The sequence below is a fragment of the Gorilla gorilla genome, chromosome 7, assembly GCF_029281585.2.
Source record: "Gorilla gorilla gorilla isolate KB3781 chromosome 7, NHGRI_mGorGor1-v2.1_pri, whole genome shotgun sequence".
NCBI lineage: Eukaryota > Metazoa > Chordata > Mammalia > Primates > Hominidae > Gorilla > Gorilla gorilla.
Window position 1 is genome coordinate 48,683,339 of NC_073231.2, and position 72,089 is coordinate 48,755,427.

Here is a 72,089-nt window from a genome sequence, read left to right on the forward strand (position 1 = left end):
AAGATAGCAACTTGTATTTTGTGAACAATAATTTCCCATAGCATAAGAGAGAAGGGAAGCCATTTTATCAGTATCTTCTAATGCCTTATTTGAAATTTTGCATGAATTTTCAGATACAGGCATTTATTTTGGTGTCTTTCTCAAAAATATAAGCTTTAATAGGCCAAAGATTATGTCCATCTTGTCTACCACTGTGTCTTGCATATACTTTATACTAATAGTTTTGAATAAATAAGTTAAAATGCTAAATGTAGACCTTTTTACAATTCTTTTATTCATTTGTTGATACAAACCATGCATTTATGTTTTGTTATAAAAGTACTAAAACCATGATAAAATGATGGAATTTTTTATCCGTTCTGCTCCATCCACTGTTCAAGTCCTAACTGGCCTTTGCTTGCAATCAATCCCAAAGGAGAAATATTACATTCCACTGATTTATTAATGTACGAAATACAAAACTACATCATCAGAATTCACAAATTCTAACTTTGTGATTTACAATAAAGAAATTAATTGCCTGGACTTGTAACTGTGTCTCATGAGCTGTTTGAGTATGGCTTCTTTAGTTGGCTGTCCCTCCAATTTTCATTTCTATGTTAAGCCAAAAACAATCTTGAAAAGACTCCTGATTTCTCCTTTTCCGCACTTTCTGTGTAATTTGTTACTAAGGCTATGAATTTCTCTACTTGGATTTGTCCCTTCTTCATTTTATTGTGAAGAAGAAAGTGTCCCCCATCACAGTCATCAATTGATGTCTATCGCCAACACTTCTGTACTCTGAATAGGATGTTCTGTGGACCACAGTGCCATGCTGATTTCACTCCATTTTATACTATCATTTTCAATATGCCCCAGTCCCTTATTCATTCCACAGGCTTCAATTTTTCCAAAGTTTTGCTCAAGTTCTATTTTGTTTTTAATGGAGCCATCCCCAAATGCCAAATCGCTCATGTATTCATTTATTCAGCACATTTTTTAAGAGTTTCAACTTGGTGAATACTACTGTCTTGGCAGATATTTCCATAACTAAATCCAACATGATGTCATTTATTTGTTTTTCATTTATGTGCTTAAGCCTTCTTCTTCTTGCTCCCAAAAGAATTTAAGGTAGCTTACATAAACATGAGACAAAAACAAACAAAAACAAGTAAATAAGGAAAACGCAGTTTATCCAGAAAATGCATGGTGTAAGTCTATATACATTTGATAAAGTTAGAGCACAGATTTGATTCTAAGATTTTCAGTATCCAAATAGAAAGCCAAGAAGAAAGATACATTTCCCTACAGGATTCACAATGTGTGTAATATTAAACTTGGACAATAATCAAAATCTGTTGCTCAGGAGAGTACAATTAATTTCAAATTGAGATCAGAAAGATATTTCTTCGGTAGGTCCTTCCCAAGAGAACAAATGTGCTATAACACCAATACCCTCAACAACATCCTTACAATAATGGAGCAGCTGCTTTCAATAGGGCTGTTTCCAGGAAAGCACCTCAGTGTTTGAGAACTGTCTAACACAAAATGGAGATTGAATATGGTTAACTATGTAAGTTTTCAAAACTTATTATATATACAGCTTAACAGTGATATTGATAGCAATGACAATTACAGCTGTTGGAGTATTTATTAGACATGGTACACTGCACAGCACTTTACATACATTGTTATTTAATCCTTACGATAACCGCTTGAAGTAGACATAATCCCATTACACAAGTAAAATTTAAAGTGTTTAAGGAGCTCCATAATGAATATCAGTAATATTGGTCAAGAAACCAAACCTGCCACCACTTTAGAACCCCCTCAAACCTGATCAATCAGTCCTCTCTTCCTCAAAGTAAGCACCCTCCTGACTTCTAGCATAATGGATTAGTCTGCCTGTGTTAAATTTAATATAAACGAGGCCGGGCACGGTGGCTCACACCTGTAATCCCGGCACTTTGGAAGGCCGTGGTGGGCAGATCACTTGAGGCCAGGAGTTCAAGACGAGCCTGGCCAACATGGTGAAACCCCCATATCTACTGAAAATACAAAACTTAGTTGGGCATGGTGGCAGGTACCTGTAGTCCCAGCTACTGGGGAGGCTGAAGTGGGAGAATAGCTTGAACCTGAAAGGCAGAGGTTGCATTGAGCCAAGATTGTGCCACTGCACTCCAGCCTGGGCAACAGAGCGAGACTCCATCTCAAAAAAAAACATTTAATATAAATGAAATCATATGGGATATTACTTGGTGTCTGGTATCTTTCACTCAATATTATCTGTGGAATTCATTCATGTTGCTGTGTACAGTTTTAGTTTGTTCATTTTCAATGTTGTGTAGTTTTCCATTCTACGAGTATACCACATTTATCATTGTATATGGTCAATGAACATTTTTGTTGTTTCCAGTTTTGTTTTGTTTTTTTACTATTATGCATATTGCTGTAAGGTTTTTTTCATATCTAGTTCTCAGGGCACACGAGTACACATTGTTGCAGTATATACACCACTGCACTTCAGAGTAGAATTGTTGGATCATAAATCTGAATGTCTTCAGCTCTAGCAGATAAAGCTACACTTTCTCTGTGTGGTTGTCCTCTGTTCCTTTCTCCTCGTAACTTCATACTTCACCTACATCAGAAAAATAGCTCAAATCAATCAAAGCCATTTACTAATGAAAAGATTATAAAACAAACCCTACAAAAGCTTTCCATTTCTAAATAAAATTGCAAGTAATGACTAAATTTTCTTTGAAATATTTAGTATCCAAAACAAATATGAGTGAAGTTTTATTCTACTTTAATTATAGGATGTGGTAAATGAGCTGCTGCACGCCTATTGCTGTAGGCAGGAAGCCCTTTCAAGGGCTCCTTGACACCACCTATCAGACCAAAGCATTAAAATTTCTTTGAACTTGAATTTTAAGTGCCTTGAAATACTGTAATCTTAATTAGCTATGACACATAAATTACTTCATTTTACACCCACGACCATTAGTATTCAGAATTCCCAGTCAAAGTTTCTAAGTTCTCAGATTAATGTTTATGCCAAGAAAAGCTATTATTACCCTGGGAAGGAAATATCTCTTGCCTTCAGTAAAAAGGTATAGAACAGAAAATGATGCTTTCCACTTGGTAGATCTTAGTGAATTTACCAGGAAAATTGCTTAACTGTTATCTGAACACTATTCTCTGGCATGTTCAGAAATAATTATCCAGTTTTAACAAAGAAATATTAAAGCTTCTCAACTGAGATCCATGTAGCTCATCTAGGACATTTGCAAAATTTCCATGAAAATATTTTAATTCTGTGTTTTCATCGACTTAGCTGATTATAGAGAAAGTTAATGAAGAACTTTCTGGATCACTAAGAGGACCACCTTTCACTGGGCATTTGCAGTACTCAGTGTCTGTGTTCCTGTTTGCCTTCATTTGTACAACAGCATCAGTACCCATTGTATTAAAACTAAACTTCAGGCTAATGAGAAAAAAAAGAAAAGTTGTATGCTAAAGGGGTGTTCAGACATGCAGTTTAAAAATAATTCAGATTTTAAATATGAAAGAACTGAGGTATCATGTAGCATATGGTAATTAAAGCATGCCAAACTCAAAACATGTCAAAAGAATTGGTGCTAGGGCACCTAGTACCATTTTGAACAAACAACATTAAATTAATATCATCTATTTGAATTGCATTGTTTTTGGGGGTTTGAATTTAATCTATAAACACATTTTTATTTATAGATGTTTAACAGCTACAGAAATACAGAGTTTATATCTACTTTTCTTTTTGTACCTATTTGAGAAGTATAAAAATAATATAAATAAAAACTTGGAGTCTGTCAGAATCGTTTTTCTTTAAAATGCATCTTTATATATTTTACATATAAAGTTTGAAAACACTGCTCTAACAGGTTAGTGATGAGACTAACCTATATTTATTGTGAACTCTACCTGCATTATCTTTTTAAATTCTTCCCAGCACCCAATATCATAAGTGCTATCTCTGGCCCATGTTACTGATAGGAAACCGACGTTTAGACAAGTTGGACCCACAATTCAGAAGGGGCTGCCCTGAGATTCACACACTTAATTATTACACATGAGGTATGAGGAATTAGAATGCATCACCAAGAGGAGAAAGTTTTTCCTCAAAGCACAGGAAGACAAAGGGAGGTACTTTCAGAGTAGTAACCATTCAGAGAGATAAGTGAACCTCACAAAGTCTCAGGTGATTTCCTGGGCAGCATTACATCTGTGCATCATTTAGACCTGGGCCTTATCTATGTAGGTTTAGGTTCCACTTCTTCCACTTATCTGCTACTGGTATCATTTATCCTCAAGGGTTTCACCTTGGAGAACTGTTCCTTTAACTGTCAAAATCAGCTGCATTGAAAACTTTGTTTCCTTCTTTTTAAAGACAGAGTCTTACTCTGTCATGCAGGCTGGAGTGCAGTGGCACCATCATAGCTCATTGCAGCCTCAAAATCCTGAGCTCAATAGATCCTCCCACCTCAGCCTCCCAAGTAGCTGGGACTACAGGTGCAGACCACCACACCCAGCTATTTTTTTTTTAAGAAATGGGGCTTTGCTGTGTTGCCCAAGCTGGTTTCAAACTCCTGGGCTCAAAAAAATCCTCCAACCTTGGCCTCCCAAAGTGCTGGGATTATTAGCAGAACTACTTTTGATGAGGCCTCTCACCATCACTGTTTCTTCAGACACTAGTTATACACTTGGTGACCACAGAAGGCCAAGAAGACTTATCCCATCAAACCATGAGAAGCCCAAACTACAGCAAGGACTTCCAATTTTGCTTAACTTAGGGAAGGGGGAAGCCATGTAGGCAAGGGACAGAGCAGAAAAAAAAGACAGAAACAAAACAAGTGATATTTATGTGGACACTTTTGCCTCTCTGTGAAGAAAGAGATGGCATTTAATTGGAAACAATAATTGCCTGGTATGGTTATGTCTCAATTCTCCCCAGCTGCAGCAGCCTCAGGATTCACTCGGCAACAGAGGCCAGGAGAGCTTTAGCTAAGAGAGTAGAGTAAATGCCACTGATTTGATTTGAAAGAATAATGAGCGATATTTCAGTTGCTCTTCTTACAAACAATAAAATGTTTTAAGATGCCTTAAGATGATGATTCAATAAGATTTATAGAATAAGTTCTTGACAGTAAGTATAAATAAACACTGGAAGAAAAGCTAAGAAAGATCTAAAACAGCAACTCCAAAAACAAACAAACCTTGTCAAGTTTAATAACTTCATTCAGGACTAAAAATATTCTTTTTTCCCCAACTATAATTCTGAATGCTTTCCTTATAAAATGAGCTGTCCATGCTCTAATAATCTTTGCATGATTATTTTTTTCTGAAGTGTATCTGTAGTTTTTCTCTTTTAATATTTATTATAAAATATTTTTTCTGACAGTTTTTTAAATTAATGTGCTTAGACCATTTGCATTTAATGTATCTTTAAAATTTTATTTTATTTTTAGTTGGCAAATATTCATTTTATAGATTTATGAGATATAATGTGATGTTATGATATATGCATACATTGTAAAATGATGAAATATTTTAAAACACATGAGAATAAATTTCTGTATATACCTAGATATAAAAAAAGAAAGAAAAAAATCTATGTATATACTACCTACCTTAAGAGAAAAGATTTCTCATAATATTTGAATCTCTTTCAGTACCCTTCCTTGATAGCATTCAACTTTGTCTCTTCCAAGAAAATATTATCATGCAATTTTATCATTCCTTTGCTTTTCTTCATAGTTTTATAATGTGTATATATGTATCTCAAAATAATATATTATGATTACTGACATATTTTGATTTATTTCTACTGGAGTTTTTAAATCTATCCTACTTTTAAATTCTTCTCTGATGTAGGTTGAGTTTTTACATTTTTTATTTCATTTTTTTGCTGTATTAGTATACAAGTTTCATATTCTAGTACAATTTTTTCAGTGGTTATTCTTAAAATTCTAACAAGAACACTGACTTTAATATAAAATTAATCAAAATCTTTTTCCTCGCACCAAATAATACAAAGATTTTAGGATGGGTTAACTCTGACCATCTACATCCCAGCATACATGTTATTACATAAATCTTTTGGTTCTCACATATTTTCTTAATCCTCCCGTATTGAACATTATTCTTATTGTGTATGCAGTTAATGTTTGTTTAGATTTGCACATATCTTTGCCATTTTCTTTACCAAGAAAAAAGTATTTAGAATAGCTTCATACTGCATCTTTTCCAACTGCTGGTTTCTCCAACACCATAGGGACTTTAAAATTGTATGGTCTAAGGTGGGAGGCTGATTATACCGCAGCCTAGAGCTGCTACAGCACCTTACATTTTGTGCTTCCCTCAAAAATGGGAGCCTCCAAGTCACCCAGTATATGGGCCAGAGTATATATTGACCCTTTATGTCATTAAATTATAGCATATGTTAGATAATAGCATATATTAAATAAAAACATCAACTATCATCTAATAATATTATTACCTTCCTTTTCCATTCTTTTGTATATGTTTTTCATATATAACTGACAAAAGAATAACAGTAATGATATATTGAAATGGTCCTCTCCATGACTGTCCTCACCTTAAACTCTTACTAAGACTTTTTGCACTGTTTTTTTCACTCAATTTCTTTTTGCATTTATGTAAAAAAATGCATGTATACTTAATTTTCCAATAAATGTATTATACCCTAATGTAAATTATTTTTTGCATAACTGCTAGTAATTAATTGCAGTTTAAAATTATACAATGACAGAGATTTGTGTTCATGCCTTTGTGTTCATTTCTACATTTCTACATATGGCCTGTAGACAGACTGTCAATATCGACAACCCTGTGTTGACTGATTCTTTGTGTAATTGGTCCACAAGATTTAAACATCAGCAAATCACAGCACGTCTCCCAATTCCTTGATATGTTTTAAGTTGACTTCTCTTAAATTCAATTCAGTTAAGCCCATATAAGAGTAGGAGACAGATGAAATGTTTATCACATACCTATGAATAACTTTATTTTAGGGATATAGACAACTTAGTTATCTATATAATTAGCCACCTGAAAGAAGATAGTTGTATAATATACATTGAGTCATCTATGGCATGTAAGTATTAATACTTACCAACAGTGTTGCAGGAAGTCAGGGACCTGAACTGAGGGACCGGCTGAAGCCATGGCAGAAAAATGTGGATTGTGAAGATTTCATGAACATTTATTAGTTCCCCAAATTAATACTTTTATAATTTCTTATGCCTGTCTTTACTGCAATCTCTGAACATAAATTGTGAAGATTTCATGGACACTTATCACTTCCCCAATCAATACCCCTGTGATTTCCTATGCCTGTCTTTACTTTAATCTCTTAATCCTGTCATCTCATAAGCTGAGGAGGATGTATGTCACCTCAGGACCTCGTGATGATTGCGTTAACTGCACAAATTGTAGAGCATGTGTGTTTGAACAATATGAAATCTGAGCACCTTGAAAAAAGAACAGGATAACAGCGATGTTCAGGGAACAAGAGAGATAACCTTAAACTCTGGCCACCACTGAGCCAGGCAAAACAGAGCCATATTTCTCTTCTTTCAAAAGCAAATGGAGAAATATCACTGAATTCTTTTTCTCAGCAAGGAACATCCCTGAAAAAGAGAATGTGCCCCTGAGGGTAGGCCTCTAAAATGGCCCCTTTGGGTGTGGCTGTCTTCTATGGTTGAAACTGTAGGGATGAAATAAGCCCCAGTCTCCCATAGGGCTCACAGGCTTATTAGGATGAGGAAATTCCCACCTAATAAATTTTGGTCAGACCGGTTACTCTCAAACCCTGTCTCCTGATAAGATGTCATCAATGACAATGGTGCCCGAAACTTCATTAGCAATTTTAATTTCAGCCTGGTCCTGTGGTCCTGTGATCTCGTCCTGCCTCCATTTGCCTTGTGATATTCTATTACCTTGTGAAGTACGTGATCTCTGTGACCCACACTCTATTCGTACACTCCCTCCCCTTTTGAAAATCCCTAATAAAAACTTGCTGGTTTTACAGCTTGTGGGGCATCACGGAACCTACCGACATGTGATGTCTCCCCCGGATGCCCAGCTTTAAAATTTCTCTCTTTTGTACTCTGCCCCTTTATTTCTCAACCCGGCCGACGCTTAGGGAAAATAGAAAAGAATCTACATGACTACTGGGGGCAGGTTCCCCGATACAACAGTACTCAAAAAAGTGTTTTCTAAATTTTTATTCCATATAATAAAGAAAATGGGATGATAAAGTATATGTGCTTTTATGGTAATAAATGTAAATTAAATCTATATTGTATGTTATTTTCTACTTGAAATCAAAACACAGGCTATAAAGTTTCTACTTAAATTCCCAGAAGATTAAAAATATTATCCACTTTGGATCTACTTAAACTTGTCATGTTTAGTATATACAACAGAACAGAATAGCTTAGAAATATAAACTCTTCTGTACTCAATTTATCTCACCCATACAGCTACTTTGGATGAGGTCTGTACTATGCAATTTCTATCTGAAAGAGACACCCAGACTTAGCAGATATTCTGAGCACCTTGGACCCTTCAAAAGTGGATAAAACACAGTCAATAAAAATTTTAAATAAATACTTGTCTGTCAGCTGATCTTCATAATAACATGCAGGATACTTATTATAAATTAGGGATCATTCACGTTTATTTTGTTTAGGTCTTATTTGATATTACCATTTTCCAATCAGTGAAGTAATATTGAAACATATACCTTATGTCCAAAAAAACATCATTTTTTGGGATATGGAAATACATTGTCCATTTAGAGTTCTTTTACAGCAAGCAGGTGGTCAAGGAAAATAACCTGGTAAGATTAATGAAGGCGATATTAAACTATGCATGAAAATCAGAATTATAAACATGTACTACTTAACAGAAGATCTTAACTGATAAGATTTCACTACAGTGTAACCTTTCTTTTTCCTAACCCTGGCCACTAAGTATGCCCAGAATAGTAATTGCTTAGCTATCAAAAGCAATTTTGCTGAAATCAGACCCAAGAGCATGCTGTTGACTTATGTATATCTTGAACAAGTTGAAATATTTGTCTGTAGATCAATTTGTCTTTTAGCCTCTCACAGTTCTCCCCATTCTTGTCACACAGGACTTACATCTGTTCTTACTGCCCTCTACAACCAGTTCTACAATAAAACCAACCCCTCTCATTGGAGGATGGCTGTCTAAGAAACTACCAGTCATTTATGGAAGCTCTTTTTAGTGCTCATTACATGTCAGTACATATCAATATAGTACAAGGCATCAGGAGATCAAAATGTAAATAACACAACTCTTGCTTTTAAGGAGCACCAGTAGAGCAGAAAAAATTCCCCATCTCAATGTTGGTTCAGGAAGAGGCTTGGGTTCAAGATTTGATGAGGAGCCTGCAGGAAGAGAACTAAGCCAATGGGTAAGGGAGGAAATATGTAAGATCTGGTTTGAGAGACGAGTAAGAATTGTGGTTACAGACAAGGGGAAGAAGGATGAGGAACTCCCAGCGAGTGGCTACTGCATGTGGAACTACACAGAGGTGTCAAACAACTTGAATATGCAGGTTTGGCATGGGTGGAATACAGGGGCGAGGGAGGGAATGGGTGAAATATGCATGTAGAGGTAGACAGGGAATTGTGTATAGCAGTAGAGTGTGGCAATATATTGTATTTCATCAATTCTAAGATGCACGCATTTTCACATCCCTGAGATTGGGATGTACCTTTCCCATGATGGGATCTTGCAGTCACTGTCGCATGGGATGTTGTTATTACCAGCATATGTAAAAACTTTGTCATAGCTATTCCAGGCTTCAGGTGAGCTATGTGCAACATGTTGGGCTAGTGCTATTAAAACATCTTTAAAAGTTTACACATAATTCAGTATTGAAACAAAGAAAGGATTCTTGTTTATGGAGAAAGGTAAGGAAACAGAGCATCGGGGCTTATGTTTTATGCTATAGAAACAATAAATCTAAAAATATTCTTTCAATAAATATAAATTTAAAATGATAAATGATAAAAAGCATTATGCCATAGTAGTACATAAAATAATGATGCGTCTTATAATCAACCATAGGCTTGGTGAAATGCCTCTTTTTACTCATTTTTTGTTTTGTTTGTTTGTTAAGAATAAAACCCTGTGAAATACTTTTCTCTCCTTAAAACACAGGCAGTCAGGCATTGTGTTGTTTATTCTGGGACTCTGTGCCCTATAGGAAAATGTTAGTAGAAGTGGCATTCAGATAAGATGGGCAACCCTGAGGACAAGGACACACACACAAATGCACAGACATCTTGACTTCATGACTTCAGGGCAAGTGGGACCTATGAACTTCCTAGACACAAAACAGACAGAGAATGAAGGGTCCTGTGAAAGGTGGTATCCTGCTTCCAGGCCATTTGCAGTGTTGTGGACAGGTCAGACTCCCTATAGGTGTAGAAGCACAAGTCCATATGGAGTCTGGGTCTGAGCTCCAAGGCCTCACTGAATGCCCTAGAGGCCAAGCTCGATGTAGAGTGAGTGACTTACCAGTTCTCGAATAGAATATATAGACCTAGACAACAGTGTTTTCACCATGACCAGGAGGATTGATGTTCACAGGCCTCCTCCCCCTTGTGCTTTAAATGATTTAAGTTAAGTCCTGGAATCCTATCATAATGGAAGATGGGAGGCATGAACTGTGAAGCACGAAAAATTATGGACATTAAATTTCTCAACAACCTTGGTCAGTTGGAAGAGCAGGGGGCACTCAGAGACTGATGTGATTTGATTTTTAAAAGAAATAAATGTGGCATCTCATCTGCCACAAGAATTTAACAGAAATGTATTTCTGTCACATCAGGCCAAAAAATGTTGAAAGCAGAGGAGAACCACTGATTGGAGCTTAAAGAAGGAGAGTAGACTTATTATATCTTTATATCTTCAATGTTGTTCTGGCAGCAATCAAAATAATAGAAATGGGGGAAAGCAGGAATGGAGACATCACCATTCAAGTAGGATATATATTTTGCAACAGACTTTGTAGAGTTAAGCATCAGAAAGAGCTTGGTGTAAGGAGGGGGTGTTTTAACTTAGGAAGTCCTCACAAAATCTCAGAATCACAGTACGGAATGAGCTGATTGTTGTGATGATATATAATCTACACTTAATGCAAGATATTAGTTTGTCTAATAAAGCTTGATATTAGTTACTGGCTGAAACACACTGCTTTTCCATTCTTGTGACCCAGTCAGAATTCCAAGTAACCTGGAGAGTATATAAAGAAGGAATGGGTGTTGAGCGAAGCCTAACCATCAGTTAAGACAGATGTTAAGGAAAATGACTGTCCTCTCAGGCCTGGCCCTTTGATTCAGGATGGTGCAGCTGCACATCATACAATTGTATATTAGAAGAAAAAAAAATCACATCTTGCAAGTTTGAACTCCTGACTTTGCAGCCCTATGTCTTGGCTTTGGTTTTCTTCTACAGGTTTAGCTTGTTCTAACTTTTGCTTCCAGGTAAGAGATAAGGATCTTTTACTTGTGTATAATCTCATCCATCTTAGGCTCAGTCCATTGGAAGACAATCCATGTTCTAATCACATGCCTATAGCCAGCTAAGCAATTCTAATACCTCCAACTCCACCCTCAAGATGGGAGGAGAAAAAAAGAGATAGACCCTAAATCAGCAACATGCCCACCAAAAGACGAATTTACAGGCAAAATCTGGCCTCCCAGGCAATGACAGCTTATGTTCAGGTGAGCAGGAGTAAGCAGTTTTTACACACAGTATCTTGATGTCCCAATAAGTAGACAGAGTCCCCAGAAAGATTATGGGAGGAGTCAGTATCAGAAATCCAGATAAGTAGTCAGCATCAAGAAAATGTCAGTTCATGAATTTGTTGAATTCAGAGAAGAGGACTGGAAACAGTAAGACAGGGAGGGACCTTGTCCTAGGGAAAAAGGGGGGCTCTCAACCAGGGGTAGGATTAGGGACTCAGGAAGAGAACCCAGGTCAGCAAATCAGGTAAAAGGACTAGGTACTGCATCTCAGGAATAAGATCAAAACACATGATCCCACCAGGGTAAAAGGTGGTAATAATTATCAAGGGTGACTTGACCTTGGACCAGAATAAGGGGCTAGAACCACTGAAGTCTCTACTAATACAACATCTTCATCATCATTAAGCTTTTATCATGTGCTAGGCATCATGCTAAGTACTATACCTACATTGTCTCATATAATCCATACAATAAATCTATGAGGCAAGTACTATTAGCACACTGATTTTACAGCTAAGGAAACTGAGTTACAGAGAGGTTAAAAAAAACTTCTAAATGGAGTAACTGGATAGTATATAAAAAAGTAAATTTGGATCCATTTTTTTGTAGTATACTCTATGCTGGGTAAATTCTAAATATTTCAGTTATTTAAATATAAAAGTAAAACTATAAAAATACTAGAAAAAACTAGGTGAATCCATCAGTAACCTGAAGAGACTCAAAATCCAGAAGAAATAAAGGAAAAATAGACATGTTTTATTACATAAAAACATAAATTATTGAAAGGCAAAAGATACAGCAAGCAAAGTAAAAAGACAAGATCAATATTTGCAACTTATAACACAGCACAGGGGATATCTTATTTTCTAAAGTGTTCTCAAAAAAGGAGAAAAAGATTAAAATCCTATAGAAAAATGTGTTTGAAATGAAAACATAGAACACACAGAAAATAAAATCCAAGCGCACTTTAGCCATACAAAAATAGGTACAACTTACCCATAATAAGAAAATTGAAATTAAAAGTATACTGATATTGGTAAAAATTCAAAAGTTTGAAAATACATTCAAATGTTGGTGCACTCTCGTATGTTCATAGATGAATGTAAAATGATATAACCATTTGGAAGGAAACTTGTAGCCTCTAAAAAAATTACATACTTTACTCTAATTAGCAAAGCCCTTTTTAGAAATCTATCCTACAGACACAGTGGGAAAATACAAAAAGATAAATGTACACGGCTATTTATTACCGAATATGTGAAACAGCAATGACTAGAAACAGACTCAAGTGTCCATTACTGGGGGCTGGTAGAATATATTAAGGTCTATTCTCATGGTAGAATACTATGTGGTGGTAAAGCAAGCTTGTCCACCCCACCTTATTTTGTTGTTGTTGTTGTTGTTCTGTTCTATTTTGTTTTGTTTTAGACTTTTAGCAGCCTCAAGCCAAGATTTTTAGTTTCTGTCTCTAGTGGTAAGCAGAAAAGAGGGATGAGGAAGGGGCTTTACTGACACAAACAGAAACAGAAACTAAGAATCCATGACTTTATTTCTCCAAGAGTGAGGATGAGGGAGGTATATCTATATGCTACTATGGAGTGAATATAGTACTGAGTGCAAAGAGTAAGGTGGAGAAAATGTGAATAGTATGTGCCTAATATCTAAGAAAGTGGGGAATTATGGCAGGCCAAATTTTGGTCCCTTGAATATGTCCCAGTTCTAATTCCTGCCATTTGAAGTAGTTACTTACACACCAAAAGGGCCTTTTTAGATCTCATTAAATTAAGGACCTCGAGATGGGAGATTCTCATGGATTATTTAGGTAAACCCAAGGTGATCTCAAGGGTCAAGACGGAAGCAGAAGAGGGGAGTCAGCAGATGTGTCTAGCTAAGAGTGGTCAGAGAGATGCAATATTGCTGACTTTGAAGATGGAGAAAGGGGTCCATTAGCCAAGGAATGTGGGTGGCCTCTAAAAGCTGCAAAAAGCAAGGCAATGGAGTTTTCTCTGGAGTCTCCAGAAAGGCACACAGCCCTGCCACCATGCTGATTTTAGCCCAGCCAGAACCACGTCAGGACTCCTAACCTACAGAACCGTAAATAACAAAAGTGTGTTGTATTGAAGCCACTAATTTTGTAGTAATTTGCTATGACAGAAATAGAAAAGTATACAAAAAAGAAAACATAAAATGAAGAGTGGTTATATATAGGGGGAGGGAGAAAATAGAGTAGTCAGGGATAGAAACCAGACTTGTTTTACAGACTTGACATGAACCATGTAAATATTTTACATACTCACTAAAAAATTAAGGTAAAAATCTATAAAAATAAAAAATAAAATTAAATAAGGGAATTGGTACCATAATCACACAGAGATTCAAAGTGACTTAAAAACACAGTAATCTGCCAATGATTCCTAATATAATATATCCTAAAAATGAAAAAATCTGCAAGATAATACCTTACACCAAGCTTGTCCAATCCACAGCCCACAGGCTGCATGTAACCCAGAACAGCCTCGAATGGAGTCCAACAGAAATTCATAAGCTTTCTTAAAACATTATGAGATTTTTTTCGTAATTTTTAGAATTTCATCAGTTATCATTAGTGTTAGTGTATTTTATGTGTGGCTCAAGACAATTCTTCTTCTTCCAATATGGCCCAGAGAAGCCAAAAAATTGTCTTATACTATTTTTGCCAACCATTTAGTTGGCGGTAATTTTGTTTATTATTATTCTGAGAATATTGTAGATATATTGTGAGATAAAGCAAATGAGGAATATTTGATATTCTATTTTTCTGTGTCAGATTCTCAGCATGAGGAAAAGGAGATTCAGATTAAAGATCAAAGAGGTTAAACTAAAAATGCTATTGTCTTCAATTTGAACTGGAAGTATCAATCTAAACTTATGATAAATTCTATTTAAAACAATTTTTTTCTAACTGTGTTTACTGAAAACACCCAGGAATAATGGCAAACCCAGTAGTAATGAATACTCTTAGTGCCCAGATTAAAACCTCCAGTAAAATTTTCCATTAACAGGGCCCAGAATTTCCTGGAGATTTCAATGATTTCCAGGTCTCAGCAAGAATTGTACATAATGAGTCTGGATAAATGTATCATGATACATAGAAATGAAGCTATAAAAGATGACTAAAGTTACGTCCAAGAACATAGGGATAAACTCAAAGAGTCACCCACTGGGCAAAAATTGGTAAGTATAAATAAGGAGAATAATTACAAGAGGGTTGAAGTACTTCAAGTACATTTAAATATAGGAGTTTCTAAAGATAAACTTACGGCCATTGCTAAATGATGTTCAGATATCAACTCTTTATTTTGGACACTGATTTTTTTCTATGCAAACCGTACCTTTGGATAACCCAATTGCAGATGAGAGAAAGTTTCTCTTTACATAGCTATTTCAGCTAATAATTGAGGAGGTAATGATAGTCTAGTATATTACAATTTTTATCCATTGTGAATTAGTGGGTCTAACCATAATCATCAGTGGCTGTTAATATCACCAAAGACAGAGAACCAGAAATGTGTCTGTTGATGGGAGAACACAGCACTACCTAGGAAGTACTTTTGCCAAAAATCAAACTTGAATCTGATCAAGCCTGTATATACAATGCAATGTACCAGGGAATTGGATAAAGAAACATGCTAAGTGATACCGCAGTTCTGCATTAAGCAAAATTCAGATGATGGAAAACTACAGGACAAACAATTCAGTTTCTTCAAAAAATAAATTCCAAAAAACATGTAATGAGGGAGAATATAAATTATAAGACACTTAAGATATTTTAGTAATTACAAAGTATAGATTTTATTTAGATCCTTATTCAAGAAAATATAAAGAAATCAAGAGATAATTGAAAATTTGAACATTTACTGGATATTGATCAAATTAGAGAATTCTAAACTTCATCAGGCAAGATATTATGGTTAGCTTTTTGTTTTTAAAAGCTTTGTCTTTTAGAGATATACTAAAATATTTATTGATGAACTTGTTTGATACCCAACATTTGCTTCTAAATAATACAGGAAAGGGAATGGATGAAAGTAGAAATGAAATAAGACTGGCCATGAGCTGATAATTGTTGAAGAACAGTTATGAAAATATAAGTATTTTAGGGTTTGTTATATTGTTAGCTATAGATTTTTAAAATATTTATATTACAAGAATGTCTTCCTTTTAAAAAGAATATATATACACACACATACATCTACATGCATGTATATAATAACTTGTATAAGTTCTCATAGTAAGGAATGAAGCTGAAATTCAAATTATGATCTAATTCCAGATTCCCTGCTCTCGACATTGAATACAACATACTGCCTCTAAGCATGGATGATAAATTTTCCTTCAGTGTCTGTCAACTCATTCCACCTCATCAACCTATCAGTGGCAGACTCTAAAAGATACAGGATGTCTTCCCTGATGGAATTTCTGATCCAAGTCGCAGAGGATGCAGGTAGTGTCTATGGCTCTGTGTCATACCACCCACAGCTGCCTCAAATCAGGTGATGTCTTTCCAGAGACAACGCATTCTTGACCTCTGTGGTTCCCCAATAGCTGGCATACTGTGGCCCGGATCTTCCAGCAACACTATCTAGACAGCTGTATCAGGACATAACCAGTAGGTTCCTGCAGCTGGCATAAAGGGTCTGAGACTTCAAGAGGGAGGCTGGGGAAAGTTTAGAGTCTACAGTGATAAGTAGCCAATTGTAGGCTTTGAACTGGAGATGGCTGTGGTCAAGGTAGGCAAGGGCACAGCTGTGGGGCTGTAGATGGGACACCACCAGAGAGAAGTGAGGAGATGGATGAGCCTGATTTACAGAGAGGAGATAGTTGCCCTCTCATTTCTTCTTTCCACGTGTTAGGGATAGTTGGGACCAGCAGAAGGTGGGGCACAAGGGCCTGATGAAATCAGATGAACAGTCAGGGGATAATAAGATCAACACATTTCTGATTAAAGCAGAGATAAGGGAGTCAGCCTTGCCTATGGGGCTCTTTTAACACCAGAAGCCTTTCTGAAATTCGGGCTGGTTGATGATAGTACAGAGGGATGAACTGCTAACTACAAACCTAGATTAGTGAACAAGTAAAACAGTCCATGATAGGCCAGATTAATGGGGAGAAAATGGCTAAGTACTCAGTCTGTTCTTATACAAGGCCAGTATATCTAATTCAAAATGTTAAAGATGAATAGTCAGTGATTCACATACTTGCTCTACATGGCATCCAAATGTTTGCCATGGGATAGACCAAACATCTGGATAACTAAAAATCTCTATTTCTCTATTAGTTGTTTTGGTCCCTTGGAAGACACAAGATCACTAAATCATACAGTCAATAATTGCAAGGCAAAGTAGCACATGACTTACAAAAATCAGAAACAGACTATATCACAAAACACATCACAAGAGGGAAAAGAGGTTCTTGATTTTCAAAGTATAGTTCATGACCCCACAGCCTGGGCATCCCCTAGGAGCTTGTTAGATATACAGATCTCAGGCCCATCACTAGACCTACTGCATAAAAACCCATTCAACCACCCCTGCCAGGCAATTAATCGGCAATTAAGGCATAAAAGCTCTCCTAGAGCTTTCATCATCACCAGCCTCATAGCTACCATTTATTTCGCACTTACCATGGGCTAATACTATGCTTTACATGAATTATCTGATTGCAACCATGTAAATAAATCACTATTATTATTCCTATTAAATTAACTAATTAATTAATTTTTAATTTTTATTTTTATTTCTTGAGATGGAGTCTCACTGTCACCCAGACTGGGCTGCAGTGGCGCGATATTGGTTCACTGCAACCTCCGCCTCCCAGGTTCAAGTGATCCTCTCACCTCAAGCCACCCAAGTAGCTGGGATTACAGACGCACTTCACTATGTGCGGCTAATTTTTGTATTTTTAGTAGAGATGAGGATTCATCATGATGGCCAGGTTGGTCTCGAACTCCTGACTTTAAATGATCTGCCTGCCTTGGCCTTCCAAAGTGTTTGGATTACAGGTGTGAGCCACCATGCCCGGCCCTATTATTCCCATTTAAGAGATGAAACAGCTAATTACTCAAAATTTAAAGCATGGAAAAATTACATGGCTTACAGATGGTAGAAATGGGATTCGAACCCAGGTCCTTAGAATGATAAAATATGAGTTGTTAATTACAATTTTCTTATTCTCAGAAATAGTAGAAACACCACTGGTAGCATTATGTTTAATGATGAAGAATGAATATGTTATGGAGACAAATGGAAAGAAGATTTATCATCACCATCAAAGAATTTTCAAAGGGAGTTAAGACCAGATTTAAAACGGTGAAGTAAGGCAGAAAAGGCGAGACGCAACAAGAACTGTCAAGAGTCTTTCTTCACTGATTATTTTAACATTAAAAGATCCCATGTTCCACAGAAATATTTATCTGAGAGAAAAATAGAATTAACAATTTATGTTTCATCTGTTTTGACAAATACATAATTGCCCTTAGCCTGGTAAGGATTTTCCCTGTTGTCCCAAATGAAAACTGACTAAATGTGACATGAGTTTAGAATTAATCCCTACTGTAGTTGGGATTTGCTACAAAGCAGCTGTTTCTTATTCTTATTTCTTGAGGATCATGTGCTGATTATGATGGACTTATTAAATGTCTTCAGAAAGCTATCTGTGAAGCTGTTTTTGGCTGTTCATGAATAGTTCCTGAGTTTTATCACAAAATTTCTGACTGATTCTCTTGATCTAGGAGTGGTTTATATTAAGTAACTGAGAGATAATAATCAGAAAGAAATAGCATGTCTTAAAATCTAAAACAGGGCGATTTTAATCAGTGTCTTTTAATTTAAATTACTTTTAGCTTACTTTTCAAAGGAAAATTCCAGATTTCTAGCGTTCATAATTCTTTCCTTTTAAAATATTACTTTGAAGTGTGCACAAAACACAGACCGTGGCTACAGCAGCATGACACAATCACAGGTTAAAAAAAAGAAGACGTTCTGTCAAAATGACTTCCTGCCAAAGTCCAAGGCAACCTAAAGCCTTCTGAACAGGTCTATTCTCATTCACAAGCTCAGCTGTAAGGGGACTTTTAAAGCACCATTCCACTAAGAGCCAGGCAATTTCTTACTTCAGGTCCTAAAACATCTTATCTCCATTTTTTCCTAACTCTCTGTTGCTAACATTTCACTTTAACTCTTCTTGCTCTCTACCCTATGTGGAAGACTTAATCCAGGCAGTCTCTACTTTGCCCAGGATATGGACTCTGGACTTCCCTGTATACTACTGTGTTTATTCACCATTTTTCTGCCATGGTAGTCTTTTTACATAAAAAAGGTGAAGGAACTTTTTCCCTAAAAGGATTGAAGGAAGTTGTTTTGTTCTTGGAGACCACTATGACAGTCCAGTGGCTTCCTTCTAGCTGGGCTGACCACAATCCAAGTTGCCCTGGCTGAAACCTCTGTCCCCACATCAGTGCATCAGCATACATACTTTTTCTGGTAGAGTGGTCTCCACAAAGATCAGCTAGCCCAGTGGAAAATGAAGATTATTTGCTTTGAAGAGGACCTTGTCCCTTTGAAGTTTCCCATAATTTAAGGGTAGTATGTTTCCACCACTGCAAACAATTGAGCTAGAAACTACCTAGAAACTCAGTTGATTACAGACAGGTGGTGGATCTCTCCTTTATTTGCAAATTACTATTTTAAAAAATTTTGAAGAGGTATAGTTTAAATATAGTAAAATGCACGGATCTTACATTTACATGTTGATGAAGTTTGACAAATTATGTACCCAGGAAAATACCATCCAAATCAAGATACAGAACATTTTCATCATCTTATAAAGGTTGCCCTGGGGACAACCATTGTTCCCATTTCTATATAAATGGAGTCCCACAGAATGTGTTTTTTTTGGGTTTCTTTTGCTCAACATGATGTTTTGGAGACTCACCCATGTTTGTGTGTAAAGGTAGTTTGCTTTTTTATTGCTGATTAGTATTCCATGGTGTAAATATATCATCATTTGTTGATCCATTCAGCTACTGATGGATACCTGGGCTGTTTCTAATTTTTTACTACTATAAATTATGCTGGATATACATGGATATTCATGTATAAATCCTTTTGTAGACATCTGCTTTCATTTCTCTTGGGTAAATACCTACGAGTAAAATTGTTGAGTCACACAATAGCTGTAGGTTATCTTTATTAAAAACTGCCAAACTAAAGTACACCTCCAACAAAAATCTAATATCCAGAATCCATAGGTAGCTTAAACAGTCAACAAGCAAAAAACAACTCCATTAAAAAATGGGAAAAGGACATGAACTGACACTTTTCAAAAGAAGATGTACAAGTAGCCAACAAACATATGAAAAAAATGCTCAGCATCACTAATTATCAGAGAAATGCAAATCCAAACCACAATGAGACACCATGTCACATCAGTAAGAATGCCTATTCTTAAAAAATCAAAAAACAACAGCATTGTAACACTGTCCTTGCCTTCTTGGAGCTTACAATCTAGTAGAAAAGTTAGAAATTAAACAAATTAACCTCAAAGATAATAAACATTTCAAAGGCAACAGAAGTAAGGGATATTGGAAGTTCACACAGGAAGACAGCTTCACATTCTGGGTTGACAGGGAGCAGGAGGAACAGTGTCAGAGACTGCTTCCTTGAGAAAAGTATATTTTAGATGAGTCCAAAAGGATGAATCCCACTCATCCTTAGGCAATAGGTAGAGAACGTGTGTTCCATTCAGATTGAGGAAAGTGTTGGAGAGGTACATTTCAGGTGGAATTACCTGTGTCCATATTTTGCACTATACAACGGGACCACTCCAGCTTGCTACTGTGGCCCATTCAAGAAATTGAGTAGGGGCCCAGGGACCTCTAGTAGTCTTGTAGAGTAATTTTTTTTTGTTGTTCTGCAACTACCTGAGACCATTTTCAGCATCCTCAAAAAAAATACTGTATTTTCTTTCTATCTCAAACACCCTTGAAACATCATACCCTTGATTTGTATATTTTACTTATCTTTTCAAACTGATAAAATACCAGCCTCGTGATGGCAGATAAATTGTCCAAAAGGGCAGGCTTCATCCCTTGCACTGGGTCCCTCTTTTTACAAGTAACTGCCAGCCTACTTATTAATATAATTTTTGACTCACACTGAGTACTTAGTCACAGCTTTCAATTATTCTCCAAGATTAAGAACTCTAATAGAAATCTTTTCAACTCTACAATCATCTATATAACACCATCATCCACAGAGTGTCAGTGAAACAGAACAGCAGGCTCTTAAATTACTTTGATGTTGCTACATATTGTACCAACAGCCAAGTAAGTCTAACCCTAGAGTTTTGGTATATCAACATGCTTTATTCCTCTGCATGGAACACACTATACCATTGCTATTATTGTTTCTACTTTCATTATTTACTTGATTCCTTTACAACACTGATATCCTGGATTGAAGTCAGTACGTAAGCCAACTACAGAACTCCAATTAGATTTTAAGGATACCATCCAGTGTATTACGGACCAGAATAATGAGCAACTTATGATGGCAAGAAAAAATATTTGAGAGGGAGATGCCATACGGCTATTCTAGAACATACATAGAATGTGCTCGTGGTGGAAGCTGAAAGTGTAACACTTAGAGACTTTCAAGTTGGCAGAAGTGATCACGCTAACAACCCTCCAAGCCAATTTACCCTCTCTCCTATTTGCATCTGTTCTATATGTCTAATGGAAACTTAGCCTGCCCTCCTTATTAGACCACATATTCCCTGACTAGGGAATCCACCACATAGAGAAGGAATATATTGTACAGGAGATATTGAAGTCTCATCTGCAATTTGTGGTGAAAGCCACAGCCCTAGTAGTAGTAATGGAAATATGTCTCTTTCCTGTAGAACACTCTAAGGCTTTCCACTAGGAAAACACAGGAAACATCTAATCAAGACTTTAATTTTCTATTTCCCCTGCCTGCACTTGAGGACCAATCTCATCAACTCCCCTGTCTATTTCTGGCTCCTAGTCCAAAACTGTTAGTGTGACAGGATTGAAGAGAAAATTTGTGAACAAAGAATGGAAGAAACCCTAAACCATGCAGAGCATAGGTAGAATGAGACTAAGGTAATATTCAATGAGATAAATGTCTAAGAATTTGTCAGAACTGAATCAGGGTAGAAGCCCTTAGATTGAAAGGGTAAACTAGTTGGATAACAGAATAAAGAATAAAAACTTACAACCAGATACAATATATTGAAAATGCAGAATCTTAAGGATAAAGAGAAAAATCTTAAAGGCTGCTAAAGAGAAAAGGTAAATGACATACACATGCATAATAATAATATTGGTAGTGTTCTGGCAACCTAAAATGGAATTATATATAACTAAACCATAGTTCAGGTGCAGAAGTCTGTTATACATAAGCCCTCAAGGAAATAATTTTTAAAGGATGATTTTAGCAAAAAGAAAATGAACCCAAGTGCAAGACCTAATAGCGGGCAAAGAAATGTGTAAATCTAAGTATTGACTGCAGAAAAATAGTGTTATATCCATTAAGATAACAAAAATATTGAAACCAATAGTGAGGAATAAAAGGGAATCATGACTATTTAAATAATTCAATAGAAGGCAGGAAATAGAAACAAAAGAAAAGGTCAATAAAAGTATATAAATAGAAAGCACAAATGAGATTGCAGAAACAAATCCAAATATATTAAAAATCCCAGTGAAAGTAGACAAGTTACATTTGTTTGATAAAAGACAATGGAGTCACAGATGGAATTTTTCAAAAATGTAGTTATATATATATATTTTTTAAGAGACAAGCTAACAGATAAGGGCAAAAAAGAAAAGAATAAAAACATTAGGATTATTACATTTTGGGTTAAATGCCCAAATATATATACTATGTATGTTTATCCTGTATATATATACATACACACTATATACACACACACTATACACTGTATGGACACTACGTAAGTATGTTGTAAAATGAACATTCTTCTATAAAGTTAGTAAGAACACAGTATAGTACAACTGTAAGTTGGCAAAATCAAGTAAAGCTAAAAATGTTGACACTCAAGGATTCAGAAATTCCACTTCTTGGTATGCAGCATCAAGAGATTGTTGAACATGTACAAGGAGACTTATACAAGGATTTTCTTTGCAACAAGGTAGCAATGACAATTTGAGAATAAATCAATATCTATCAATAAGGAAAGGAGTAAATAAATTGGAAAACATTTATAAAATGATACAGAGCAATCTATATCTATACTAGTGTCTTCTAACCAAGGAGATATAAGATATCTATACTTATATCTATACAACAAACCATAAGGATGAGTGAAATTAAAAGCAAAATGTAGAAAGAATTAAATTATTTAGGTAAAATTTTAAATAAAATAATAATATACAGGGTTGGCAAATGCATACATATGAAGTACAATTATGAAAATATGAGTGAGTGGTAACAATGATTTGAGTAGAAGGGAGAAGATGGATTTAGGGAGAGATGAAAACAGGGTTCAATTACTATTTTCTTTAAAAAAATCAAAAGCAAATGTGTTTAATTAATAATGCAAAATTTTTATCTAAGTAGTAGGAGTATACTAGACTTTTATCCCTCTGTAATGTTATACCAGTGGTCCTCAACCTTTTTGGCTCCAAGGATTGGTTTCATGGAAGACAATTTTTCAACAGAGAGGTTGGGTAGGGGTGGTTTGGGGATGAAACTGTTCCACCTCAGGCATTAGTTTCTCACAAGGAGCACACAACCTAGATCCCTTGCGTGTGCAGTTAACAATAGTGTTCACACTCCTATGAGAAACTAATGCCTCCACTGATCTGACAGGAGGCGGAGCTCAGGCAGTAAAGCTTGCTCACCCAATCAGGCAGTAATGCTCACCCACTGCTAACCTCCTGCTGTGCAGCCCAGTTCCTAACAGGCCTCAGACCAGTACCTGTCTGCGGCCAGGGCGTTGGGGACCCCATTCCATATGATGTGAATTTCATGATGAAAAGTAATAGGAATAAAATCCCATTTGGAATAGCAAAAAACATATTACTAAACAATACGGTGACTGAAAGATGTGTGTTGAACATTGTTGATGCTCTATAAACAAAGAATCCCCTTGAAACAAACCTCTTATAAAATTTATATCTTACAAATAAAAAGAGAAACAGTCTAAATATGGTTAACAAAGGGTTAAAATTTTTTAAAGAAATTCAGGTGAATGATAGGTGAAAGAAATAAACTAGATATATGTTTCATGCACGTCCGTGTGAAGAGACCACCAAACAGGCTTTGTGTGAGCAACATGGCTGTTGATTTCACCTGGGTGCAGGCGGGCTGAGTCCGAAAAGAGAGTCAGTGAAGGGAGATAGGGGTGGGGCTGTTTTATAGGATTTGTAAAGGAAAATTACAGTCAAAGGGGGTTTGTTCTCTGGCGGGCAGGAGTGGGGGTCGCGAGGTGCTCAGTGGGGGTGCTTTTTGAGCCAGGATGAGCTAGGAAAAGGACTTTCACAAGGTAATGTCATCACTTAAGGCAAGGACCAGCCATTTACACTTCTTTTGTGGTGGAATGCCATCAGTTAAGGTGGGGCAGGGCATATTCACTTCTTTTGTGATTCTTCAGTTACTTCAGGCCATCTGGGCGTATACGTGCAAGTCAAAGGGGATGCGATGGCTTGGCTTGGGCTCAGAGGCCTGACATTCCTGACTTCTTATATTAATAAGAAAAATAAAATAGTGTTGAAGTGTTGGGCCAGCGAAAATTTTTGGGGGGTGGTATGGAGAGAGAATGGGCGATGTTTCTCAGGGCTACTTCAAGCAGGATTAGGGGTGGTGTGGGAACCTAGAGTGGGTGAGATTAAGCTGAAGGGAGGTCTTGTGGTAAGAGGTGATATTGTGGGGATGTTAGAAGAAACATTTGTTGTATAGAATGATTGGTGGTGGCCTGGATACGGTTTTGGATGAATTGAGAAACCAAATGGAATAACAGAAGGAGAAAAACAGGTATAAAAGGTCTAAGAATTGGGATGACTCAGGATATCTGATTAGAGAGTGCCTAAGGAGATTCAGCACAGTCCTGCCAGCAAAGATTATTTATTTACTTCAAGAGTTAAGAGTGGCAGTTTGGGGATAGCACCAGGAGATATCAGATGTGATGGCTTGGAAAAACAGTGTAAACTGGCAGTGTAAACAAGAGCAGGTCATGTGTGAGTAGTTGAGAACGGTGAATAGCAGTATGACTAGACAGAAGATAGTAGGGATGACAAGTTTTTTTGGGGGCACAGTCTAAGTTGGTCTGGTGTCTGGAATGAGACTGGGGCCTAATAAAAAGGAGGGTCTATACAGGAGCTTAAATGGGCTGTACCCTGTAGCATTCTGAGGACAGGCCTGAATTCTGAGAAGGGAAAGTGGTAAAAGTATTGTCCAGTCCTTTTTAAGTTGGTGGCTGAGCTTGGTGAGGTGTGTTTTTAAAAGACCTTTAGTCCGTTCTACTTTTCTTGAAGATGGAGGACCATAAGGGATATAAAGGTTTCACTGAATACTAAGAGCCTGAAAAACTGCTTGGCTGATTTGACTAATAAAGGTTCATCTGTTATCAGACTGTATAGAGGTGGGAAGGCTAAACTGAGGAATTATGTCTGACAGAACGGAAGAAATGACTGCGGTGGCCTTCTCAGACCCTGTAGGAAAGGCCTGTACCTATCCAGTGAAAGTGTCTACCCAGACTAAGAGGTATTTTAGTTATCTGACTCACGGCATGTTGAGTAAAGCTAATTTGCCAGTCCTGGGTTGGGCAAATCCTTGAGCTTGATGTGTAGGGAAGGGAAGGGGCCTGAATAATCCCTGAGGAGTAGTAGAATAGTAGATGGAACGCTGAGAAGTTATTTCCTTGAGGATAGATTTCCACGATGGAAAGGAAATGAGAGGTTCTAAGAGGCGGGCTAGTGGCTTGTACTATAGCATAACCTGACTTTGCTGGTGTGTGGCAATTAGGCCTGGTGGAACTACCATCAATAAATCAAGCGTGATCACGGTGAGGAACAGGAAAGAAGGAAATCTGGGGAAATGGGGTGAATGTCAGGTGGATCAGAGAGATAGAGTCATGGGGGTCAGGTGTGGTATCAGGAATAATGTGGGAGGCCGGACTGAAGTCTGGGCCAGGAACAACGGTAACTGTGGGAGACTCAACAAAGAGTGAGTATAGCTGAAGGAGCCGGGAAGCAGAAAGTATATGCGTCAGGTATGAGGAAGAAAATAGATTTTGGAAGTTATGAGAACTGTAGAGAGTGAGTTGAGCACAGTTTGTGATTTTGAGGGCCTCTAAAAGTATTAAAGCAGTGGCAGCCGCTGCACGCAGACATGAGGGCTAGGCTAAAACAGTAAGGTCAAGTTGTTTGGACAGAAAGGCTACAGGGTGTTGTCCTGGCTCTTGTGTAAGAATTCTGACCATGCTAACCATGCCTAGGAAGGAAAGGAGTTGTTGTTTTGTAGAAGGTGCTTAGGTTTGAGAGATCAGTCAGACACAATTGGCAGGGAGAGCATGTGTGTTTTTATGAGAATTATGCCGAGATAGGTAACAGATGAGGAAGAAATTTGGGCTTGATTGAAGTAATGGGGGCTGTCTGTGAAGCTTTGTGGCAGTACAGCCTAGGTAATTTGCTGAGCTTGATGGGTGTCAGGGTCAGTCCAAGTGAAAGCCAAGAGAGGCTGGGATTAAGGGTGCAAAGGAATAGTAAAGAAAGCATGTTTGAGATCTAGAACAGAATAATGGGTTGTAGAGGCAGGTATTGAGGATAGGAGAGTACATGGGTTTGGCACCACGGGGTGGATAGGCAAAACAATTTGGTTGATAAGGCGCAGATCCTGAACTAAATTGTAAGGCTTGTCTGGTTTTAGGACAGGTAAAATGGGGGAACTGTAAGGAAAGTTTATAGGTTTTAAAAGGCCATGCTGTAGCAGGTGAGTGATAACAGGCTTTAATCTTTCTAAAGCGTGCTGTGGGATGGGATATTGGCGTTGAGTGGGGTAAGGGTGATTACGTTTTAATGAGATGGTAAGGGGTGCATGATCGGTCGCCAAGGAGGGAGTAGAGGTATCTTATACTTGTGGGTTAAGGTGGGGGGATACAAGAGGAGGATGCAAAGGAGGCTTTGGATTGGGAAGGAGGGTGGCAATGAGATATAGCTGTAGTCCAGGAATAGTCAGGGACGCAGATAATTTAGTTAAAGTGTCTCAGCCTAATAAGGGAACTGGGCAGGTGGGTATAACTAAAAAAGAGTGCTTAAAAGAGTATTGTCTAAGTTGGCACCAGAGTTGGGGAGTTTTAAGAGGTTTAGAAGCCTGGCCATCAATACCCACAACAGTTATGGAGGCAAGGGAAACAGGCCCTTGAAAAGAAGTTAATGTGGAGTGGGTAGCCTCCGTATTGATTAAGAAGGGGACGGGCCTACCTTCCACTGGGAGAGTTACCCGAAGCTCGGTGTCCATGATGGTCTAGGGGGCTTCCGAGGCGATCGGGCAGTGTCAGTCTTCAGCCACTAAGCCGAGAAGATCTGGGAAGGAGTCAGAGAGCCTTGGGCCAGAGTTCCAGGGGCTCTGGGAGTGGCTGCCAGGTGAGTTGAACAGTCCGATTTTCTGTGTGGGGTCCCACAGAGATGGGACGCAGCTTAGGAGGAATCCCAGGCTGTGGGCATTCCTTGGCCCAGTGGCCAGATTTCCAGCGCATGTAGCAAGCTCCTGGGGGAGGAGGTTCTGGAGGAACTCCTGGCTGCTGTGGTTCAGGCGTTTGGAAGTTCTTGTGTGCTGGAGATGTGGCTGGGGTTTGTCTCACAGTGGAGGCAAGGAATTGCAACTTTTTTCTGTTATTGTACACCTTGAAGGTGAGGTTAATTAAGTCCTGTTGTGGGGTTTGAGGGCCAGATTCCAATTTTTGGAGTTTTATTTAATGTCGGGAGCAGATTGGGTAATAAAATGTATATTGAGAATAAGACAGCCTTTTGACCTTTTAGGGTCTAGGGCTGTAAAGCATCTCAGGGTTGCTGCCAAATAAGCCATGAACTGGGCTGGATTTTTATATTTGATGAAAAAGAGCCTAAACCCTTCTGATTTGGGATAAAGAAAAAGGAGCATTAATCTTGACTATGCCTTTGGCTCCAGTCACCTTTTTAAGAGTAAATTGCTGGGCAGGTGGGGGAGGGCTAGTCACGGAACGAAACTGTAAGCCGGACCAGGTGTGAAGAGGGGAGGTGATAAAAAGATTATAGGGTGGAGGAGCAGAGGCTGAGGAAGAATTGGGACCTAGCTCGGCCTGGTGAGGAGCAGCCTGGGGAGGAAGGGAGAGGTCAGATGGGTCTGTAGAAAAGGAAGATTAGAAAGACTCAGCGACGCTTGGGGTTGGGACTGAGGGGACAGGCGGGAGGGAAAGAAGGAAGATTTGGGAGGAGTTGCACTGGGCAGAGACTAGGAAGGGACTGATGTGTAAGAGAATGCCTGGACATCAGGCACCTCAGACCGTTTGCCTATTTTACGACAAGAATTATTTAGATTTTGCAGGATGGAAAAATTCAAAGTGCCATTTTCTGGCTATTTGGAACTACTGTCGAGTTTGTATTGGGGTCAAGCAGCATTGCAGAAGAAAATAAGGCATTTAGGTTTTAGGTCAGGTGTGAGTTGAAGAGGTTTTAAGTTTTTGAGAACACAGGCCAAGGGAGTAGAAGGAGGAATGGAGGGTGGAAGGTTGCCCATAGTGAAGGAAGCAAGCCTAGAGAAAAGAGAGAGTAGAGAAACGGAGTTGGGGGTTCTTACCTTCCAGAAAAGTGGGAAAAGGGGTTGGGACACAGAGATAAGAGGTCAGGGTGCAGAAATAAGGGATTGGGGCATAGAGATAAGAGGTTGGGGCATGGAAATAAGGGATTGGGGGTTCTTGCCCTGTAGAAAAGTGGGACTTGCCGCTAAGGGTGAAGGAGAAGGGGTGGAGGGGTACTTGCCCCTCTCCCAGAGAAGCAGAGAAGGGGTAGAGACAAGGAGAGAAGGGGTTGGGGTACTTGCCCCTTCCCCAGAAAAGCAGGACTTGCCGCTAAGGGTGAAGGACCAAGGCAGGCGTCCCTGCATGGTCTGACACCCTTGAAACGTGAGTGTATAATCAGAGAGGCATCCCTGCAATGATTAAACACCAAGGGAAGGCTGCCTTCCCAGTCCGTCACCGGCGCCGGAGTTTTGGGTCCACGGATAAAACGTGTCTCCTTTGTCTCTCCCAGAAAAATGAAAGGAATTGAAATTAAGAGAAGGGAGAGACTGAAGAGTGGAAAGGAGAAAGTGGTTGAGGGACAGTGAGAGAGGTTGGAGAAGAGAGTAAGAAGAGGCCACTTACCTGATTTAAAATTGGTGAGATGTTCCTTGGGCTGGTCGGTCTGAGGACCTGAGGTCATAGGTGGATCTTTGTCATGGAGCAAAGAATGGGAGTACAGGTGATTGATCTCCCAAGGGAGGTCCCCCGATCTGAGTCACAGCACCAAATTTCATGTACATCCGTGTGAAGAGACCACCAAACAGGCTTTGTGTGAGCAACATGGCTGTTGATTTCACCTGGGTGCAGGCGGGCTGAGTCCAAAAAGAGAGTCAGTGAAGGGAGATAGGGGTGGGGCCGTTTTATAAGATTTGGGTAGGTAAAGGAAAATTACAGTCAAAGGGGGTTTGTTCTCTGGCGGGCAGGAGTGGGGGTCGCAAGGTGCTCACTGGGGGTGCTTTTTGAGCCAGGATGAGCTAGGAAAAGGACTTTCACAAGGTAATGTCATCACTTAAGGCAAGGACCAGCCATTTACACTTCTTTTGTGGTAGAATGCCACCAGTTAAGGTAGGGCAGGGCATATTCACTTCTTTGGTGATTCTTCAGTTACTTCAGGCCATCTGGGTGTATACGTGCAAGTCACAGGGGATGCGATGGCTTGGCTTGGGCTCAGAGGCCTGACAATATGTATCACCATGGATCCATCTCAAAAATATACCATATTGAGTAAAAAAAGTAAGTTGCAGAAATCATAATATAATTGATATGAACATAATACAAAGACAATAACGTACATTGTTTTGGGGTATGTGTATTAACATAAAATGGTGAAAAAAAATGATGTAAGGAATACATCCCAAACGCAGCACAGTGTTTGTCTTTGGGTAGAAGGAACATGAAGGTTGCATATCAGACACGAAAAGGACTTAAGCTCTGTAATTTCTTTAGGAAAAATAATTTTAAAAATTGTGATTATTTGTTTTGATTAGCAGATGCAAGGATGTTGTATTTCTCTTTTCTGTGCTTTTAAAATTCCTCATTATTTAGAAGAAGTTTTTAAAAGGAAAGAAAAAGGAAAGCAAAGAAAAAAACAAACTACCAAAATAATCTCCAGAAGAAATCACCATGTGCGTCTCTCTATGATTGCATCATCTTTGTATATAAAGTTATAGATATGTTTTATAAATATAAATTAATTTTCATAACCTGCATTTTTACTATTAAAAATGTCAAACATTTCCTATGTTATTACATAATCTTCTACATTACAATCTTAATGACTACATATTAACTCATTGTATGGGTGAGCTAACACGTAATTGAGTTCCTATTATTAGAAATTTTGATGTTTTCAAATTTCTACTGTTAGAAAGAGTGCTCTGATGAATGTTCGTGTAGATAACAGCCACAGGATCATTTTCATAGGCCAAGTTTTAAAATGTATCATACTACTTCAATGTACATTCACAATTTTAGGAGATTAGTTACATATTGCCAGTTTGAAATGGAGAAAGATCCCATCAGATTCACTTTATCAGCAGTCCTGTTTCCTGGAATTTTCACTAGCCATGGGTGTCATTTTTTTCTTTTTAAAAAATTTTCTTTTCTATTTTCTTTCTTTCATGTTTTTCAGGCTTTCATTATTTTAACCTTTCTCATTTATTTGTTGGCCATGTGTAATCTTTGAACAATTGTCTGTGACAATTTATTTGTTTTTTCCATTGGATATTTTCTTTTTAATTTTTTATGGCTAATACATTGTTACAACTAAAGAGGCTACCCTTTAAGTGATGACAAACTATAGAAGTCATACCTGTAAACTATGAAGACAGGATTCATGTCAATGCTCATAACAGGAATTCTCAGTTTATCCCATCTTGCCCATTTCCGGGATAACCATGCAACCCACAGGCTAGTGGGATGCAGTTTCTGTAGAAAGGGAGAGAGCTTCTTTTCCTCTCCAGTTTCCCTGTGTCTCACTGGCTGCCTCATCTGCCTGGCAGATGCAATCCCGAAGTGGACCCTCAATGTTAGGTTGTATACCTCACAAATCCTGACTTTAGGGATGGCCTGGAGCCTGTAAGGACTCTTTAAGGACATGAATTTTTAGTTAAATAAAGATATTATTAGTTAACTAATTCGTTAAGTAAATTAATTAGTTGAATAAATTCAGATATTTAACTGAATTTTTTATTTAGGCATTTTTATGTTTTCTCAGTATAGAATCAAACTATCTGATTTTTAACAGATATTTCTGTCTACATTTATCTAGCTGTAGCATCAATTCCAGTAGCTGGATTAGAAAGCTGGCTTAAAGGAGAGTTCCATGGTGGGCCGGCAGACAAGCAGATTGTATCTCCTGCTTTCACAGGAGCTCCACTTTTTGAAATAAGAGGGGTTATGATATAGGTCTGCTTGGGATTTTGTTCTTCCAGTCGAAATCCTGACTGCTTTGATTACTAATTCTCCAATCAATATTCACGTGTTCCTTATGCATTGACCAGTAAAAAGCCTGTGTGGTTTTCTCACAGATGTTTTATGTATTGCATTTTGACTTGCTTGAGAATATAAAGCAATCTATCAATCGAAAAAGCAATTACATTATCACTTTTCCAAGACAGATGGTGGGAAGAGTATAAATAAAATATTAGTAAAAGTTTGACTCAAAAGAAAAATAAATATATATGTAAATAAAGATAATTCTAAGTTGATCTATTCTCATAAATAAAATTAAAACTACATGAATTGAGTAAGAATATACAAAACACAGTCATATAAAAGCATTCACAGACTTCGTAATTGCTTGGTTTTTGTTTTGGGTGTTTTTGTTTTGTTTTGTTTTTAATCTAGCCCTGTCTGCTTAATGGGAAAACGTCATTTGGGGAAGGAATTAGCAGAGGACAGCGTGGATGGTCGAGTATTAGCAATGAAATTGGATTCATCTGGTGAACAGTTTAGCAAAAGCTTTGTTTTAAATGAGTGTCTCCTTTTAAATTGGGTAGCAAGATTTCTCCAAAGTAGTTAATAAAGGTCCTTTTAGAATAACAGACGCTTTCTCAGACCCAAGTTCCCATCTCTATTATTGTGCAGGCACCTTACTTTGCAAGTTGCTTAGATAAAGCTCCCCTTACATAGAGGTGTCAGCTTTCAGCAAGCCATAATCCAATTCAAAGAAGTCATGAATTAATTTAATAGAGACCAGGCACTATGTGAGGCACTTCCACACACTTTATCTAATTTAAACCTCTTGTTACTCCCTGTAATAATTTTAACATAGTGTCCTCAAACTGGCATAGAAGAAAAAGCAGGAATCTGCGGAATGAACAATAAGGCAATTGCACCTCTTTAAGGCTACCTTTGCCTGAGAAATTCTGGGGGGAAAAAAAGAGGGAGAGGAATTTACATGTACAAGAGATGTACTGTGTGTCAGGCTCTGTGTTGAGCAGACACTAGCTGTGTTTTATTTAACTCCCTCAACCGCCATGTACAGTGAGCATGGGCTTTCCTTTATTTTTTTGAGACAGAGTCTTGCTCTGTTGCTAGGCTGGAGTGCAGTGGCGCGATGTTGGCTCACTGCAACCTCCACCTCCTGGGTTCAAGCAATTCTCTGCCTCAGCCTCCCGAGTAGCTGGGACGACAGGTGCCTGTCACAATGCAAGCATAGGCATTTCTACCGCAAAGTTGGTAAAGCTGAAGTCTCAAGGCCTCTCTTTCCACCGGCCTTTGCCAAGGCTCCGTGAGATGTCCTACCAATGTGTTCACATGGCCACAAGTGTTCTGAGGTTTGTGATATTTGTCAGTTATTGTTTAAATGTATCATCTGTTTGATTTATTTTCTCTTCCTACATAAATATTAACTTTAATACCTAATCTTAAATACATATTTCATATTCTTTTTCTTAAGGAAGGCTTTCATAGTTTTAAAAGCTTTGGGCCCTGCAAAATCCAAATAACTTTCTAGAAATGAGTATTATCTCCATTTTTACAGATTAAAAAATACCTTGAGTTAAACAGGTTAAGTAACCAGTCCTAGTCACAGACTAGTAAAAGGGAGAACTGGGATTTGAACAGCTTGACCTCTAGATCATAGATCATACTTTTGTCTGATGACTTATTTTGGTCCATAAAAAAAATTTTATGTAATATGTACATATAATTACATTAAAAGATGCAAAAAAAAAAAAAAGAAAAGAAACAAGAAAAGGGAAAGACATTAAAGCAAACTAAAAATGTCTCTGCCCACTGCCCCGTCCAGGCTCCCCTGCACCACTCTCTTCGCAGAAGTTTGCTAATTATTTAATCCGTGCATTGTCAGAGATTCTGCAGAAACAGAGTGCCTCTGATGGAAAATCAGATCCTAACTGGAGAAACAAACATCCTACATACCTGCATGCACACATGGTTCTAAGACCATGTTTGGAAGGTGACATAAAACACTTGGGGAAACTGGTTTGGAGAGATGATCAAAGCTGCATAAGGGTAATCATAGAAATCATCCTGATATCAAAAAAGAATTGTAATGGGAGGAAAGGTTAGACATTTTAGATAGCCCCTTAATTTTGTTGTTTTGTTTTTTTTTTTTTTTTAGTTCTTAAAGTCAGTTTCAGTGACTGTCTAGGATTATTACTCACCTGTTGAAAAATTCACTCCTGTAATGTGCTCATTGTTCACACAACAGGCCAGCTGCAGGGCACTTGAGCTGCAACACGCATGTGTCTTGTAAGAGACAGCATCTCAAGATAAAACCCTCACTCTCTGAGACTTAGTACAAGTTAAGCCACCTTCTCTGTGCCCATCTTCTCTGCCTACCACAAAGGATAGTCTCAAGACCAAATAATAGTTTGAATGAAGGACTTCTTAAACTCTAAAGGTGGTTGCATTTCCAAGATTTCATCTCAAGCTTAACCTGTGATTGAGTCAATCTGGGCAGTCATGATCCCGGTTGGGGCAGCGCTACCAACCAAGGAGCTGATGGGCATGAGGCTTGGCATGAGGACTTGGGGGTGTTGAGCCTTCAGTATAGCTGCCATGTTAATGCCTTAAGGTAAATCTCAACACATGGTTATATCCCAAAGCACCTCCCCCTTCCACACACACAAATCTGACTCCAAAATCTTTGAAGATATTTCCTAAAGGTGTCAAAAAACACTGAGAGATTTATATATCTATATATCTCATATATATATCTTTCATACGCGTCCGAGTGGAAAGACCACCAAACAGGCTTCGTGTGAGCAATAAAGCTTTTTAATCACCTGGGTGCAGGCGGGCTGAATCTGAAAAGAGAGTCAGTGAAGGGAGACAGGGGTGGGGCTGTTTTATAGGATTTGGGTAGGTAATGGAAAATTACAGTCTAAGGGGGTTGTTCTTTGGCGCAGGGGCGGGGGTCACAAGGTACTCAGTGGGGGAGCTTCTGAGCCAGAAGGAATTTCACAAGGTAATGTCATCAGTTAAGGCAGGAACCAGCCATTTTCACTTCTTTTGTGATTCTTCACTTGCTTCAGGCTATCTGGATGTACAAGTGCAGGCTTGGGCTCAGAGGCCTGACATTCCTGTCTTCTTATATTAATCAGAAAAATAAAATAAAATAGTATTGAAATGTTGGGGCAACGAAAATTTTTGGAGGGTGGTATGGAGAGAGAATCGGGATGTTTCTCAGGGCTGCTTCGAGTGGGATTAGGGGTGGCGTGGGAACCTAGAGTGGGACAGATTAAGCTGAAGGAAGATGTTGTGGTAAGGTGTGATATTGTGGGGTTGTTAGAAGGAGCATTTGTTGTACAGAATGATTGGTGATGGCCTGGATGCAGTTTTGTATGAATTGAAAAATGAAATGGAAGACACAAGGTCTAAATAAGAGAAGGAGAAAAACAGATATTAAAGGACTAAGAATTGGGAGGACCCAGGACATCCAATTAGAGAGTGCCCAAGGGGGTTCAGCGTTATTACTTGCTTGGTCGGTGAATTTTTGGGCTCTATCCTTGATAGAGTCCTCCTTTTTAAGTTAGAGGCTGAGTTTGGTGAGGTGTGTTTTTAAAAGACCATTAGTCTGTTCTACCTTTCCTGAAGATTGAGGACGGTAAGGGATATGAAGGCTTCACTGAATACCAAGAGCCTGAAAAACTGCTTGGGTGATTTGACTAATAAAGGCCGGTCCATTATTGGATTGTATAGAGGTGGGAAGGCCAAACCAAGGAATTATGTCTAACAGAAGGGACGCAATGACTGTGGTGGCCTTTTCAGACCCTGTGGGAAAGGCCTCTACCTATAAAGCGAAAGTGTCTATCCAGACCAAGAGGTATTTTAGTTTCCTGACTCGGGCATGTGAGTAAAGTCAATTTGCCAGTCCTGGGCAGGGGCAAATCCCCGAGCTTGGTGTGTAGGGAAGGGAGGGGGCCTGAACACTCCCTGAGGATTAGTAGAATAGCAGATGGAACACTGAGAACTGATTTCCTTGAGGATAGATTTCCACAATAGAAAAGAAATGAGAGGTTCTAAGAGACAGGCTAGCGGCTTGTAACCTACATGGAAGATGTTATGAAATGATGACAGAACAGAATGGGCCTATGAGGCTGGAAGGAGATATTTTCCTTGGTCCAAGAACCATTTGCTTTGTGTGGGAAGAGATTGATAGGTGGAAGTTTCAGTGGGAGAGTAGGTGGGAGTGACCCATAAGAAGGAGAAAAACTGGCCGTGAGGGACTGAAGTTGGAAGGCTAGCTGGTTTTTAGCTACCTTCTCAGCATAAGCATTGCCCTGAGGGATGAGATCTGATGCCTTTTGATGGCCCTTGCAGTGAATGACTCCAGCTTTCTTTGGAAGTAAAGCGGCCTTGAGAAGAATTTTTATTAAAGAGGCATTAATGATGGAGGACCCTTACTTACCGAGAAAACCTTTTACAGCCCATGTAACAGCATGGTGCGCAGGATAAGGAAGGCATATTTAGAGTCAGTGTAAATATTGACACGTCATCCCTTTGCAAGAGTGAGGGCTCAAGTTAAGGCAATGTGTTCGGCTTGCTGAGAGGTAGTGGAGGGGGGCAGAGTGGTAGCCTCAATGACAGATGTGGAAGATACTATAGCATAGCCTGCCTTTGCCAGTGAGCAACGATTAGGCCTGGTGGAACTGCCATCAATAAACCAAGTGTGATCAGGGTGAGGAACAGGAAAGAAGGAAATAAGAGGAAATGGAGTGAATGTCAGGTGGATTAGAGAGATACAGTCATGGGGGTCAGGTGTAGTATCCAGAATAATATGGGAGGCTGGATTGAAGTCCAGGCCAGGAACAATGGTAATTGTGGGAGACTCAATAAAGAGTGAGTATAGCTGAAGGAGCTGGGGAGCAGAAAGTGTATGTGTCAGGTGTGAGGAAGAAAATAGATTTTGGAAGTCATGAGAACTGTAGAAAGTGAGTTGAGCATACTTTGTGATTTTGAGGGCCTCTAAAAGTATTAAGGCAGTGGCAGCCGCTGCACACAGACATGAGGGCTAGGCTAAAACAGTAAGGTCAATTTGTTTGGATAAAAAGGCCACAGGGTGCGGTCCCGGTCCTTGTGTAAGAATTTTGACCCCACAGCCCTTCACTTTGGCTGTGTGTAATGAAAAAGATTGGGATGGTCGGGTGCGTTGGCTCATGCCTGTAATCCCAGTACTTTGGGAGACCGAGGTGGGTGGATCACAAGGTCAGGAGATTGAGACCATCCTGGCTAATACAGTGAAACCCTGTCTCCACTAAAAATACAAAAATTAGCTGGGCGTGGTGGTGTGCACCTGTAGTCCTAGCTGCTGGGGAGGCTGAGGCAGGAGAATGGCGTGAACCCAGGAGGCGGAACTTGCAGTGAGCCGAGATCACGCCACTGCACTCCAGCCTGGGCAACAGAGTGAGACTCCTTCTCAAAAAAAAAAAAAGAAAAAAGAAAAAGGTTGGGATGAGTTAGGGAGAGGTAGTGTGGGAGCAGCTTTTAGGGCTGTTTTTTAAGGAATGGAAAGGTGAATGGGGAAAGGATTTAGGATTTATGGGGTCAGCTAGGTTTATCTAGAACAGATGGGTTGTGGAGCGAGGTATTGAGGATAGGAGAGTATATGGGTTTGGTACCATGGGGCGGATAGACAAAACAATTTGGTTGATAAGGCGCAGATCCTGAACTAACCTGTAAGGCTTGTCTGGTTTTAGGACAGGTAAAATGAGAAAATTGTAAGGAGAGTTTATAGCCTTTAAAATGCCTTGCTGTAACAGGCAAGTGATAACAGGCTTTAATCCTTTTAAAGTGTGCTGTGGGATGGGATATTGGCATTGAATGGGGTAAGGGTGATTAGGTTTTAATGGGATGGTAAGGGGTGCATTATTGGTCACCAAGGAGGGAGTAGAGGTGTCCTATACTTGTGGATTAAGGTGGGGAGATACAAGGGGAGGATGTGAAGGAGGCTTTGAACTGGGGAAAAGGGTGGCAATGAGGTGTGGCTGTAGCCTAGGAATAGTCAGGGAAGCAGATAATTTAGTTGAAATGTCTCAGCCTAATAAGGGAACTGAACAGGTGGGGATAACTAAAAAGGAGTGCATAAAAGAATATTTTCCAAGTTGGCACCAGAGTTGGGGAGTTTTAAGAGGTTTAGAAGCCTGGCCATCAATACCCACAACTGTTATGGAGGGAAGGGAAACAGGCCCTTGAAAAGAAGGTAATGTGGAGTGGGTAGCCTCTGTATTGATTAAGGGGACAGACTTACCCTCCACTGTAAGAGTTACCCAAAGCATCTGTGATGGTCGAGGAGGCTTCTGAGGCGATCGGGCAGCATCAGTCTTCAGCCGCTAAGCTGAGAAGATCTGAGAAGGAGTCAGTCAGAGCCTTGGGCCAGTTGGACAGTCCAATTTCCACTGGGGTCCCACACAGATGGGACACAGCTTAGGAGGAATCCTGGGCTGCGGGCATTCCTTGGCCCAGTAGCCAGATTTCCAGCACTTGAAGCAAGATCTTGGGGGAGGAAGTCCTGAAGGAATGCCTGACCACTGTGGCTTAGGCGTTTTGAAGTTCTTGTGTGCTGGAGATGTGGCTGGGGTTTCTCTCACAGCAGAGGCACGTAATTGCAACTCTTCTCTATTATCGTACACCTTGAAGGCAAGGTTAATTAAGTCCTGTTGTGGGGTTTGGGGGCCAGAATTTAATTTTTGGAGCTTTACTTAATGTTGGGAGTGGATTGGGTAATAAAATGCATATTGAGAATAAGACTGCCTTCTGACCCTTCAGGGTCTAGGGCTATAAAGCGTCTAAGGGTTGTTGCCAAATGGGCCATGAACTGGGCTGGGTTTTTATATTTGATGAAAAAGAGCCTACACGCTAACTGATTTGAGAGAGGTCAGATAAAGAAAAAGGAGCATTAACCTTGACTAATGCCTTTAGCTCTAGCCACCTTTTTAAAAGGAAATTGCTGGGCAGGTGAGGGAGGGTTAGTTGTGGAACAAAACTGTAAGCCAGACCGGGTGTGAGGAGGGGAGGTGATAGAAGGATTACAGGGTGGGGTAGTGGAGGCTGAGGAAGAATTGGAGCCTGATTCAACCTGGCAGGGAGCAACCTGAGGAGAAGCAGTCTGGGGAGAAGGGGAGAGTTCAGATGGGTCGGTAAAAAGGGAAGATTGAAAAGACTCAGCAACACTTGGGGTTGGAACTGAGGGTACAGGCGGGAGGGAAAGAAGGAAGATTTGGGATGAGTTGCATTCGGAGCAGAGACTAGGGAGGGACTGATGTGTAAAAGGATGCCTAGACATCAGGCACCTCAGACCATTTGCCCATTTTATGACAAGAATTATCTAGATCTTGTAGGATGGAAAAATTGAAAGTGTCATTTTCTGACTATTTGGAACCATTGTCGAGTTTGTTTTGGGGTTAAGTGGCATTGCAGAAGAAAATAGGGTGTTTAGGTTTTAAATCAGGTGTGAGTTCAGGTTTTATGTTTTTGGGAACCCAGGCTAAGGGAGAAGAGGGAGGAATGGAGGGTGGAAGGTTACCCATAGGGAAGGAGGCAAGCCCAGAGAAAAGAGAGGATAGAGACACGGAGAGAAGGGGTGAGGGGTGCTTGCCCCCCAGGAAAGTGGAGAGAAAAGAGAGGGTAGAGACATGGAGAGAAAGGGTGGGGGGTGCTTGCCCCAAGGGTGAAGGATCAAGGCAGGCATCCCCGTAGTGATCAGACACCACTGAAATGTGGGTGAGTAATCAAGCAGGTGTCCCCGCAGTGATTAAGTGATTAAACACCAAGGGAAGACAGTCTTCCTGAGTTCGTGACCGGCGCTGGAGTTTTGGGTTCACGGATAAAACGTGTCTCCTCTGTCTCTACCAGAAAAGGAAAGGAACTGAAATTAAGAGAAGAGGGAGATTGAAGGATGGCGCCAAGATTGAAAGGAAAAAGAAGTTGAGGGATAGTGAGAGAGGTTGGAGAAGAGAGTAAAGAGAGGCCACTTACCCGATTTAAAATCGGTGAGATATTTCTTGGGCTGGTTGGTCTGAGGACCCAAGGTTGTAAGTGGACCTTTCTCACGGAACAAAGAGCAGGAGGACAGGGGATTGATCTCCCAAGGGAGGTCCCCAGATCCGAGTCACGGCACCAAATTTCACACGTGTCCATGTGAAGAGACCACTAAACAGGCTTTGTGTGAGCAATAAAGCTTTTTAATCACCTGGGTGCAGGCAGGCTGAGTTGGAAAAGAGAGTCAGCGAAGGGTGATGGGGTGTGGCTGCTTTATAGGATTTGGGTAGGTAATGGAAAATTAGTCAAAGGGGGTTGTTCTTTGGTGGGCAGGGGCGGAGGTCACAGGGTGCTTAGTGGGGGAGCTTCTGAGCCAAGAGAAGTCATTTCACAAGGTAATGTCATCAGTTAAGGCAGGAACCAGCCATGTTCACTTCTTTTGTGATTCTTCACTTGCTTCAGGCCATCTGGATGTATACGTGCAGGCTTGGGCTCAGAGGCCTGACAATATCACATAGTGTGTGTGTGTGTGTGTGTGTGTGTGTGTGTGTGTAAACTACAAATTTAATAGCCCCCATAATAATCTGTCTCTCTTGCTCTTTCTATCTCTCTCTCTCTGGCAGTGACTCCAGCCTTCTGGCTCTCTTCCTCATTACTTATTTCCCTCTCCTCTCCATACATCACCCAACCCTGCAAAAAAAAAAAAAAGTCCTAATGGCTGGGCAAAGGCTCCTTCTTTGGGTGGGTATGTAGGTCTTGAAAGTGAAAACATAGCAGGAAGGGACTTACCTTACCTTAGAGAGCTTGGTAGGTGATAAGTGTAGATCAGTATACCTAACTCTTTTTTATTGCAGGTGAAAGAGAATGCAAGAGCACATTTATGTGCGTAGGCACCCAGGGAGAGGGACAGAGTAAAGAAAACCTGAGATTTGTCTTCACTAAACCCTTCAAATGGCACCAGGGTCTGAGGGGTCAAAAAGCAGCAGGTGGAGCTGAGGGTGCGGTTTTCAGTGTGGCTGGAGGAGGATGGGATGGTACCTAATTCCTTTCTAGTTCAAGTGACAGAGCATGGTGGAGTTGGAGACAGTAGCATCTCCCCACCATATACACCGGTCCCCACTGCCATCTCCCAGTGCAATAGAGTGCAACTTCACTGCAGTGAAGACTTCAAGAATGTAATATATTGTGGGTTGAGTTGTATCCCCACTAAAATTCACAGGTTGAAGTCCTAACCCCCAGTACCTTAGAATGTGGCCTACTTTGGAAATAGGTCATTGCATATGCAATTAGTTAAGATGAGGTGATCTTGAGCCTTAATCCAATAGAACCTGTGTCCTCATAAAAAGGGTAAATTTTGACACAGACATGCACACAAGGAGAACACCATGGGAAGATCAAGGCAAAGATTGCTTGATGCTTTTATGCACCAAGAAATGCAAGTCACAGGAAGCTAGAAGGGAAGCCTAGAATGGATTCTCTCTCCCAGCTCCCAAAAGGAACCAACCTTACTAAAACCTTGTTCTTGGACTTCCAGCATCCAGGACTGTGAGATAAGACATTTCTGCTGTTCAAGTCACGTAGTTTGTGATACTTTGATACAGCAATCCTGGCATAGGGGTTTGTACTTGTCAGAGTCCCAGGAGACAGATGTTGTTACCAACATCAGCAATAGTGATGAGAATTTTTAAATGGTCTCTGAAACCAGAACATCAAAGAGAAGAACCTAGGCAGAAAAACACAAGTGAGAGACATTTTTTAAAGTATCTAGCTTGCACCATTGCAGTAAATAATTAGAGGTTTAACTGTTTTACTACTGGCTTGCTGTTTTAGCTGGCAACTTTGACAACTGACTACTTATCTCCACTCTCCAGACCAACTGAGTTCCTGACAGGATGGGGAAAAGGGACCAGTCCTTACATGCTCACATCAGCCCGTCACTGGTTGTGGGCCACTCTCTGGGAAGGCATATAGCCTTGGGTGGGCAGTTTCCTGTTCCCAAAGTCAATGCCTGGTGAGGGACACAGCTGTGAGAAACCAGCAGGTAATATTCACAGAAGCTGAGGATAGCTCTGGTGCTGAGGAAGGATTTGTCTTTGCGGAGCACCATGGTATCAACTATGGCCCTCCTCTTACACTGCTCAGATCCATGCTCTTATTGTAAATATTTCCACCTGTGAACAGCACTCCAGAATTTTTGCTGGCCTTATTTCCTGGGTATCTCAGAGTTAAAAGGGTAAAAAATGGCCCTCTCAGTAGTCTACCCAAGCTGCAACTGGCACCCATTCACCCCTCCTCACCACCCACTCTGGACTATCCCTGCCCTCAGCAAATCTTACCTCCAGGCAGCTTACTCGTGGGTGTGATCCCAACTCTCACTCCTGAGGGGTTCAAGCCCTTAGTTCCCAAGTACCCAACAGGCTGTGGCAGCTGTGCTTGTCCATTGAACATTAGACTTAGGCACAGCAGTGGCAAGAGATACACTTGTGTGTTTCACTCAGTGCCAATCATCCTCTTGGTTCTGTACGTCTGAAGGCCAATTCTCAATGAGCAGCACATCCATGATTCTTAGAAGCTCATGCTCCCAGAACTAGGAGATGCATTATTGCCCCTGATGTGGGGATCTAGGTGTAGTGCCACAGTATCTACCGGAAAAAAGAAATAATTATTTCTAGAATTTTTATGACTCCCCCAAATCTTAAGTTATCCTGTATTTTTATAAACTTTATGGGTTTAAAAAAAAGATTTCCACTTCTGGCCAAGATGGGATAACATGAACCATAATTATCCTCCTGCCTAAAACAACTCCCCCAAAATAAAACAAAATATCTAAAACAATTGTCATCAAAACACTGGATGCTAGGCAACAAAGGATCTGCAAAGCATCCCCCTCAAATGTTGAGCAGAGTTCTAGTTAGCACATTTGTGTGAGGAAAGCACTTGAAGCTGGCGAAAGAACCACCTGAAAAGGTTAAAGGGAATAGCACCCAGCACTCAAACAGGGTGAGGAATAGTGCCTGCCTCTAACAGGCTTGAAAACCTTATGATGTGTGGGCCATTGGGTACAGTACTCAAAAGGGTTTTTTTGCCTCAGTAGTGGGGAAAAAAATTAGTTCTGGAATAAACACTTCTCTGGTCCTGTCTCATGTATCTTAAATCCAAGAACTCAAAGGATCGTGCTGTTAGAAAGTAATTTGTGTCTCAGAACAAACCTCAAGAATATTTATAGGAACACAAAATATCCAGCACCCAACAAGGTAAAACTCACAATATATGTTAGCCAATCAAAAATCACCAGGCATGCAAAGAAGCAGGAAAATAAGATCCATAATAGGGAATAAAATTAATCTAAATCAAACCAGAATAAACACAAATGTTAAAAATTAGCAGACAAGTATATTAAAGTGGTTATTATAACTATGATCAACATATTCTAAAGGTCAAGAAAGGAACATGAATGATATTGTTTAAACCGAAATCTAACTTCTAGAGATGAAGACGATAATGTGTGAGATGAGAAATACATTGATATTAAGGGCAGATGAGACTTTGCAGAAGAAAGAAATCAGTGAACTTCAAAACAGCAAAAGAAACTCTCCAAAATGAAATAAAGAAAGAAAAGAATTTTTATTGTGAACAGAGCATCAGTGAGTTGTGGGACAACCTGAAATAACCATGTAATTCAATTAGGGATCCTCACCTGTGAAATGAAGTGGACACAATCAGAATTCAGCCACAGGAGGCTAATGACGGTGCAGATCGGGCAAAGCCTCAACCCGCTGAAGCCTCAACCCGCTCAGCATGGAGTGCTGGGTGGAATATGCCCAACACAGTGTCCCTGGATCAGGCTAAAGTGGCCAGACCTTCACAACCTCACATTGCTCCATCACATTGCTCCAGGCTTCCTCTGGAAGGGTATGAGCTTGGCTAAGAGACATCTCTGCAGCTGAAGGAGACCTTCTCCAAGCTCAGAGCTGGAGGGGATTTACCCCCTACACTCACTGAAGCTGGACCTTCCTTGAAGAGTGATCTAGAGGCACATATTCATGTCTACCATGAAGAGCGTGGGCTTCAGAGCCACACTGCCTGTGTTCAAATCCCAACTCTGCCACTTTAGGTAAGTTCACTAACTTCTCTATGTCTTAGTTTCCCCAAGTATATGATAAAGTTAGTAACAATAGTACCTACCTCACGGGACTATGTGGAAATTAAATGAGGTGATGAACGTTAAGCACTTAGAACCCCACCTGGCCCATTGTAAGTGTTCTATAAATATTTGCATTATTGTACTCATTACCTCATTTAATATTCCCACTGACCCTACAAAGTAGGTATTCTTGTCTCCATTTTGCAAATCAGAAAACTGATACTTTAAAAGGTCAGGCAACTCCCCTAAGATCACATAGGTAGGAGAGGGCAGGACTGGAATTCAAACCTGGGTCTGTTTGTATGCAAAGGTCATCTGAATAAATAGATTTTTTTGTTGTTATTACTGTAATTTGTTTGTTGCCCCGTGAATTATCTATGTAGACATTACATCCTTTGGGTCATTTTTTTTTTTTTTTTTTTTTTGAGATGGAGTCTTTCTTTGTAAACCAGGCCGGAGTGCAATGGCGCAATCTTGGCTCACTGCAATCTCTGCCTCCTGGGTTCAAGCGATTCCCTAGCCTCAGCCTCGCAAGTAGCTGGGACTACAGGCATGTGCCACCACGCCCGGCTAATTTTTTTGTATTTTTAGTAGACGTGGGGTTTCACTGTGTTAGCCAGGATGGTCTCGATCTCCTGACCTCGTGATCCACCCACCTCGGCCTCCCAAAGTGCTGGGATGACAGGCGTGAGCCACTGCACCTGGCCCTTTGGGTTCTTTTTACCTCCAAGACCCAGCACAACATCTAGCACAGAGTAGGCATTTGATAAGTGTGTGATGACTGGAAGATAAACAGCTGATGGCTTCCTCCATTTAAAGAGACCTTGCCTGTTGCTGTGTTGCATAATTGGTATGTCTTTGATCTAATTTTGTTGTTGTTCTAATTTCTCAAGGGCTGAATATTCTACATTGATATTATATCCCACACAAAGAAAATCATTAAGTAAAGTTAGATGAGATGCAAGCATTTCTGGAAATTTGCTCTCCCTGAAGAACTTCAAGCACATAATGTAACTAAATTGATCTGCCTACTTGTCATAAATCCATGTTTCTATTTCTTTTTTAATTCAACAAATTTTTTGTTTTTATCATTGGAAGGAGACCTATTATTTACATTTTTTTTCCTTGTCTTTTTTTGAGACCGTGTCTCACTCTTTCACCCAGGCTGGTGTGCAGTGGTATAATCCTGGCTCACCGCAACCTCCGACTCCTGGGCTCAAGCAATCCTCCTGCTTCAGCCTCTTGAGTAGCTGAGACTATGGGTGTGCCACCATGGCTGGCTTATTTATTTATTTATTTATTTAGTAGAGACAGGGTCTCGCTGTGTTGCCCAGATTGGTTTTGAACTCCTGGCCTCAAGTGATCCTCCTGCCTCAGCCGCCCAAAGTGCTAGGATTATAGGTGTGAACCACCATACCTGGCCTATTTCTTATTTTTAAAATATACTTTGTTGATTTGTAATAGGATAAAAAAGAGATCAAAGGATTTCAGACAGGTAGTTAGTAATTCCCATTTTTCCCCCACCCCAAACCTCCACGGCTAGAACAAAGTGATGAAAATATTTTAAATATAACCTGGAGATTTTGCAAATATCATATGAAATATGAAATATTTTAGCAAAGTTATAGAATAATGTGCAGTTAAGTATTTAAATAAGCTAACATTGGCACAGCTATACTGTTAGAAAACAAAATTTGGTCTATATCATTCATTAACATTACTGTAGAGTTTTCATTAATAAATTCATCAGGGGTTCATGTAAGTAATCAAGACTAGGATTTTCTTTTCTAGCTGGCTCACTGATCAATCTTAACTTTTAAGCAGCAATCAAATTTCCTGGAAAAACAAGGTCCAATAAATGATCTGGTTGAGTGAAATATGGTAGCAGGCATCTGTGAATTTTGCTTGTCCCTTTTTGATAACAGATTTCCCCTTCAAAATACCCATTCCCTATTCTTGGCCTCTGTGGTTTGAGTGGAGCTATGCCCAGAGGTGGGCAAGTGACTTAGACAAGGTTCAAACAAAACCTGGTGTGCCCCTGGGCCCAGGGAGTGGTTTGGAGGTGGGCACATGGACCAGTTAGAACCAGCTAGACTCAATAGCAAGGCTTTTGTTGGTCCTGTTAAAAATCAGATATCCCTTTCTGCTGGGTTGGTGAGTGGAGAGGCTATAAGGTAGTTGCTTCTGGCAGCCATCTGGTGTCATCATAAGGAAGTTGACTGCCAGAGTAAATATGGAGTCAGCATGGCAGATAAGTCAACATAAGAGAGAAGTATGAAGTGTGTGTGTGTGTGTGTGTGTGTGCGCATATGAGAGAGAGACCTGATAACATTATTTAGCCCTTGGATCCAGCTGTGCTTAAGCTCATCCTAGTAGTTTTCAGTTACATGAACTAATATATTTTCTTTTTAAGCCAGTTTGAGTGAAATTTTGCATCATATACAGTTGAAAGGGTCCTAATATAATAGTTATTACCTTATAAAAGCATCAGTTTTCATTATATTCTTAAGTATTTGAGTCCCAGATGGTAGCAAATACATTTTCTATGTACTTAAGGTTATTTTCCACACAACCCAAAACACCAGTTGGAAAGTGATATATTCAATGGATCTATTAGGATGACTTATATTTCAATGTGATTAATAAACTAGTGCTGTGGGATCACAGTCACAATTTGTGCTCTCTTGATTTTTTGTTTTTGTTATTAAAATTAAGATATACTCTATTAGACTGATAAACATAGTAACAATTTAATTAAAATGGCATTAAATAATAGTGAAATCAAAATTTTAACACATGGGAAATCAGAGAGAGAAAGGAGAGATCGTTGTTTGGGGAATGGGCATAACATGCTTCTGATACTGTCATTAAACAATAAATGTTAAGTGTGAACTTTCTGGCAACCAAGGCAAAAGAAAATTAGAAGGAATTTCATAGTTTCCATTTTATGATGAAACGGAGCTCATCTGTTATGCAAAAGAGACAAACTTCTTAGTAAATCTTTTTCTGTCCTTTAAATTTTCCTCAGAACCAAGAGTCATGAGTTTTTAAATTTATTTAGGAATCTAGGCTTTTAATAGAGATGTCTAATTTTGTTTGCTTTGTTTTTATTTTTTATTTTTTTTTTTGGCCGTTCATCATGTGACTTTCTAGCGACTTTAATAAAATACTATAACATTTTCATGGCTTGCCTAATACCTAACGATTAGAGAAGAAGAGATAGAAACCAGCTGGTTTACCCTTTAGTCAGGCCAAGACTGAAGCTATGTATCTTATCAGACAATTGAAACCACGTGCTCCAGCCGTGACCCCTGCTTGCAAGGTCAAGGAGGTAATGTGCAAATTTGGGATGCTTCTGAAAGTCTTTTAAAAGGACTTGCTGGGTGGTAAAAGATTGGTTGAAATGACTTCTTCATGTTCCCTGGAAACTCAAACCCAGCATTCTTGCACAGAGTCTGGGCAAAAGTGGTTGAATTTGACCTTATTACTTCAAAGCTTCTATTGCACTCTTAAAGATAAAGGAAAACATCACTGCCTCAAAACAAATGGACTACTGGCTCCAAGCAATCATTTGAGGGTACTTAAACAGTCAGGAGCCATTAATGTGATTACAAAAGTTGAACCCCTCTTCTTGAGAATCTTGGAACTACAATTCAGTTTCCTTTGTTGGCATATATGTTTGGCTCCATTTCCCTTTCTTCAGTCACAAGTCTCTTGTCTTTAAATTAAGTGCTCCATCAAACAGTTTATGGGACTCAATTAGTCCCTTTCTGTTCTACTAGAAGTCTGTATCCTCTGTGAGATCCCAACTTAATCAATTTTTCCCTAAGCTTTTTAAGGCTTTGCCTACTTAATCCTTCATTGATAATTTATATGTATCCTCAAGGGCTGAGTCATTTGGGCTATTTATTAATCATTTCATCAAAAAAGTCTCTTGAGATGAAGTGTTTCCAATCTCAGGGAAGCCTTCAAAGGCAAAAATACAGGAAGCAAAGACAATACAAGTAAATTTAAATTACATACAGTCACATTTTCTCAAAACAGATTTAAGTTTTTGCTCAGGAATTCCAGTGTTTTGTGTTGCATGTAATATTGCCCTCTGCAGTGTTCTTTCAATCTTAGCAGTAAGTTTCATACTATGGTATTATATTGTAATAGAAGTCTCATTCCCCAAAGCACACAACTGCAGCCACCGGATTGGTTGGTGGCACAGATGTATCTTATAGTTTACTGTTTATCAGTGATTTCTAGAAATAAATTTGGAAGACTGTGGAAGAAAAGAACCAAGATTAGCTTCTACAGGTGACAGAGACAGTTGTGTGGGGAATGTGAATAGCAGAAAAATCCCTTTATCTAGCTTTTTACACTTGGATATACATTTGCTTATGAAAATTATGCTTATTTCTATTGATGAATGCTTATCCGAAGTTTTAGTATTTAATATTTAATAGTGTTTCTAATATCCTTGCGCTTGTAAAGTTAGTGGCAAGTATACGATGTATATTACACAATAGTATTCTGATAGCATCCGTTATGTCACAGACATAATGAGATAGTCATCACAATCTTCGTGACAGGCATGTATTAACTAAACACAAAGGCATCTCAAAATTTCTATATGTAAGGAGCTTAGCAGCCACAGATTTGGACTGGAAAAGATGACTAGAAGAATTCTCCAGGAAGCATGTTACTGTTCCCTGGATTATATGTTTATTTGGTGTGGATTTGAAAGGTGATAGATGGAGATGGGTGGGATTCAAGAGCCTCCATTCCTGCCAAGTAGTTCCTTGAGACTTTGTGTGTAACTTAGCTAAAAATGTAGGTACCAAAAAGAAATGAGCTGACAAATATTTACTGGAATAAACAGTAAGATCACAGAGCTTTGAGTTTTTAAATATCTTACTTGACTGCCCATATGGACATCTGAGTGTGATGGAAATAAGGTTTTACCCCCATTCAAATAAGCACACTCTGATTTGTCATTTCTTCAAACCCCAACTATAACTTAACTTCAGGATAGGATTTAACCATTATTGTACACTACTTATTATACACTACTTATTGTACATTATTGTGAACTACTTAGGAATACATTTAACCAAGGAGGTCAAAGATCTCCATAATGAAAATTATAAAACAAACCATCCCTCTTCTCATGTGTTCCTGCCCAGAAAATGTCTTCACTCCAGTTCAGGTCATGAGACATTCTTCTCCATGAAAATCATTTATTTCAAATATCAAGAACTCATTTGCAATTGGGAAAGTATCAAAGTTAACAAACTTCTAGTACATATAAAACAGACACAAATTCTTCTGTAATTATTAAATCGAGTCTTTAATTATTTGATAATTTAATAAGCACTTAAATTCTGTGTCTGTATTTGTTTGCATCTATCTCTGAGAGAATCAGACACCTCTGTGCTGGAGTCTGCTGTTTCTATGCAGCATCCATGACTCGATCCTCCCTTCCTGAGGCGGGTGGCTTCTGTTTTGGTGCCTGCTCCTCTCTCATGTAGGACTGCTCCTTAGGGAGATAGCCTCACCCCTTTGGCATGTGACAATGAGATATTTAGGAAAGTTCTCCTGGAGGGTTTATAGGGAGAATCTCTACACTAGTACAGTAGGTCATGAGCGGGGATATTTCCATTTGTTTCCATGGATGTTGTTTTGCTGACTGTGACTCCTAGGATGCTACAGTGGGCTCCCTCTCAGCTCAAGAACAGCAGAACTGGCTGGGCGGGGTGGCTCATGCCTGTAATCACAGCACTTTGGGAGGCCGAGGCAGGTGGATCATGAGGTCAAAAGATCGAGACCATCCTGGCCAATGTGGTGAAACCCTATCTCTACTAAAAATATAAAAATTAGTTGGCTGTAGTGGCGCGTGCCTATAGTCCCAACTACTCAGTGGCTGAGGCAGGAAAATTGCTTGAACCCGGGAGGCAGAGGTTGCAATGAGCCAAGATCACACAACTGCACTCCAACCTGGTGACTGGTGACAGAGTGAGACTCTGTCTTAAAAAAAAAAAAAAAAGAACTTCAGTAGAAAAAGACAGGTCCTCATGGCCAATGCCCTGAATTAATTGACCTATAAGACTGCATTTATCAGGACCTATTATGTGAAATCAATATTTTCTTTGTGTTGAACTTCAAGCCTTTTCGAGTTGGAGTTCCTGAAATCTGTAGCCAAAAGGCATCCTGGTAGAACTTCTGAATTTCAGTATAACCTCCAATCCTTTCTCCTTGGTTGTGTTAGTTCCCTAGTCCTGAATGTTATTAAATTGATTCAGGTTAGGTGTCAGTCTTACTCTTCTTTCCTGTTGACTTCCTGGGTCCTTCTCATAAATGTCTCTTCTTCATGCCACAGACTTTTATTGAGCAGCTTCTCGGTGCCAAGTCCTATTCTAGGCAATGTGGATGCCTAGACAGTTGGGGGAGACATAGGCCTGCCTGACGCAGTTGAGAATGGCTCCCTTGAGCTGGTATGCACTTTGGAGCTTTGCCATACCCACTCATCGCTGTTATTTCCAGGGCTGAAATTGCTGTTATGTTTAAGTCCACGTTACTCTTCCATTTTCTAATGTTCTGCTTTCCTTTCCCTCTCTGTTGCTGATGATTCTCTCCATCCTTTCTTGGGTTCTTTTGTGTGTGTGTGTGTGTGTGTGTGTTTGTGTGTGTGTTTCCTCTGCCTTGCACAGGAATTTGTGTTTTGTTCTCTTGAGTCTTCATCCTCTGAGAACAGTAGAAGAAGTTATTTGATCATCCCCTTAGGCCACTGTGCTTTTGGGAGAAAAAGACCAGTTAGCAGACAATACCATAAATGCCAGATGCACAGCATCTATTAAGAAACTAACAGTGAGTGTGTGCAGTGCTTCCACAGAGCCCTCTAAGAAACTGTCATGAGAGTCTAGATTGAGGGGTAAGCACACAGACTCCGGATCCTGACAGCTTAGATTCCAATCCTAGCTCCACTCCTTACTAGCTGTGTGATCTTGACTCAACTTCTCTGTGCCTCAGTTTCCCACAAAATGGAGATGATGATAATTAGTGCTACTACTCAGAGGGTTGGGTTGCATGTCAGTATGTCCATATATAACAAGTGCTGAAAACAGCTCCTGGCCGTAAGTGCTAATGCTAATAAGGTGGTCATTATCATGAGACTATTCTCTCCTCACTTGTGCTGTGAGGTCTTTTACAGCCCTTTCCAGGGAGCGCTTGAATGCTGAGCCCCAGAGGAAGGGCTGGCAATGAAAGCATGGAGAGAAGCATGGACAAGTCACAGCTCCTGGGTGGGTGCCTCAGTTATGTGATTTGGCCCAGAGCAAATTTGTCTTACCACAAAGAGGAAAGGGCTTGTTCAGTGCAGCACTGGCTTTCCCCTGGAGCCCACTGCAGGCAGGAAACCTCCTGCCTTGTGACCTCCTGCGTTTCCTTCAGAGACTTCTAGAGAAACTGTGCTGGTAAGCTGCAAACTACAACATCAATGCAAGTATCACTCCCCTTCAGATTAGATAACAAAAGCATACACATCAATTATGTCATAGACTGATTTCTGATACTTCACATAAACCACAATATAGAATTTAAACCATCTGAATAAGTTCAATATGCTCAAACTTATAACTTCTCTGTAAGAAAACAGAATTAAGTTAACCAAAGTCCTATCTCTTCCAAGTCTCCCCTTGTCTACACACCCTATCCCTGCAACATGGACAGTAATAAAGGTAAACCTTGCACTGGCATCTCAACCTAATCCCGCCCGCCTGCCTACCTGCCTCCCTTCATTCATTCCTTTCACCCTTCCTTAGTGACCAGTTAGAGAAAAGTATAGATCCATCTTTGGTAACACCGAGTCAGGAAGGATGTGGGGAAAAGGACACTCTCATATGTTGTTACTAAAAGATGAATCAGTATATCTACCAAGAACAGCTATGGATTACAAATGCACATCCTCTTTGACCTAGCACTTTGACTTTCAGGAATTTGTTCTACAGATATACTCACAGAATATAAATAAAGGAGGTCATAAATAAACAAAAGTTATTGCAGTATTATTTGTAACAGCCAAAGACTAAAACAATTTAAATGCTTGTTAATATACTGTACACTATATCAACCCAACTGAAATCTCTATAACCCAAAAGAGAATGAGGATGTTTTTCATGTATTGATATTTCCCAAGCCACACATACACGCACGTGCACGTACACACACACACACACACATGCTTGTATATGCTACCAGCTAAAATATCTCCAGACATTTTATGCAGAAACAGCTCAGGGAAGGAAGGTTTGTGATCGGAGTAAAAGGGAGGCTTTCTACTGTTAATTTGAATTAGTTCACATTAGAGTTGGCTGAATTCAACAGAAAAATCAAAGTAACAAGGGCTTAAACAAGAGAAAAATGTATTTCTCTTTCCCATGAAGGAAGTACAGAGGTAGATAATCCAGGGCTGGACTACAGCTCCGTAACCCACCACCCAGGCTCTCCACTCCACTCTTAGGTGTGACCTGTGTCCAGAAGCGGGATGGAAGGGGGAAGACCCACACTCCCCCTGCAGACCACTGACTGCCTTAGGCATGTGGCCACACCAGTTTTCAAGGTGGCTTCCAGGAAATGTTGTTTTATGGCTGAAGTAAGGAAGAAAGTAAGAACATATATTGGGAGGTGACTATGGGCCCTTTTATCCTTTTAAACCATGTAAATGAATCACCTATTTAAAAGCTAAATAGAAATCACATTTAAAAAGCTAAAGAAAAAATGCAACCTACACAGTTATACAATTAACTGTGTAGGCCTGCCTCCTTTGAAGGTTTAATCTATCTCTGACCCCATTTCCTGGCCAACCCACTGAGGAGCTGCCCTTTCCTCAGGTCCCTGCCCTTCCCAGCTGGGCCCAGTGATCTACCCTGAGTCTCTCAACCTCCCTTGAATATAGCGCCCCCTAGTGGCTGCCTCGGTAGCATAGGATTCTGGGAGCGCTTGCAGGGTTTCCATGACATGGTATCTTCACGTGATCTCCCAAAGGTTATTTGCAGAATTTTCAGTCCCCAAGGTGAATTCAGAACCATTGCTTATAGAGTATTATTTTTAAATAATGTCTTGATTTTATTGATGAAAACAAAAATTGTTGCCACATAACTAACCACAATTTCCCCATTACCTGCCTTAAAGTAGCTTTATATATTCCTATAATAGGGACACAAGACTTTCCATTTCAAGCTCTATTTAATGTGCTTCAGACAGAGGAGTACTAAAGAGAGAACATTTTTAGCTTGATCTTGGCATTCCAAATACTAGAGAAGACTCCTTTGTATTATTTTAAACTGCATTTATTAATATACTCGAGTTATATTCAACATAGATGTTCGCTTACTCTCCTTTACTATAATAGTCAGCTCATTAAACAAACTTATTTAATACTTTATAATTTTATAACTGAAACCAATCACCTTTGATATCCTTCAGAAGCTGCAGTCATTAAAACAATGAATTAACGTTAAAAATTTCCCAGTCGGCACATTTTCTTTTATGTGCTGACAATGTCAATGGTGAATAATAAGCAGTAAAAGGCACTGTATCCTATAACAACGATGATGATTGGGGGAACATTTGCTTCATTAAGTGTAATCATCCACCCATGGATATTTAGACTTGGTATTCACTATTCGTGTTTCCTAACTATTCACAAGGTGGGACTATCTAGCAGAGTTTGTGGTGTGGCAAACAGAGAATAGAAAATATTATTTAACACTGTAGCCTATTGTATCCTATTAGCAACATATGAGCAGTTTGTAGACTCTGTGTTTGGACAGATGGGTTCTGTTGGAGGGAATCCCTTAATATCTGGTTCTTAGTTTTCCATCTAAGAGGGGCTTCCCAGGAAGAGGCAATAGTGCAGTAAGACTTGATCTTGAGATCCTTATAAATCAAAGTGGGTTATTTTGCTTCAAAAGCAGAAAGCAGGCCTCCCTCTGTACCCCACATTTTTGCACACATGGGCCAGGGCCCAGTCTCTCCTGCACTCTCTTGCACTGCGCATTCTGCCCAGTGGCCTCACCCCATGGCACCAGGTGCAGGGGTCAAGGGTGCAGGGCTGCTTAGGGACCCAGCTCCCCAGCTCCCCAGCAGAGGCTCTCACCACCCAGCTAACTGAGGAGAAGTAGTGCCTCCCCCTTTCTATAACTGAACCATTACTCCCAGAGGCCTAAATAAAGCTTACCTTTTGTGGCTGATATCTACTGAGGAAAATCCACAGGTGGTTCCCTAAATCTGCCTCCTTAACCTCTGGTTTAACCCATTTTAGTAACTGGCACAATCATTCACCTTGTGTCCTAGAAACCTGGGAAGTTATCTTTGACTTGTCTCTTTTCCTCACTCCCAACATTAGTTGAGAAGCAGGTCCTGTTGACTACCTCCAAAATATATCCTAAATGAACACACTTTCCCCCTCTGCATCCCTCAAGCATCTCTAGCCAGACAGTCACAATAGCCTCCTATCTGGTCACCCATCTTCAACGCCCATTTCACAGCAGCTAGAGTAGCATGCACATCAAACTGTATTGGTGTCCCTGGCCATCCAACGGCTTCTGACTGAATGGGGAATAAAACCCAAGCTCCTTTCTGTGTCCTACAAGTTTTGTACACTGCAGCCACAGCTACCTTTCTAACCTAATCTCATCAGGTTTTCCCTATTTGTAAGCAGGCTCCTGGCCCTGGGGCCTTCTGTCCATCCCCACAGCATCTCCTGCTTGGTCCTGCCCAGATTCTTTGTCTGAAATGTTCCTCCTTCCCCTCTTTGCAGGGTTGGAGCCCTCTCACCTTTGAGGAGACAGCTTTGAGGTGTCACTCCCCAAAGAGGCCTTCTTGGGTCATCGTTCCTTTACTTCCTCCAGAAAGTTTCCCCCATTTGATGTTATCAACAAACCCCATTTATTTTCTTCTTAGTGCTATCAACAATGTATTATTATTATTACTACTACTATTCTCATTATTATTTTATTATATGACCCCAAAGTAAAGCAGAATTGTTCCCTGTTTTGTTTGCCACTCTATCCCTGAAACATAGTATTGCCTCTACCACACTGCAGCAGCCTGATATATGTTTAAATAACTGAATACACAAGTAAGGCTGCTGTTGATCTATTTGTGCAACAGAACATTTTGAGACACTTAATTTGATATTATCCCCTGGACAACATGATCAACAGTTTTATTTACCACTGAAGTATTTAACAAAACACCAAGGATGGCCCAAGGAAAGCAGCAGCAAAAGTAGAATGGATGGAAGTCAGGGACAAGAGGATCACCATCTTGTGGATCAGTATTTTTAAAATAAGTTGGCCACACATCTTTTGAGGCCACGTTTGCAGTCACAAGTAGGAACCATAGCATCACCAAATACAGTGTCAGGCTTGCTCCTGCTTGGAGCCTTCACTCCCTTCCACTCCTCCCGGGATGCTCGTCTCCCAGACACCCATGTTTCTTCTTTCACCTGCCTCAGATAAGGCTGAGATGAGACTTTCTCAGTGAGGCCTTCCCAAACCATCCCATTCAAATTGCAATCCCTCGCCACCTATACAGGCATGAGTAAATACGAATACCAACACACTCTTCCTACCCCCTCCTTCCACACCTTATTTTTCTATGACAGTCTTACAGTTTCATGTACTACATATATATTTACTTATTTGCTCATTCTCTGTCACATCTCAGGAACTTTTGTTTGTTTTCTTCATTATTGTATCCCAGCCTCTAAAATGATTCCTTGTATCCTATAAGTGTTCAATAAACATGGATACATGAGTAATATATAGTAGGAATAAGGAATTCATTGATTTTCCAAAGCCTCCAGTTCTGCCTATGTTGACATTATCTACCATGTGTCAATGTAACCAAAATGTTGTATAAAGTTAAGCCAGTTAAAATGTGCTGTATGCCCCAGGCCTCAGTGTAACGCTGCTCAGGTTGTACACTGCTCAACTCCAGTGAGTAACACAGGGACTCCATCTCTGGAGTCAGGTACAAGCTGCACAGCCAGCGTATGCAGAGGCCCTGGGAATCATGAGTTCATGTAGTTGTTTAAAGGGAAGAAAAAGAGAATAATGAAAATAAAATAGTAGAAAAGGTGGAAAAAGAGACTGAAGAGGAGATCAGGAAAAGAGAGCCAGTAGGAGGAGGAAGAGAAAGCTAGAGAAGAAAGGGGGAGAAAAAAGAGCTAAAAAGGCCAAAAGAGGAGATCCTGATATCCCCTCATCCCTCCCCAGCTCTCTTGGACCTTCCTATCACTCTCCAGTGATGTCCCCACTGCAATTTACGGACAAAACTTGAAAGTCAGCCAGTACCTTAGGCCACTCAGTTTCAGGTCCACTGATATTTAATATATATGCAAAAACATATATTCTACACTCTAATTTTAAAAAGGGCGTTTCCCACCTACAGCTGACTTCCATTTACGGAATGCCTACTCTTTGTGTTTTAGGGTCACTGAGCCTGGAGCTGCATGAGCGATGAATGGATACCAAGAGAGTAGAAACAGGGCCACTGGCTAAGGATTGTTTATGTAATAAAGAAAGGGGCAGTGGTGGAAGCCTGACCTATATCATAGCAATGACAATTGACATGAGATTCAAGACCAATAGATAGGGATGAAGAATAGCAAGATGTTGTAAAAATCAAATGTAGCAAGAAGAGGAATAACATAGGTTCCCAAGTTTAAGGACCTAAACAATGCAGTTGTACTGTCACAAAACTGACATTTAAAAAGGAGCAATTGGATAGAAGATGGAGAATTTGTCTTTAAACATGTATGGAAGAAATCAATCCTATAGAATTAGACATGAGTCCTATTGAATGGAAAGATTTATTAATAAAAGAATCTAATATAAAGGTATCTACATAAGAAATGTATCTTCATTTTTATCCTTAATTATGTGAGGATAACTCAATTATGTGAGAAAAACGTTTGATTTAAACTGTATCAGTTTTCAATTCCCCTTTTCTAATGAGGTTATACAGGCAAAATAGCCAAATAGAAAAATTTGAACATCATTAGGAAAGGAAATTTTTAAACTAAACTTTGCTGGTTTCCAGAGATCTTTAAAGAAGGGAAAAAATAAGTTGCACATATTTTCTTTGGCTCATGGCCCAAAAAATTGTACTTGGAGCTTCATAAGAAATCAAAGTGGAGAAAAACCTGGCAAAAGTAAAAATCAGACAAGAATTGGGAAATTTTTCAGAGATACAGCTTGGTTAGAAATAAAAAGCTAAAAAAAGTAACATTTTGTAAGAACTATAATAATAATGAAAAGTTCAAACCTCACTTATAAGAAATAGGTGAAGAAAAGGAAAGATGTGAGTGGTATTGAAAACAGTGAAGTATATGCCCTTACCATGCTCAGCCAGTAAATTTTATTTTATAACTTTGATTTTAGGTTCAGGGGTACATGGATAGGTTTGTTAATCAGGTAAATCGTGTGTCATGGGGGTTTGGTGTACAGATTATTTCATCACCCAGGTAATCATAGGTAAGCATAGGTAAGCATAGGTAGTTTTTCCATCCTCACCCTCCTCCCACTTTCCACCCTCAGGCAGGCCCTGGTGTCTATTGTTCCCTTCTTTGTGTCCATGTGTTCAGCTGGTAAATTTTAAACCAGCTTCTCCACTTATGGATCACTATGCGGCATAGGCAATAATAGCATCAACCACAAAGGTTGTGAAAACTAAGTGAAATAATCCACACAAAGGGCTTAGCACACTGGCTTCTATGCCATGCCTTTGCTAAATCTAAAATGAGATCTCATTTTTGCTGAAAAACTGATACTGACTGTTATAAATTGAATATATCCCCCAAAATTCATATTTTGAAGCCCTAGCCCCTAATGCAATGATTATATTTGGAGGTATAGCCTTTGGGAGGTAATTAGGTTTTGATGAGGTCATCAGGAAGGGTTTCCCATGATGGGATTAGTGCCTTTATAGCAACAGGAAGAGAGAACAGAGCTTTCTCTCTCCACCATGTGACGATATAAAGAGAAGGTGGCTGTCTCCAAACCAAGAAGAGGCCCTCGCTAAGAACCAAATCTGCCAGTACCTTGATCTAGGACTTGCAGCCTCCAGAACTGTGAAAAATAACTATCTGTTGTTTAAGCCACCCAGACTGAGATATTTTGTTACAACAGCCCAAGCAAACTAAGACACTGAATTTTCCTTAGTTTAACTCATTTTTCTTTTAATTCATAGGCAAATACCCTTTTGGCTTTATAGCAGAGGGCAGGATAAAGTATTCAGCTTCCCACCCAATTCTCATTGGTTCTTGAGTGTTTACTAAGAATAGTTACACTCTTTTAGGGTAGAATAGTTTACTCCTCCGCTATCTAGTTTTCTGAAGCACTGAACTAAATATTTGCAATAAACCGAATCCAGCAGCACATAAAAAGTTAATTCACCACAATCAAATAGGCATTATTTCTGGGGTGCAAGGCTGGTTCAATATATGCAAATTAATAAATGTAATTCAACACATAAACAGAATTAAAAGCAAAAATGTATGATCATCTCAACAGACGCAGAAAAGGCTTTCAGTAAAACTCAACTTCCTTTCATGGTAAAAACCCTCAACAAACTAGGAATCGAAGGAACATACCTTATAATAATAAGTGCCACCTTGACAAACCTACAGCCAACATCATACCGAACAGGTGAAAGTTGGAAGCATTCCCCAAAGAACTGGCACAAGACAAGGATGCCCACTCTCTCCACTCATATTCAACATTGTACTGGAAGTCCTAGGCAGAGCAATCATTTTTCACAGAATTAGAAAAAAAACTGTTCTAAAATTCATATGGAACCAAAAAAGACCACAAATAGCCAATGCAATCCTAGACAGAAAGAACAAAGTCAGAGGCATCACATTATTACCTAGCTTCAAACTATACAAGCCTACAGTAACCAAAGCAGCATGGTACTGATATAAAAACAGACATATAGACAAATGAAACAGAATAGAGAACCCAGAAATAAAGCTGCACACCTGCAAGCAGCTGATCTTCGACAAAGCAACAAAAATAAGCAATAAGGAAAGGAAACCCTATTCAATAAATGATGCTGGGAAAACTGAATTGCCATATACGGAAGAATGAAACCGGACCCCTACCTGTTACTATATATGAAAATTAACCTAAAATAGGTTAAGACTTATATGTAAGACCTAAAACTATAAAAATCCTAGAAGAAAACCTAGGAAATACCTTTCTGGATGTTGGCCTTGGCAAATAATTTATGACTAACCTCAAAAGCAATTGCAACAAAAAATTGATAAGCAGGACCTCATTAAACTAATGAGCTCTGCATGGTAAAAGAAACTATCAACAGAGTAAACAGAAAGCTTACAGAATGAGAAAAAAATACTCAAACTATGCATCTGACAAAGGTCTAACATCCAGAATTTACAAGGAACTTAATAAGCAAAATATGACCCCTTTAAAAAGTGAACAGAGGATATGAACAAACACTTCTCAGAAGACATACAGGTTGCCAACAAACATAGGAAAAACTGTTCCACATCACTAATCTTTAGAGAAATGCAAATCAAAACCACAAGGAGATACCATCTCACAGAAGTCAGAATGGTGATTATTAGAAAGTTGAAATATAGATGTTGGTGAGGCTGCAGAGAAAAGGGAACACTTATACACTGTTGGTGGGAATATCAATTAGTTCACCACTGTGGGAAGCAGTTTGAAGATTTCTCAAATAGCTAAAAATAGAACTACTGTTTGACCCATCACTCTCATTATTGGGTATATATACAAAAGAAAACAAATTATTCTACCAAAAAAACACATGCACTTACATGTTCATCACAGCACTATTCACAACAGCAAAGATGTGGAATCAACCTAGGTGCCCATCAATGGTGGACTGGTTAAAGAAAATGTGGTACATGGAATACCACACAGCCGTAAGAAAAGAGTAGAATCATGTTCTCCGCAGCAATGTGGATTCAGCTGGAGCCACTATCCTAAGCAAATTAACACAGACAGAAACAGCAAACCAAACACTGCGTGTTCTTGCTTATAAATGGGAGTTAAATATTGGGTACACATGGACATAATGATGATAACAACAGACACTGGGAACTACAAGAGAGGGGAGGGAAGGAGGGGAGAAAGGATTGAAAAACTTCCTATTGGATACTTTTTACCTGGGTAATGGTTTCAATTGTACCCTAAACCTCAGCATCACATGATATACTCTTGTAACAAAGACCTTAGTCTTTCAATAGATACGGGCGTATTTGGGACTAAGGTGGCCAGGGATGATAATAGTGGAAACCAACACTACTGTGTGCCAGGCCATCTAAGTATTTCATATATTTCCTGAAAACCTCATTTAATCCTCATACCAGCTCAATAAAGTGGATTCCAATATTATCCTCATTTTATAGATAAGGAAATTGAGGCAGAGATAGTTAAGCTTTTTGTGGCAGGAGGTAAGTAGAGCCAGTGCTTAAACCCAAGAAATCTGGTACTGAAGGCCCCCTCTTAACTACTGCACCAGCCTATCTCTCCAGAGAGGGAGTGTAGCACCTGGTGGCTTAGCAATGACAGGCAGCTGTAGGGTATGTCCCTGGAGTACAGGCTGAAGGCCCTGTGCAGAATCAAGAGGGGGTGCAAAGCCCAGGCAGGCTACCAGTTACTTTTTTCAGTATAATCCTCTCTGCCTTTCTACTAGGGAAAATTTTTCTTAGGCCTCCTCCACACGCTTTTGGATTGAATCCTGTGGCCTTCTCTGGAAAATTGGAGAGAGGGTCTGTTTTTCAGTTCCTGGTAGCCACCATTATCTATGTGCTGCTTCTGCTACATGATGTCCTCTCAAATAGGATTTACACTCCCAATCCTGCCATCCACATGCTAGCCACTGATAAAGGCATGGCACAGAGACCCTCACCATGGCTCCTAAGGCCAAAGCTGGGGCGGCCATGGATAGCTGCACAGATTGGATACTGTGTGCCCCAAGGGGCACCATGCTCATTGTTGACATTGCAGATATATTAATACATATTCATTATGATTTTTTCAGCACATGGCCCTGAATGTATTGTTCTAACAGAATTTGAGTACTATCACAATTTTCTGACAGCCGAAGCAGTGTCTTGAAGAAGAAGAAGTGATTAATAAGATGGGGGTCCTTTTTTTTTTTCTTATGCTATACTTACCTAGGAAGAATGAAAAACGAAAGTATTTCTTTAACTAGTTCCCCTACCCCTTTCAATTTTCCCTAGCCTATGTCGGCAATGTTTAGACTTGTCAGACAGGCTTCCCGTGATCTCCAGCTGCCTCCAAGACACTCCACAGCCCTGGCCCGTTCCCACCCATGCATTTAGACTAAGCACATTTATTATCTCTCCAAGGCTTCAAACTAACCTAGTTTTCCAAGAGAATCTCTACTTCTACCTGGTCCTGAAATACTGTTATTATTCTGACCTGAAAATCTGGCTGCCACTTTCTGGGAAGAAAGAGGCAGGGGAACTAACGAAAGAAAGAATTTTATTTGCCATTTTTCCTAGGTAAGTATAGAATAAGAAACAAATAAAAGGACCCCTTTTATTAAACACCCATAGTTAGTATCCACATATCCTCTCCTCCAAGGAATCTCCCTATTGGATTAATATTTATTGTTCTCTGGTTTTTAAAAGAGGATGAATCCAAAGAAGTTTCCTTTTGATTGGCTGAAAGGTGCAGTAGCTGAGGATGCAAATGACATAGACCTCTAGTCATGTGTAGAGCTTGCAAATGGATGGGAAAAATATCTGGGAGGGATCATGGGAGTGGGGTACAGGGAACAAGTTAGAGAGAGATTTGTGTTGATGCAATGAGGCATAGAAATTTTGGGAAAGGGGAAATTGTAAGTTGGATTTTTAGAAAGTTTTGCTGTGCTCCATCCTCCCTGACCCTCTCTCAAATTTCCGTAAAGGAACTTTAGAAAAAAAATACACTATTTTGAAAGGCATTTAACACTACACTGAGATGAACCTTAAGGGAGGAGACAGAAGATCCAGAAATATTTGTGTTACATTCATTTTGGGTATTAGTTAGTTTTTCCTGTATTTTTGTTGTTCAGTCTGTCTTTAATGTTATTTTAGAACTTGTTTCTAGAGACATGGATAGCTAACAACAAAGAAAAGCTGTGGTTAAACAAGCGTAGGAAACCTTGCCCTATAGCCTCTTCTTAGAATCTTCTCTATTCCTCTTGGTGTATTAAAGATGTGCAGATGTTTTAGAGAAAACTCTGTAATGCTTATTACCATCCTACAGTGCCCCGTGGGCTACCAATTTAGGAAATGTGATAGATTTTTCAACGGAAATTAAAAGTGGCTACATCAGGGGCTACTATCCTGACACCATAAAAAACTGGAAGACACAATTTTTTAAATGTGGGGTAATGCATTTTTTTCAAAATGCTATGGCCAAAGATTATTGACTCAAAATAAAGATGGTACAGCAGGCTGGGCACAGCAGCTCACGCCTGTAATCCCAGCACTTTGGGAGCCTGAGGTGGGTGGATCATGAGGTCAAGAGACTGAGACCATCCTGGCCAACATGGTGAAACCTCGTCTCTACTAAAAATACAAAACGTAGCCGGGCACAGTGGTTCGCGCCTGTAATCCCAGCTACTCGGGAGACTGAGGCAGGAAATCGCTTGAACCTGGGAGGCAGGGGCTGCAGTGAGCCAAAATTGTGCCACCACTGCACTCCAGCCAGGTGACAGAGCGAGAGACGCTGTCAAAAAAAAAAAAAAAAAAAAAAAAAAAAGATGGTACTGCAAACCAAGAGAAAGTAAATTTGAGAAACTTCAAAGCAACTATTGTATTGAAGAGTAGAAAACAGTGGAGAATTATTGCAAAGTGAGACAAGTTTGGTTTCAACTGAAAATGGTTTCTATTAAATTATCTGTTATTCTCTCAGAGTAATCATAGATGTAATAATCAGGCTTATTTCATTTCATTTAGTAGCAATGCTTTCCCAATAGAACCTTATAAAATTGCTAATAATGCAAAACAGCTCGATGGGTCAGCATTTTATCTAAGATGACAAGTTTTAACACATTTGCTTGTTGATATTGTTTAGTGAGGCATTGCCCTTGGCATTATTAATTTTGAATTTTCTGCAGTGAATAAGATCTATTAAGTTTCTGAGGAATTACCGCAAATTCATGTTTAAGTACAAATGTTTATGTGTCACCTAAATGCATGTATATAGAAGATAAAGGAAGGGGGAAAGGAAGGATAATTACCTTGAGGTTACAGACAACATTTAAGTTCATTTAAATCCATGGCTCCTGTTTATTTTCCTTAGGGACTGTGGGTTCTATCAGATCTCATCACATCCACACCTGCATTTTCTTGGTTTGTTGACTTTCCACCCCATGAGTGCATTCAATAAACAGTACTCAGAATGAATAACAACAGAGATGGAATGGTGGAGAAAACCCATCAGAAGAAATCCAAACTTTATTCTTAAAACTTAATTTGAGTAAATATAAAATTTCATGATCTTAATTTTGGGTAGTGAGTTGAAATTTTCTATTAACTTCACATAGAAAATAAATGCATTGGAGAGGGTGCTTCTGGGTATTTCTTGCATGTTACCACTGGTTGTTTAATTTTTTAAAATAAAGTATTCCCATGCTTCACTCATCTCAGTAGGAAACTGACATCTGTCACCATGTCATTTCTCAATAGTTTTTTAAAGAAATTTATTTTCATTCATTTCTTGAGGTTTCGTTTCTTGGGATGACTTTGAATTGTTGTTTAGATTAATGTCACACCTCTTCACATCAATGTGGTCATACAATTGAGAGGCTTCTGTGGATTCTAAGTCTTTACACTGCTGTTAGAAAGCCTTCCTAAAAAAGAAATTCACATCATGCCAACAGGAAACTATTTGGTGATGTCAATCAGCACAAACAGAACATCTGAACCTTCCAGTCACAGAAACTGTGCCTTTGGGAATGCATTGATTTCTGGTTTTCACAGTGTTAAAGCAAGGTTGAAGACACCTCCCCCATTAACCAGTTCTGTGTTTCTCTAAGACTAAGAGGATAAAGAGATTGGGTGACGCCACTGTCTCAGTACCTAACATAGTACCTGGTACATAGTTGACAATGAATGGATATTTGCTGACATGGATTGAAATATGATTATGTAAAATCATCACATATAGAAGATTATAGGATCAGAAAATCTTAGTACCGGAAAAATGATAGCAATCACCTTAACCAGACCCCATTTTATGGATGGTATACTAAAACAGTGAGCAAGAACAAAGTTACTAAGTCAGCATTCAAAAGCTTTCACTATAATCCCAGCACTTTGGGAGTCCAAGGCAGAAGGATTGCTTGAGCAGAGGTTGAGACTAGTGTTGGCCATGTAGTGAGATCCTGTCTCTACAGAAAATGAAATCAGCCAGGCATGGTGGTACATACCTACTCAGGAGCTTGTGGTGGGAGGATTGCTTGAGTCTGGAGTTTGAGGTTATAGTGAGCTGTGATTGTGCCACTGCATTCCAGCCTGGGCACAGAGCAAGACCCGATATCTTAAAAAAAAAAAAAAGGCCTTCGTCCAGGCACGGTGGCTCATGCCTGTAATCCCAGCATTTCGGGAGGCCAAGGTGGGTGGATCACGAGGTGAGGTGTTTGAGACCAGCCTGACTAACGTGGAGAAACCTGGTCTCTACTAAAAATACAAAAATTAGCCAGGCATGGTGGCACATGCCTGTAATCCCAGCTACTCGGGAGGCTGAGGTAAGAGAATTGCTTGAACCCCGGAGGTGGAGGTTGCTGTGAGCCGAGACGCTGCCATTGCACTCTAGCCTGGGCAACAAGAGCAAAACTGCATCAAAAAAAAAAAAAAGAAAGAAAGAAAGAAAAAAAAGCCTTCAAATACCAATTCCAATAGCAATAGTAAGTAGGCTTTTCGAGTTTACAGAATAATGGTATCTTAGTGGAAACAGGTCAGATGTTAGAGACAGCCTGTGATGCATGAATGTCCTTCACAATATGACCTTTTAAATAAGCCCCCAGATTCTCTTGAACATGTTGCAATGGGAGACTATTTCACCTATGAAGCAACTTGTCTGATTTCTGAATGGCTAAATTTTTTTTTTATATTGAGTCAAATCTACCTTCCAACAACATTCCCCCATGGTTCTTATACTTCTGTCTGATGTAAAACAAAAAAAAACATGTAAGTCTCTTTAACATGTAAGTCTCAAATATGTGAAAAACTCTATTATTTCAGTTCAGTAGAATAAACATTCAGTTCCTAATGTGTGTGGGACATAGGTGCTAGAAACTTTGAAAAAGAAGGCTAAGCATCTATAGTTACTTCGGACATTCCTTCCAAACAGCCCATACCAAAAAGTCAATGTGGCTTAAATGTCCATCAAGATATAGTGAAACTATTACCAGCGATGAGGCCTACCAAATACGGTTTTGTACATAAAGAGGTTGTTCACTATCAAGCTTAACCTTTGCTGAGCAGCTCCACTGCTAACAGAGATTACAGGTCCTGCTGAATGGAAATGAGGAAAATTCGTTTATTAGGCATTATCCAACTCACCCTACTTCTGTCAAAATTCTCAGAGGACTAACATAATTTCAGATAAAAGGATATATGTCCATTACAAAAAACAACACAAGTAATTCAATAAAGTACATCTAAAACTACATGAACAGAAGTAGCTGTCATTAAGTGAGCAAAATTCCAGATTTAGTTTTTATTGTTATGATTATACACACACACACACGGAGGAGTGAAAGAGTGGTGGATGGGGTAGATTGATCAATGTAATTGCATAAAATGAGATTATACAGTGTGTACACTTTTAACAAGAAGTTTTTATTTAGCAGAAATCAAAATAAAATAAACTTGAACAAATTACTGGTCTTAATTAAATATTTCTTTACTAAAAGACATAGTCTTAAGCATTCCTACTAAGGCTAAGGAAAAATATTTTGGTAATACACAAATTATAGCCATGTATATATTTTTATTTTAGACAGTATTGATTTATTACCTATAAATCCTGAGATTACAAAATGCTTTCTCAAATAGTTTCTCTAACTCTTCCTCCTTTAGTTCTCAATTTTGTTTGTGATGTTCTCATTAGCATTATTATTATTTGTAAATATATAACACTTCCAGTCTGTCTTATAAATGTAATTCCAACAGTTACTTTGTCTTAATTTAAGTGGTTTCAATGTCAAGCATGAATAATTTTCACAAGCTTCTCTATTTCTGAGTTTATTTTAATTCACTTTCGATTTATGATTAGCTAGGTGTTATTGTCAAGTGGGTTTTCCAAGAGTGACTCCTAGGTGTTATAGCCTCAGAGTTCTTGCATATTTGAAAATGTCAGTTTCCTGTGTAGTTGAATGACAACTTGCCTGAGTACAAAATGTGGATCACACTAAAGACTTTGAGCCACAGTCTCCTGGCATTTGAATATTGGTCATGTTTCTTTATTACGGTTTCTCTGTTCTTAACTATGGTTGTTATTGCAAAGGATTTTCCAAGTTTCTTTGTTTGCTTTTTAAAACATATCAAGAATGAGATAACATTTTACATGGGAGAGATCTGTGCCAAACAGAAAGAGAAAGGGGACAGGCCAAGCCTTTATGCCTGAGAAATTGTGGAGGAAAATAGAGGGACAGATGAAGTGAGTCGGTAGGGTGCTGGGGTCTCTCTCTTCACACCCATTCTTTTTTCAAGACAACACTTTTTGCAGAAGTTGGGGCTTGGCCTTTAACAACAACCAGATGGGTATCAGGGTGCCTACTAAAACTGGGCCAGGTAACTTGGTTCCCTGAACATAATAGGGGAGATTGCAAGCCTCTAGAAAAAGCTCCATGTGGCCGCTTCTAACATGGCACAGGAGCCAAGGTGAGGAGCTGTCAGAGGGAGACAAGTGGATGAGTGAGCCTGAAGCACGTTAGTAGTTCTCATGGGCCCCAGAGAGGGTACAAGGGAGAAATAGAATAAAGTAGGCAGAGAATTTGAGGCCAGTAGGAAATGAATGGACCCCTGAGCTCCAGGAGGTGAACAAAACATTGCTCCCATAATGCCGGATGGGAGTATCCTAATGGGCGCTGGGTCACAGGACCCTATCAGCCCATCTGTGGATACCCAGAGGACACAAAAGAGAATCTGAGGACCCTACACTGCTGCTAATATTATGTTATGCAGAACACACATTCACACACACACACACACACACACACACACACACCCAATGACCAAGACACTATCTTGGAAAGAACTAGGGACAGGCGATAAAGATGCTAAGAATCCAAGAGGCTGGGCATTTCACATAAACAGGATAATAAATTTCTGGAGCCAGCCAAGATGAAGTAAGCCCATAACAGCCTATCTCTCCAAGTGATTTCAGCTAACAACTGTGGACAGAATAAAAAAGCAACTACACGAGTGCTCTCAAAACTAAACAATGGCAGACAGACCAGGAGGGAAGTCAAAACCTGAAGAATGACCAGAATGGCAATGAGTTTACTGGGCTTTGTTCTCTCCCTTGATATTTTGACTTTGACCTGAGGGCAACTAATGTCCTGGAACTGAGTAGCTGGTGTAGACAGCAAAAGCTCTAAGAGAGAACTCCATGTTCCTGGCCAGAGGACAGTGAAATGGGGACCCAGTGAGATGGAGAGTGTTGGGGAGGGGTGTATATTTTCTCTTTCCTTTTCTGGTCCTTTCCTTGAAATTGCACTGACAGGTGTTGTTAGTGGTAAAGGCACCTATAATGTCCAAAAGAAAACCCATCTCTCTGGCCAGAACAGGATAAGGGGAGCCCTGTAGTCTGAAGAGTGTAGGGGAATCTTTGTTATTTTTCTCTTTTCTATTTCACTGCTTAGCATTGAAGGTGATTCTACTGCTGGGAGCTAAAACTCTGACAGAAACCTCAGTTTTCTATGCAGAGAACTAGGAAATGGGACTCTTAAATGTTGAAGATTGGATGGAAAATTCCAGAGAGAAAAGAGCTGGAGAAAGCACCTCTCTATCTGCATATGAATCAGCCCAAGACCCAGGCTCACTTCTGAGCTACCCTGGCAAAGAAATACAGTAAAGCCTTTAAGGTCTGAACTATAATAAAAACCGCCACCCACGTCAGTCTAACCACTGAGTAACACATGTGGAGGGCAGATCCAAAAGGCATATTAAATGCTTGGAAAACTCAGCTGGAGCCACTGACCAAAGAAGGCAAGACAGAATACGTGGGCTAACATACCTGCATTGCAGGAGGTCAAGGTTGCAGTGAGCCTAGATCACCCCTACTACACTCCAGCCTGGGTGACAGAGAAAGACCTTCCCTCTCAAAAAGAAAAAAAACAAAGAAAGAAAAAAAGAGCACATACCTGGGTTGGTTGGCTCCTAAGACAAATTAACATTCTCTAGAGGAATTTAAAATGTTCCAATGTCTCACACTATAGCACTATAATATCCAAACTGCCCAAGATACAATGAAAAATAACTTGAAAGAAAAAAAAGAGATAGAGACAGAAAGAAAAAAAAGAGAAAGAAATGAATTCTGAAGAGTAAAGATAATCAATAGTTGCTAATGCAAAGAGCTAGATATTAGAATTATCGAACAAAGACTTTGAAAGTGAGTTAAAGGTAAACACAGTTAAAATGAGTAAAAAATGCAAATGTGATTTTTTCACAGCATTAGAAAAACAATCCTAAAATTCATACAGAACCAAAAAAGAGCCCAAATAACCAACAAAATTCTAAGCAAAAAGAATAAAGCTGGAAACATCACATTACAAGACTTCAAATTGTACAAGGCTATAGTAACCAACACAGCATGGTACTGGTATAAAAATAGATTAACGGAAAAGAAGAATGAACTGCCTGAGGATGGTGGCTCATGCCTGTAATATCAGGACTTGGGGAGGTCTAGGCAGGAGGATCACTTGAGCCCAGGAGTTCAAGACCAGCTTGGGCAACATAATGAGACCCCATCACTACAAACAATTTAAAAAATTAGCTGGATATAGTGGCACATGCCTGAGTGGTCCTAGCTACTTAGGATGCTGAGGTGCTCCCTCCAGGGACAGCATGAGCCCTGCAATGAGCTGTGATTGCATCACTGCACTCCAGCACCTGTGCGACAGAACCAGACCCTGTCTCAAAAAGAAAAGAAAAGAAAAGAAAAGGACACCCTATTCAATAAATGGTGCTGGGAAAATGGGATTGTTGTATTTAGAAGAATAAAACTAGATCCCTATCTCTCACCATATACAACTCAGGATGAATTAAAGACTTAAATGTAAGACCTCAAACTACTAAAATACTTAAAAAAAATAAACCTAGGAAAAACTCTTCTGGACATTGGTCTAGGCAAATAATTCATGACTAAGACCTCAAAAGCACAGTCACCAAAAACAAAAATAGACAAATGGGACTTAACCTAAAAAGCTTCTGCATAACAAAAGAAATAATCAACAGAGTGAATAGACAACCTGTAGAAAGACAGAAAATATCTGCAAATTATGCAGCCAATAGAGGACTAATATTCAGAATTTACAAGTTACTCAACAACAAAAAAATCAAACCCCATTAAAATGTAGGCAAAAATGCGGTGGCTCACACCTGTAATTCCAGCACTTTCGGAGGCCGAGGGGGGCAGATGACTTGAGGTCAGGAGTTCGAGAGCAGCCCGGCCAACATGGTGAAACCCCATCCCTACCAAAAAGTACAAAATTTAGTCAGGTGTGGTGGTGCATGCCTGTAGTCCCAGTTACTTGGGCAGCTGAAGCAGGAGAATCACTTGAAGCCAGCAGGCGGAAGTTGCAGTGAGCCGAGATCATACTACTTCACTCCAGCCTGGGCAACAAAGTGAGACTCGGTTGGAAAAAAAAAGTTTTTTAAAGTGGACAAAGAACAGGAACAGATATTTTTCAAAAGAAGACATGCAAATTGCCAATAGGTATATGAAAAAATCCTCAAGATCTCTAATTATTAGAGAAATGCAAATTAAAACCACATAGGATATCATTTTATACCAGCCAGAATGGCTACTATAAAAATGACAAAAAATAACAGATGTTGGCTAGAATGTAGAGAAAAGGGAACTCTTGTACACTGTTGGTAGGAACATAAATTAGCACAATCTCTATGGAAAACAGTATGGAGACTTCTCAAATAACTAAAATATAGCTACCATTTAATCTAGCAATCCCACTACTGATTCTACCCAAAGGAAAATAAATCATTATATCAAAATTATTCCTGCACTTGTGTGTTTATCACAGCACTGTTCACAATAGCAAAGATATGGAATCAACCTGAGTGCCTGTCAACAGATGAATGGATATACAAAATGTGTTATATGTACACAATGGAATACCGTTTCAGTCGTAAAGAGAATGAAATCATGTCTTTTGTAACAACATGGATGGAACTGCAGGCCATCATCTTAAATCAAACAACTCAGACACAGAAAGACAAATACCACATGTTCTCACTTATAAGTGGGAGCTAAATAATGTTTACAGATGGAGATAGAGTGTGGAATTATAGGCATTGGAAACTTGAAAAGGTAGAGGGTAGGAAGAGAGTGGATGATGAGAAATTACTTAATGGGTACGATGTATGTTATTTGGGTGATGAATACCCACCCTAAAAGCTCTGACTTCACCAAAACACGATCTATGCATATAATAAATTTACACTTGTACCCCATCAATTGATACAAATGAAAAAAGTTTTCAACAAAGAAATAGAAAAATATGAAAAAAATGAAAATTTGAGAAATAAAAAATACAAAAGTTAAAATTAGAAAATTCACTGGGTGGATTCAATAACAGAATGGAGGTAACAGGAAATAGCAAACTTTAAGATAGGTCAGCAGAAATAATCTAATCCTAAAAAAAGAGGGAAATATATTTTTGAAAATGAACAGATCCTGAGGACCTGTGGGACGATAATAAAAAGTCTCATATTTGTGTCATTGGAGTCTCAGAAAGGAAAGAGAAAGAGGAGAGGGGCTGAAAAAATATGTGAACAAATATTGGCTGAAAAGTTCTCAAATTTTGTGATTTAGAGATTGAAGAAGCTCAGAAACACCCCATCTCCCCCCAACACACACACACACACACACACACACACACACACACACAAATCCTATTAACTCAAAGAAAACTATGCCCAATCATATCATAATCAAACTACTTACTGAAAACCAATAATAAAGACAAACCTTGAAGCAGCTAGAGAATCACAACATTTTACATATAGTGAGACTATTTTCTAGTGACTTTGGGTTTCTCATCTGAGGATATGGAAGCCAAAAGACAGTGGAATAATATCTTTAAAGTCCTAAAAGAAAATGAAGTCAACCCAGAATTCTATATTCAGCAAAAAATATCCTTCAGGAACGAAGGCAAGATAAAGCCATTCTCAGATGAGTGAAAACTAAGAATTCATCACAGCAGATCTAGTCTGAAATAAATGCTAAAGGAAATTCTTCAGGCTGAAGAGAAAAATATGGAGCATCAGGCATGAAGAAAAAGCAACATAATATAAACAGATATTTGGGTAAATACAACAGAATATTTTCTCCCTTTAAGGTCTTTCAAATATGTATGACTGGTGAAAGCCAAAATTGTAGCACTGTCTGTTGGAGTTCTCACTGATGCAAATATAATACACGTGGCAACTACAGCATTAAAAGGCTGGATATTTACTTAGGGATCTACTTTAATTATTGTGTCAGGACAGCTTTACTGACTTTTCCTCTGCTACCCATAAGAGTTGGGTGCTTTGGAAGAAGATCAAAGCAGTTATAGAGCAAATAAATAAACTTTCCGTGCACAAGTCAGTTGTAACATAAAGTTAATAAGAGACCTTGTGACACATATATTTCCCTTCTTTATTTGAAGAGGGTATGAGGTAAGATAGTTGTGTGATTACCGTGTTGTTTCTTTTTATTTTCATATATCTAGTGGACACCTCAATTCAGGGCTTCTAAAATGTTTGATGCTGGTGGTAAATTCTTCTTGGCATACTTCTCCTTTGTACTTGTTTATCTCTCATGTCAACAATTTGTGAACTAGGAAATTATGATACTGCCTATTATTTTTTAACTTGAGCAATCTTTGTTGAACAACCCAAGCTCTGCTCTCTTCTCTCATTTTGTTAAATGTGCTATGCCGTATTCAGTGCCACCTGGACCCCTAATCCAAGTTAAGAGTGTATCTTACCCTCTGGATAGGACACCCTTGCTTTGGATCTAAGTTTAGAGAATGGGCTCCTA

General features: G+C 39.3%; 1 long non-coding RNA gene across 1 annotated transcript; it reads right to left on the bottom strand.

Annotated features, from left to right (window-relative positions):
• Positions 1-253: 253 nt before the first annotated feature.
• On the bottom strand, positions 254-29,393 carry LOC129524118 (uncharacterized). The gene is made up of 2 exons (XR_008667778.2): positions 29,250-29,393; positions 254-2,617 (listed from the first exon to the last, which is right to left on the bottom strand). It is a non-coding gene; the product is annotated as an uncharacterized lncRNA (long non-coding RNA).
• Positions 29,394-72,089: the final 42,696 nt, after the last annotated feature.